The 72,089-nt window shown below is 43.6% G+C and overlaps 5 non-coding genes across 5 annotated transcripts; all 5 read left to right on the plus strand.

Annotated features, from left to right (window-relative positions):
* The first annotated feature begins 2,750 nt into the window (after positions 1 to 2,750).
* TRNAK-CUU (transfer RNA lysine (anticodon CUU)) lies at positions 2,751 to 2,823 on the plus strand. The gene has a single exon. It is a non-coding gene; the product is annotated as a tRNA-Lys (tRNA).
* Positions 2,824 to 27,895: 25,072 nt separating this feature from the next.
* TRNAV-CAC (transfer RNA valine (anticodon CAC)) lies at positions 27,896 to 27,968 on the plus strand. The gene has a single exon. It is a non-coding gene; the product is annotated as a tRNA-Val (tRNA).
* A 2,001-nt stretch (positions 27,969 to 29,969) lies between these two features.
* Positions 29,970 to 30,041, plus strand: TRNAH-GUG (transfer RNA histidin (anticodon GUG)). Its single transcript has one exon. It is a non-coding gene; the product is annotated as a tRNA-His (tRNA).
* Positions 30,042 to 34,562: 4,521 nt separating this feature from the next.
* Positions 34,563 to 34,636, plus strand: TRNAN-GUU (transfer RNA asparagine (anticodon GUU)). The gene has a single exon. It is a non-coding gene; the product is annotated as a tRNA-Asn (tRNA).
* A 32,677-nt stretch (positions 34,637 to 67,313) lies between these two features.
* On the plus strand, positions 67,314 to 67,385 carry TRNAQ-UUG (transfer RNA glutamine (anticodon UUG)). Its single transcript has one exon. It is a non-coding gene; the product is annotated as a tRNA-Gln (tRNA).
* The last annotated feature ends 4,704 nt before the right edge of the window (positions 67,386 to 72,089 follow it).

Here is a 72,089-nt window from a genome sequence, read left to right on the forward strand (position 1 = left end):
AACCTTTCGGTTAACATTCGAATGCGCTAACAGGTTGGGCCACGGAGCCTTCAGTAGCCAGTGTTTCTGGTGTCGATAAACAGGGATTTCTAACTAACCACGATGTCTGCCGCACAATTGCGCAGGCTCCACAGCCTCGGAAAAACCGGAAGGGTTAGGGCGACGAATCGCGTTGGTCTGCACATTTGAAACCCGTGCTTCGGGTGAGTCCGAAGCTAGAAGGGCCGCCGAATGGCATTCACCCTCCTTGGTCCTCTCCCGCCTCAGAAGCCAGCAACACCCGGAGACCCCTAGTGCGACCTCCGCCTAACCCGGGCGGGGCCCACAACATGCTGAGCCCCAGTGGGCTTCGGGACGTCTCTTCGCATAGCATCTCCTGCTCCTCCTTCGCCCGCCCGCGCCACTAGACTCCCCCGGCTCAACTTGGTTGTGGTCGGTGGGGAGGGAAATGGGAAAATAAGGGGGAAAGGGGAACCGTGAAGCGGAGCGAAGGAAAACAGGAAGGCGTGGGTGAGGACAAGAGCTCCAGGAGGCCCTGTGCAGAGACTCAGGAGGCATCCTGGCGAGGAGAGAATGGTCTTTCTGAGGAAGCGGGATGGGGAGGCAGGCGAGGGACGGAACCGAGAGAAGACTTGAAAGAGAGAAAAGCAAATTATCTGTGGCTATCCAAAAACAAAGCAAGGAAATACTGTGAAGGTTCTTACTTCAAAAACATTCAAGGAAACGCATCATCTGTTAACAAGTTTATGGCATGCGGTGATCAGACAGTGAGTGGTTGGTACTCTTCGTTTACCCACAGTAATCTCGGCAGTGTCAGGAGCCTGTCTTAGCAGGAACTCACTCCTCTTGAGGTTTGCCTTTAGGTCTTGCGCAGGCTGCACGCTTCTATGAGGCCATAGAGCTGCAGGACTCAGAGCTGGGAGTCAAGAGAAGCGAAAGCAACGTGATAGTGCACAAACCTGGGGTCTGGTCGTTCAGAAACTATAGATGTTCCCCACAAGTGAGGAGAAAGTAAAATGCAGCCTCTCACTTAGTCTGAGTTGTGGTCATAACCGTTTTTCTGACTGAGATATTTCAACTATCAGTATGACTTTTTTAGACTAAACCCATTAAACTCATTGCTGTCGAGTCAATTCTGACTCATAGTGACCTTTTTAGACTAAGGGAGAATGAATTTTTAGTGAGTTTAAAATGTAATCCAAGCTCTTTGCCATGCTCTACACAGTCTTATCCCCATCCTCCGTCCCCCATGTTTATCCCAACAGTTAATTCTTCAAATATAACTCAAACAGTGTGAAATGTAAAAACCTTAACTGGGTGACTTATTAAAATGGAAAAATGTAACCATCACGCAGATCAAGTTACAGGGAATTTCCATCATCCCAGCAAGGTCTGTAAAACCCTTTTCCAATCAATCGCCGCCCGCTCACGCTTAGTTATTCACTGTAGTGATTTCTATCACCAGAGATTAGTGTTGCCTACTCTTAGAGTTCACGTTAATGAATCTATATCTTGTAATACCTGGTTTTGCTTTGTTTTGTTTTTTCAGTCAAGCATTGTCATGTTTTTGAAATATATTCGTACACATTGTTGGCTGCCTGCGTCACTGGTTAATTTCTACAATATTAATGCAGGTTATTCCAAAGTGTGAACACAGCAGTATTGATGGGCAGTTGGGTTACTTGTAGTTTTTGCTCGTGACTAAGGCTGCTATGAATATTTTCAGATGAGTCTTTTGTGGACGTGTGCATCCATTTTCCTGGGGAACTTAAGTACAGTTGTCCTAAATGAGTGGCCTTGATGGTACACTGGTTAGGACTCTGCATTGTGGCCTCAGCAACTTCGGTTCAAATGCCAGTAGCGACATGTAGTTGAAACTTCTTTCTGCAGCCCTGTCTTTTAAAAGTTGTAATCCTACTTTTGCTGGAGGCAGCCTCTCAGGAGTGCAGCCAAAGAATTGGCAAATAGTAGTTTCCACCATCCATACGGAGAGACACTTCACGGCAAAACGAAAATCCATGGGAGCAGTAACCAAGGCTGCAAGGACAGTCTCCTTCACCTTCACGGGAGCAGCAGAGAAGACCCTTCTAGAGGATGACCCTGGAGCTCCAACCTTTCAGAAGCTAGAGATTGGAACCCTTTGGGGAGAGGAGCCAAGGATCACGTGAGCAAGGATGCATGAGGCCCTGAATCCGATCTGAGTTTACAAATCGATACTCCCAGTTTATGTATTTAAAAATTGTGCTCCCAAATATATAGGACCTACTTTCCAAATATATAGGACCTACTTTCCAATAACGCGTCGCCCTCTTCCCTCTGCCCCCACCCGCATCATGGTTTAGGAGAGAAAAGGATTTTGGACCGGGAAGACGGAGCTCGGGCTGCAGCTCGAAGGTTCCAAGAGCAAAAGAGTTTCCGCTTTTCCTCCTGCTCCCTGCGGTTGTTTGCGGCACTCATCCCCCTCCCCTCGAGCTGTTCCGGAGCCAGAGTCCTCGAAACCGGGTTCTCAGAATGACCAGGTCCAGAAGGAATTTTCATAAATATCCAGGTTTCAGGACTCTTGAGTCCCACGTCAGGTGAGTCCGATGAACCTGCGCAAGCTCTGTCTTTGAGCCTCCAGTGTTTCAGTGGTAAAAGGTAGAGACTGCGTCCATGAATTTGTAAACTCAGGAATTACTTTCACACTGAGTAATTATGACTCTAGATCACTAAAGATAATAACAATTATGTAGAAAGTGAGTGGGTGTGGTGCCCGACTAGCTCAGTCGGTAGAGCATGAGGCTCTTAATCTCTGGGTTGTGGGTTTGAGCCCCACGTTGGGCGGGTAGTTTTTATCCTCCCTTCCATTGTTATAGAATCTTCTCTAGCCGCTTACCAAGAGAATTAAAAAAGAAGAAGAAGAAAAACCCATTGCCATCATCACTGCCATCAAGTGAATTCTGACTTATAGAGACCCTATTCAACAGAGTAGAACTGCTACATAGGCTTTCCAAGGACCACTGCTGGATTTAACTGCCGATCTTTTGATTAGCAGCTAAGAGATCTCAACCACCTAGCAAACTAAGCTCCACCAACAGAATCAGGAGCTTTTAAATTGTCAGTTGCTGCCACTGAGACTTCCTCTCACTTACTTTGAACATGTTATTAGGAGGGACCACTTACTGGAGATGAACATCAAGCTTGGTAGAGGGCCTGCGAAAGAGAGGAAGACCCTCAAGGACATGGATTGAAACAGTGGCTGCAACAATGGGCTTAAACATAGCAATGATTGTTAGCATAGTGCAGGACCCGGCAGTATTTCATTCTGTTGTACATACGGTGGCCAAGAGTTAGAACCCACTCAAGTGCACCTAATAATAGCAACAATATATTTTTGACACATTACAAAAAAGAGAGAGAAGAAATATAATTTTGAGTGCATGTGGTGAAAATCTACATAATAAAACCTACGCCTATTCAATGATCTCTTCGAGTACAATTCAGTGACATTGATTACATTCTTCAAGCTGTGTAACCATTCTCACTATCCTTTTCCAAATCATTTTCTGGGAAATGATTTATCCTTAAACATAAAAAGTGATTTTCCCAGAACAAGAGACCTTGGAGGCATGTAAAGAACTGCCATGAGGCTTGTGAAGAACTACCCTGAGACCATCTCTCCACTTGCCTCCCTATCTTCTCTGGGAGGCAGTCATGGGACAGTTTCTCACCGCCTTCCAGGTTCTGATGTGAGATACGAGGTTTTATGGTCTGTTCACCTTCAGGCTATAGCTGCAAACTATAAAACTGCTTAGTTGCAGTCTAGAATTGGCTCATCAGCGACAGATATTCTACAACTCTTGCTGTAGTCATCAGGCCCCTTTTGTTTCCATGTCTTCCTTTTTGGCGTGTGGGATTAGAACCCAGGCACCTTTGGCTACTCATCTTTTTGTTGTCTATATAAGTAATAAATTGTCTGAATCTGAATCACCCAGACCTTGGCCTTGTTCGGTGTGATGGATCGCTTTTGTGTGGCCTGTCTAGACATGATCTTACAACTCCCACCCAAGTGATTGGGCAGAACTGTGTAATAGGGTAATTGTTGCCCACCAAGGGGATTGGTTAGTTCTGCCATCTTGCTGGACTGAAATTAGCTACCCCAGAGGTGGAAAAGAAAGAATCCCACTACCACCAATGGAGAAACAGCGAAGAGCCAGCACACCCTTTGGACCCAGGATCCCAGCCCTGAGAAGCTCCTGGAAGCAGGAGTCTAATCTGTTACTTCCCTCATAAACCTCACAATCGTGAGTATGGTCTATGAGTTCTGAGTGGCCATTGCAATGAATTATTGGACCCAACAGAGAAGTAGAGAGCACCACGAGAGGGCTGGTTGGTGTCAGAATTGGTAAAGATGGAAAGAGAAGAGGCAAGTCTGCCTCATAGCTGGGCTGCTAATCTTGACTCTCCTTCCACCTTGTGAAGTTAGAGGGGGTCAGATACCACCCCCACACCATTCTTACACCTTGTCTGCTGCTGTGTGCTTGACAAATTTCTTTATGATTTGTTTTTTGTCATACAAATTCTTAAAATTTTTGTGTAGTGAAACATATCAGTCTTTCCCCTTAAGGCTTCTGAGTTTTCTGTCAGGCTTAGAAAGGCTTTTCAAGTATTTTGCCAGTTTGTTGTCTCGACTTTTGTAGGGGAATTGCTCTGCCTATGAGACTATGAAATTTTTACTGCAGGTAGTTTTGAAGGAAGAAGGGTGTGTTTATTCTTGTGCTAATGAGTTGACTAGAGATACAATTAGCTCCCAGATAATTCTGTGGTGCATCCCCTGAGCTTCTCTGAAGACCCTACCTGCTGAGGATTGAGGCTGTTTCCTGGGACCTCCATCTTAAGATTACCGGACTCTGTCTAAGAGGGGAATGCAGTCACCAAAAGATGGTGCAACATCCCAGCACTAGCAACAGTGAAGAGTCATTACCATCCCTAGACCTAGTGGGGCAAGGAGAGAGAGATATTTCTGGAACCTGGATGAAGTCATAGTTGTAGCTAAGCCTGCAGCTGTCACAGAGCGGCCCTGGACGATAGCTGTGGACTTCATGGATGGAACACAACCTCTGCCGGCCTGCAGGGAATAATTACCCCCCATGTCATATTCTTGGATCCCATTGGCTGTATCCACCAAGAATCAAGTGGGCAAGGGAAATCTTTTATGCAGGGGTCAGCTTCCTGAGACATAAAATGGAGTGGATAATGGTGAGAATGGATCTAGAGGGACAAATGCAGGATACCCAGCACACATGACTTTATCATTCTTAAGATTTTGTTGTGACTAATTTTGTCACTGGCAGAATTTGGGTGTCAAATAGGCTTTTTTTTTTTTTTGAAAGTCTGTGTTTCCTGATTTATATGAGAATGAGCTTGCTGTCTTTGGGCCTGTATCACATTTTGACTGGAAAGCTATCTGTCTGTATGTACTCATTTTATTCACTCTTTCTTTCACTCAGATCATTATAAACACTGAGATAAATTTTCCACCAATCTAAACCAGAGACTACCAGCCTGAGAACAGAAGAACTAGACGGTGCCTGGCTTACCACTAATAACTGCCCTAACAGGGAACACAACAGAGAGTCCTGGATGGAGCAGGAGAAAAGAGTGGAGCAGAACTCAAATTCACTTAAAAAGACCAGACTTAATGGTCTGACAAAGACTGGAGGAACCCCTGAAACTACGGCCCCGGGACGCTCTGTTAACCCAGAACTAAAACCATTCCCGAAGCCTACTCTTCAGACAAAGATTAGACAGGACTATAAAACAAAAAATAATACACGTGAGGAACGTTCTTCTAGGTTCAATCAGATATACAAGATCAAAGCGGTGGCTCCTGTCCAGAGGCAGGATGAAAAGACAGGAAAGGACAGGAACTGGTTCAATGGACACAGGGAACCTTGGTGGAAAGGGGGAGTGTGCTGTCACATTGTGGGGATTGCAACTGATGTCACAAAACAATATGTGTATAAATTTTTGAATGAGGAATTAACTTGAGCTGTAAACTTGCACCTAAAGCACAGTAAAAGTAAATGAATAAATTAGTAAATAAAGGAAAACAGCTAAACAACAAAATTTCCAAAAATCATTGTCAAAACCTTTATATTTTTGTCAGAGGCTGCCTATTTCATTAAAATAAAGTTATGTTGCCAATGTATGTTTTGAATACCATAAGTGGATTTTCTTTTTCACAAAAAAGTAATGGTCATGTTTCTAGAAATTCAAAACAAAGTTGTTTTTTTTTTTTTTTTTAGCATCTGTTGGCTTCTTGCCCAGAGAAGACTGGAAAAACCATAGAAAGAAAATCCTGTGGAAACTTCTGCATTATGATGCATTAAGAAGTCCCTAAAGACTGCGACTTCCCTGAGCTCTCAGGGAAAGGCAATGATTGTGGGTTAATGGCCTGCCTTGTGGCTTCCGCAGCCTGTGGTCAACTTTGAGTCACAGCAGGTCAATATGGTCTGGTTTGTCTGAGAATTTTAATACATACTTTTAAAGTCGGTCATTTATTTGTTTTAAAAGTAATAAAGTCATGCTTGGTGTAAAACAAACAAATCCATACAATACAAAGAAGAAATTAAATTTCCCGTTTCTCAATTCCAATCATAAGAGGTAATTCTCATTAATATTTTGCTATATGGCCTTTTAAAACAATAGTACAGGTGTACAACTTTATCAATTATATGGATGAAGTGGTAATTGGTTGAGATGCTAGTAGATGCTGTTTAGCCAAGAGACGCAGGAAACCCTGACTCTTACCCTGACAATAATCTGTCTACCGTGATCAGTGGAATAAGGAATGGTACCATTTTTTATAGGGCTTTTCATCCTACTCAGGGAATTCTTATAAACTGAGGGAGAACACGTGTCTTGGCTGAAGTCCTCACGTGTTCTTTCTTTCCTTCTCCTAAATCTAAACTGGATATTATCTCATTATCTCAGATATACTTGGATGATAGGAGTCAACAAAAGGAGGTGGGAGGGAGAAAGTGAGAGGGGGTGGGGGACTCCTCCCATGCAAGAGTCAGCCTCACCAGTGACATATCATTTGTGAAATAGAGCCTCACCCCTGTGCTTTTGCTCCACACTCCTAAACACTTATCGAACTTCAATACATAGTCTGTATTTGAAACAATGAGATTAGTATTTGTTCAGTCATTGGGAACTAGCAGCTTAAGTAGAGAACTGAAAATGTCCTCACCACATCTGCCTTTCTGTATATTCCCCGGATTTTCTGTTGTCAGACAACCATATGCCTATCTCTCTGGGAGAAAAAGATCACAAAAAAAAAAAAAAAAAAGGTCCTACACCCACCTCATGTGACTCTTCCTAAGAACTTGTAACCTGGTTACTCTGGCAAGCATTTTAGACATTCAAGGGATGTCTCTTTAATGTTATCACCCAAACCTCTAAAAGGATCAAACTAGGGATTAATTCTAGGTAAAATTATGTGAGAATTCATCCTCTATTTCCTGTGACAAGTTTTTGTTAGCTACTTGTCCACCCCAGCTCACCAGACAAGATTTTACAGCCAGCACTACATACCAGCACGGACCAAACAATTCCACAAGCACAACAGAACACCCTCTAGTATTAAGATCCCTGAAAATAAAGTCTCAAGGATGCAATCTCTCCCCTAGTTGCCACAGAAAATAAGAAAAAATCCATTATTTAAAGTTCTAATCTCATGGAAGATTAAACTTAAGAGTCTTCCCTTTCCAAAACACTTAGTAGACAATAGATAAGAGGTAACTTTGGTGAAGGGTAAGACAGAACACAATACTGGGGAAGCCAGCACAACCTGTACGAGGCAAGGTCGTGGAAGCTCCATAGACACATCCAAACTCCCTGAGGGAACAAATTGCTGGGATGAAGGCTGTGGAGACCATGGTCTCAGGGAACATCTAGATCAACTGGCATAACAGAGTTGATAAAGAAAATGTTCTACATTCTACTTTGGTGAGTAGCGTCTGGGGTCTGAAAAGCCTGTGAGGGGCCATCTAGGATGCTCCACTGGTCTCACCCCCTCAGGAGCAAGAAATACTGACGAAAACTAAAGACACAAGACAAAGATCAGTCCAAAGGACTAATGGACTACATCTACCATGGCCACTACCAGACTGAGTCCAGTACGACTGGATGGTGCCCGGCTACTACCACTGACTACTCTGACAGGGATGACAAAAAGGGTCCTGGACAGAGCTGGAGAAAAATGTAGAATAAAATTCTAACTCAAAAAGAAAGGCCAGAACTGCTGGCCTGATGGAGACTGGAGAAACTCTGAGAGGATAGCCCCTGGACACCCTTTCAGCTCAGTAATGAGGCCACTCCTAAGGTCCACCCTTCAGCCAAAGATTGAACAGGCCCATGGACAAAAACCAGACTAAAGGGGCGCACCAGCCCTAGGGCAGGGACTGGAAGGTAGGAGGAAACAGGAAAGCTGGTAATAGGGAACCCAGGGTTGAGAAGGGAGAATGTTGACATGTCATGGGGCTGTTAACCAATGTCATACAACAGTGTATGTACTGTTTGATGAGAAACTAGTTTATTCTGTAAATCTTCATCTAAAATTAAGTAAAAAGAAAAAAAGTCTTCCCTTTTCCATTTTTATTTGGCTCAGGACCAGCCATGGAGGTCCCACTATGGAGAGTGGGTGGGTTCTGGGTTCCTCAGAAGATGCAACTTGTACTCTCTGTCACAGGATCAATGGGAACAGGGTTACCTCTGTCCATCCCTCTACAGTCAGGTCAGTGCAAGCTCAAGTCTCTCCTGGGAACCACTTTTCCAGAATCCCAGGGGTCAGGAGAATACAGAAGAACATCACAGAGCCAGCCTCTCATCCACAAAATTCATAGTGTGTGAAACCAGCAAGCAATAGCATTCGCCAAGCAAAAGTTATAGGCTTCAGCTGCTATTAAAATGCCAGATCCTGTGCTGCCCAGAAAAGAGCATTCTCTCAGAATGTGGGGATATGACTAGGTACAGCCCCTTTGGAGGGCAATTAGACACTAACCAGCAAAATCAGAAATGCACAAATACTTTGATCAGGCAACACCACATCCGGGAATGCATTTGAGAGAAATACTTGCACACCTAATTAAACATATCTGTATAAGCTGTCCTCTGAAGAATTATGACAATAAACATTAGAACCAATGTCATATCCATCAATTAAGAAATGCTTAAATATACAATGGTCTACCTGTGCTGTGAAAGGATATGCAGTTGTGAAGAGGACAGGGTAGATAACAATGGTGATGATGATGCCACTGAAAACAATTTTAACAGCTGATGTCAGTGAGCCTTTATTAAGTGCTAAAATGCTTTATGTGCCTCTCTCATTAAAGTTTAGATTAACCCATGAGGGAAGTACTCCCATCTGCCCCTCTTTATACACGAAGAAACAGAGACACCCCAAAAATTCAATAACTTTTCCCAAGTCCCACCGTGGCGGAACCAAGATTTCCTCACAGAGCTTGCAGCTGCACCACAGATGTGGGGTTTTCTTATTCTCCATTATCAGGACCCTTCAGGTTTCTGGGCTGCACAGTGTAAAACCTCAGCATCAGGAAGGGAGAGAATCCGTGCAGTGGCTCTGGGATAAGTAAACACCGAAGCTGCTTTCGCTGGCTTTTTGGAAATACACTTTTTGCAGAAAAAAAATCCTTCCTTTAGTCACTTTTATGGGACTTGAATCCTCGCCCAGCAATTTTGGTGTCTGATTCAAAGTGGATAGAGATCCAGAGGACTCTGAGAATAAAAGTTGCTAACGGCCTAAAGCTTCTGTTGTTGTTGTTAGGTGCCCTCGAGTCGGTTCCGACTCGTAGCGACTCTATGCACTACAGAACGAAACACTGCCCAGTCCTGCGCCATCCTTACAATCGTTGTTATGCTTGAGCTCATTGTTGCAGCCACCGTGTCAATCCACCTCCTTGAGGGTCTTCCTCTTTTCCGCTGACCCTGTACTCTGCCAAGCATGATGTCCTTCTCCAGGGACTGATCCCTCCTGACAACATGTCCAAAATATGTAAGACACAGTCTCGCCATCCTTGCTTCCAAGGAACATTCTGGTTGTACTTCTTCTAATACAGGTTTGTTCGTTCTTTCTACAGTCCATGGTATATTCAATATTCTTCGCCAACACCGCAATTCAAAAGCGTCAACTCTTCTTTGGTCTTCCTTTTTCATTGTCCAGCTTTCACATGCATATGACCCGTGGCTTGGGTCAGGTGCACCTTAGTCTTCAGGGTGACATCTTTGCTCTTCAACACTTTAAAGAGGTCCTTTGCAGCAGAGTTACCCAATGCAATGCGTCTTTTGATTTCTTGACTGCTGCTCCCATGGATGTTGATTGTGGAGCCAAGTAAAATGAAATCCTTGACAACTTCAATCTTTTCTCCATTTATCATGATGTTGCTCATTGGTCCATTTGTGAGGACTTTTGTTTTCTTTATGTTGAGGTGTGATCCATACTGAAGCCTGAGGTCTTTGATCTTCATTAGTAAGTGCTTCAAGTCCTCTTCACTTTCTGCAAGCAAGGTTGTGTCATCTGCATAACGCAGGTTGTTAATGAGTCTTCCTCCAATCTTGATGTCCCGTTCTTCTTCATATAGTCCAGCTTCTCGTATTATTCGTTCAGCATACAGATTAAATAGGTATGGTGAAAGAACACAACCGTGACGCACACCTTTCCTGACTTTAAACCAATCGGTATCCCCTTGCTCTGTCCGAACAACTGCCTCTTGATCTATGTAAGGGTTCCTCATGAGCACAATTAAGTGTTCTGGAATTCCCATTCTTCCCGGTGTTATCCATAGTTTGTTATGATCCACACAGTCAAATGCCTTTGCATAGTCAATAAAACACAGGTAAACATTCTTCTGGTATTCTGTGCTTTCAGCCAGGATCCATCTGACATCAGCAGTGATATCCCTGGTTCCACGTCCTCTTCTGAAACCGGTCTGAATTTCTGGCAGTTCCCTGTCAATATGCTGCTGTAGCCGTTTTTCAATGATCTTCAGCAGAATTTTGCTTGGGTGTGATATTAATGATATTGTTCTATAATTTCCACATTCGGTTGGATCACTTTTCTTGGGAACAAGCATAAATGTGGATCTTTATTCCAATCAGTTGGCCAGGAAGCTGTCTTCCATATTTCTTGGCATAGATGAGTGAGCACCTCCAGCGCTGCATCTGTTTGTTGAAACATCTCAATTGATATTCCGTCAATTCCTGGAGCCTGGTTTTTCACCAATGCCTTCAGAGCAGCTTGGACTTCTTCCTTCGGTACCATTGGTTCCTGATCATATGCCACCTCTTGAAGTGGTTGAATATCGACTAATTCTTTTTGGTATAATGACTCCGTGCATTCCTTCCATCCTCTTTTGATGCTTCCTGCATCATTTAACAGTTTCCCCATGGAATCCTTCACTATTGCAACCCGAGGCTTGAATTTTATCTTCAATTCCTTCAGCTTGAGAAACGCCGAGTGTGTTCTTCCCTGTTGTTTTCCATCTCCAGCTCTTTGCACATGTCATTGTAATACTTTACCTTGTCTTCTCAAGAGGCCCTTTGAAATCTTCTGTTCAGTTCTTTCACTTCATCAATTCTTCCTTTTCCTTTAGCTGCTCGACGCTCAAGAGCAAGTTTCAGAGTCTCCTCTGACATCCACCTTGGTCTTTTCTTTCTTTCTGGTCTTTTCAGTGACCTCTTGCTTTCTTCATGGATGATGTCCTTGATGTCATTCCACAACTCGTCTAGTCTTCGGTCACTAGTGTTCAATGCATCAAATCTATTCTTGAGATGGTCTCTAAATTCAGGTGGGATATACTCAAGGTCATATTTTGGCTCTTGTGGACTTGCTGTGATTTTCTTCATTTTCAGCTTGAACTTGCATATGAGCAATTGATGGTCTTTTCCACAGTCGGCCCCTGGCCTTGTTCTGACTGATGATGTTGAGCTTTTCCGTCGTCTCTCGCCACAGATGTAGTCAATTTGATTTCTGTGTGTCCCATCTAGCGAGGTCCATGTGTATACTCACTGTTTCTGTTGGTGAAAGAAGGTATTTGGAATGAAGAAATCATTGGACTTGCAAAATTCTATCATTCGATCTCCGGCATTTTTTCTATCACCAAGGCCATATTTTCCAACTACTGATCCTTCTTCTTTGTTTCCAACTTTCGCATTCCAATCGCCAGTAATTATCAATGCATCTTGATTGCATGTTTGATCAATTTCAGACTGCAGCAGCTGATAAAAATTTTCTATTTCTTCATCCTTGGCCCTAGTGGTTGGTGGGTAAATTTGAATAACAGTTGTATTAACTGGTCTTCCTTGTAGGCGTATGGATATTATCCTATCACTGACAGCGTTGTACTTCAGGATAGATCTTGAAACGTTCTTTTTGACGATGAATGCAACACCATTCCTCTTCGAGCTGTCATTCCCAGCATACTAGACTATATGATTGTCCAATTCAAAATGGCCAATACCCGTCCATTTCAGTTCACTAATGCCTAGGATATCAATGTTTATGAGTTCCATCTCATTTTTGATGATTTCCAATTTTTCTAGATTCATACTTCGTACATTCCAGGTTCCGATTATTAATGGATGTTTGCAGCTCTTTCTTCTCTTTTTGAGTCGTGCCACATCAGCAAATGAAGGTCCCGAAAGCTTTACTCCATCCACATCATTAAGGTCAACTGTACTTTGGAGGAAGCAGCTCTTCCTCAGACATCTTTTGAGTGCCTTCCAACCTGGGGGGTTCATCTTCCAGCACTATATCGGACAATGTTCCGCTGCTGTTCATAAGGTTTTCACTGGCTAATGCTTTTCAGAAGTAGACTGCTGGGTCCTTCTTCCTAGTCTGTCTTAGTCTGGAAGCTCAGCTGAAACCTGTGCTCCATGGGTGACCCTGCTGGTACCTGAATACTGGTGGTGTAGCTTCCAGCATCACAGCAACACAAAAGTCTGTCAGTTTGTCGTACTGTGGGGGCTTGTGTGTTGTTGTGAAGCTGCTATTAAGCAACTACAAAGAGCTTAAAGTAAAGCATTACGTCCCTGGGTGGGTTCCAACCACCAATTTTTGGTTAACAGCCAAATGCGCTGACCAATTGCACCACAGACACACAGAGCCCTCTTTTTCCAAATTTACTTTACTGTCAGGATTTGTCCTTTAAGCTCAGGCTGAGGACATCTTAACATTGTTCTGGCCTGTTCAACCACGCGAGCTCCAGAGACTGGTAGTATAAGAGACACTTAGGCCGAGAGTCCTGCCTTTGGACACATTTGGGCGTTGACATCGAGCCCGAGTGAGCTGGGGGACTCCAATACCCGCACCCTCTCGCAGTGGGAGACGCACAGTGGCTGCTCACCACCAGCAGGGGAGGACGCACCACAAACCACCGCCCTGCAGGGCTCCGTTTTCTGAGGCCTCTGAGATCTGCCCCAGCCTCCCTGCCCGGGGTCCTCGCCCCAACCGCCCACCCCCGCCCCCTCTTTGCGCTCTGGGACTTTCCGAGGACGTTGAGAAAGTAACTAACCAAGTGAAGTGTGAAGTGCATTATTGTCATGGGCAACCATAGGAGGTACTGGTAAGGAATTAGGATGGGCAGAGCGTCAGAGTAAGGTTCATACCAGCTTAACTTGAGTAAAAAAGCTGCTTGTTCACTAACAGTAGGGTAATGTACAGCTGTTACTTTAATTCCATATGGAGCTTCAAAACCAGTATAGCTTTGCAGGCCTTTGTGTGCTACTTGCAAACTTGTGTTCTCTCTCTTTTTGGATCGATAAGAAACTTAACTAAAGTTATGTTTATTAATAAGTGTGTTTCTTTTGCTGTAGTATTTCTCCCAGCGCCTTCAGAGAAGAAGTGAAGAGCGTACAGCTCTGACCACGCAGTAAGGAAGGGGAGGCAGACAAACAGTAGGTGCACTTGGAGCCCCGGGAACTTTCTCTTGTGCCTAAAGAACTGGGAGAAAAGTACCCACGATGGTCGTGGAAAGCTTGCACATTCCAGTAACAGGACCAAGAGGGTGGATCCGTGGTAAGTCTCGGTAGGACCTTATGGGGTAGGTTGGAATAGACCCTTAGATCCTGGTCGTCCTTTCTTTCCATGAACGCCTGGAGTTCCGCCTGGAGGAAAAGAGCACAGGCGGAGGCCATTCTCAGAGGCCCAAGGGAGGGCGGAGTCGCTCCCGCAGTCAGATGCCCCTTCTGCGCAGCAGTTTCAATCCACTGCCCGGCCCCCCTCTTGTGCTCTGAAGCAAGACGTTCAGGGGCCTGGACAGTGACTTAGTCCCTACCAGTCCTAGAACCGAGGAAATCCATTAAACTCCCTGCTAACCTCACTCTCGTCATTGGCAACGCGCCCAGGTATCTTACGTTTCGGCAACTGATCTCAGGCTGCTACCTAGGGAGAAGAGAAGCTCACAGCTTTTCATCATCCTGCTTCTTCAGTCTGCAAGGCGCAGGGCTTCTAATTTCAAGGTCTTCAGTACCGCCCAGCTTCCAATCAGTGTCTTTTATTTGGATCAGGGTATGGCTGCTCCTGGGGACATGCAAATCCCTGGGGTGGCCATGAGGGGTCCAGTGGTCCTTCCTCTTGGAACTCTACTGCTGGAAACTACTGCTTTTTTTGTTTGGCCAGTAAAGAAGAATGATGTCTCAGAGTTTAAATTTCCCTGAGAGTGACTGAATTTAAGATTTCTTATTTTGGACTACCCCAATTCTGGGGTCTTGGGTCTAAGGTGCTTCTTATGTTTGGAAGGTTGGTGCTATTTCACTCTCCTATCAGACTTGGAAGGCTCACAAAGATAACTAGACTTGACAGTTGTCTCTTTTTGTCATTCTAAATGTTCTGTTCTACACATTAAAAGCCATTATTCCAAGAAAGATGTACAGGCTTCAACAGGCCCCCAAAATGGGTCCCTATAGAAGAAAGGTTAGCTTATATGGGAGAGAAGATGCAGTGGGACCAGACCTCCACCTCTGCCCTGCCTAGACAGTGATGGAGAAGATTATCCAGAGGGAGGTTCAGAGGGAAGAGGGACAGGATTGTGAGAATGAAGAGAAAAGTGAAGAAGACCCCACCTATTCAGTCTGTCTATTCACTATATCTATTCACTGGCCCCAGTAAAGGCAGCTTGTCTCTCTGGGCCTCTCCTCCCCACCTTTGCCCCTCATGGTGGCCTCTCATCCCTCCACCTGCCTCCCCATTCTGGGAATGTTATCATTTCCTACTGTACCTGCCCAGCCTAGGCCCAGTCCTCTCTAACAGGACCAGTGTTGGTGCTTTACAGGTCTCCTTTTGCTAATCCTCTCTCTTGTGGTCCTAGGAGAGTTAGAAGTATTGGATTATCCCCAGAGGACAGGATATTCAGCCTAGCTATTGTGATACCATCATGCTGAAAGTAAACCCAACAGTCCCAGGTCATTTTTTATTGTACTCATTAAGAAAATAAACAGAGAATCCTTGGTGCAGGTCATTTGTAAATGTGGAAAGTGATGCTCAAGTTATTTTGAAATCAGTAACACATGTGATTAAACCCTCATTTGCAAAGGCACTGACAAGAAGCAGTAATCCATGTGGAAAAGCCACCGTTTTAAAGGTGGTCTGCTGAAGCCTGTGCACCGCTCTGTTCACCTGTAGCTATGACATAGTAACACCTCCCAAATTATCTTCTTCCTTTAAATAACCATAAAAAAAGACCAAACATATGAGGCTCCAGTTTATAGGCATTGGGCAGAAGCAGTGCAAGACTGTGATCACTGAGAGAGGGTTTGGGAGAATTCCTGATGGTGGTACAGCAAGCTGAAATCCCAGCAGAGCATGGTGTTCACATGAGGAGGCAGAGACCAGAGTAATGAAAGATTAGAGCACCAGAAGGGAGAAAACCATTTAGAGGTCAATTTTCAGAATTCCATATGGGGGTCCTCAGCAGGCTATTTGCTGAGTGTTGGGTTGCTCATGTGCAGGCAAGTACTACCCAGGCTCGCCAGAGGACAGATGCTACAGGATGGAGAACAGAACAGAGGTCCTAGAGATCAGTACCAGGTAATGGTGGAATTCAAGCTTTGTTAACTCTTTACCACTGAGCATCCAGCTGAGACTCTCTCCAGAAGACTGTACTTGAAGAGCACAACCCATACCCTAATATAAGGTTTACTTATATGACAGGCCCTAACAAAGTGCAAACCAACCCCTGAGAAGAGCTGCAGAGGAGTCACAGTTTGGAGGTCGAGTTCCAACAAGGTGAGGGTTTTGGTAAACACCTTGAACTTTCCACAGATTCATCTTAAAGCCTAAATCCAGTCTTATACAAATGTAAGGTAATCAGCCAGTAATCAAAATGCTTGTTGTTGTTGTCGTGTGCCATCAAATCAATTCCAACTCATAGCGACCCTATATGACAGAGTAGAACTGCCCATAAGGTATCCTAGAACAAAAATTGATACTCTGGAGAAAGATATCAGAACACACTACAATGTATCATTCAAAGTGTCTAATAATTAAAAAATACTATACATTCAAAGAAACATGTGACCCATATTCAAAGCAAAAATAAGTCAATAGAAACCAACTCTCAGCTCAAAAATGTCCCAGATGTTAGATTTAGCAGACTTCAAAGCAGCTATTGCACACACGCACACAGAAAACATGATTTCAGTGAGTGATCTGATAGATAATGGAGGTGTGAAAACCATCAAAAGAAACCAAACGGAAATTCTAGGACTGCTCAAAGGGCTCATAAAGTGGCCTAGCAGCGGTGATAGAAATTACGCATGGGCTCAGTGACATGGGCTTCCACTCACCAAGGCTAATCTGGCTACAGCCACTACTCAGTGCCCAAAACCAACAGTGGAAAACAACTCTGAGTCCCTGATATGATACCAGTCCCCAGTGGAGGTGGGACTATCAGCCAGCCACATGATGGCAGGTAGAGGACATAAGACCCATGATGGTTAATATTATGTGTCAACTTGATTAGGTTATGATTCTCAATGGTTTGGCAGATGCTGGACATACTGCTTTTTCATAATGTAATATAGTGTATTCACTTCCATGATGTGATCTCATGTGATTGGCCAATCAGTTGTAAGAGTTTTCTGAGGGGTGTGGCCTGTATCCACTACATATGGATGTTCCAGCAAAACTTACCCACCTCCCCCCAAATTGGCTGATAACAGGAGGTGGTCTTTCTAGGTTGGCCAGCCCCCATCTGAGTTGCTTTATTAGCATAAACCTTCAGGTGTGGTCTGGAGGCCTATAGCAAACAAACCTGTTGTCCATTCCAACTCAGAGCGACCCTATAGGACACAGTAGAACTGTCCCATAGAGTTTCCAAGGAGTGCCTGCTGGATCCAAATTGCTGACCTTTTGGTTAGCAGCCTTAGCACTTAACCACTACACCACCAGGGCTTCATAGTAAACAAAGGAATCTCAATTACTTAGCAAATTCCAAGAGCTGAGAGTTATCTCAAGGAGCCCTGGTGGGACAGTGGGTAAGTGCTGGGCTGCTAACCCAAAGGTCAGTGGTTTCAATCCACTAGCACTCTGCTGGAGAAAGCTGTGTCAATCTGCTTCCGTACGGACTTACAACCTCGGAAAATCTATTGGGCAGGTCTGCCCTGTACTACATAAATGTATGTATGAGTTGGAATTGACTTGACAGCCATAGTTTGCTGTTTTGTTTTGGTTTTTGGTTTAGAATTATCTCTTAGAAACCAAGGACAAAGATAAAATTCCTTGGATAAAGTTAAATTCTTTACACTACATTTTAGAAAACATCTAAAAAAACAATGAATGACATATTGAGAAATTGCAATGTGATGGACGTGGCCAAGCTCTTAGAAAACAGACTGGCTGTATAAGTGTCGGACCTCTGTCTTTACAGCCTCAAGAGCATGTGATCAATTTTGAGTCACAGCAGATGAGGTTAGTCTGGTTTGTCTAAGTGTGTAAATGTTAAGCATTGTTAATTGTTTTATTGTAAATCTGACAAATAGATGCTTGTTGTAAGAAAACTTACCAAAAAAAGAAGTGTATAAAGAAGAAAATGAAAGTTATCCTGCCTCCTGAACCCACTTCCAGATAAACCACTGCTGACACACCTTTCTATACTCTACATAGGAAGCTGTGGTGGCTTTGGAGTGTAATGGTAGCTGTTTGCCCGAGGGACACACAAAGTCCCAAGTCCTGCCCTGACAATCATCTGCCCTCCCTGGGCAATGAGAAATGGGTGAAGGCAGAGAAAAGGAAATAACACTATTGTTTGCAGAAATTTCACCTTGGGACAGGAAACTCTGGCAAATGAGGCAGAGTTTGTGGTTTATGATGGAGACTTAAGGAGCTGTGCTATTGCCCTAAACCCAAAGTGAATTTTACCTCACTTCCTGAGATGTGAATGATTTTTTGCGATCCATCCAGCTGAAAGTGACCCTATATTACAGAGTAGAACTGCTCCCATAAGGTTTCCAAGGAGCGACTGTTGAATTCAAACTTCCAGCCTTTTCAGTTACCAGCCAAACTCTTAAGCACTGGGCCACCAGGACTCTGAATGAAATGATGGAAGTCAATAAAAGGAGAGAGGCAGAGAGAAAGCAAGACCGGTGAGCCCACTCACACAGGTCAACCGTACTCAAGTCCTGTTTGACAGAGGACTGCCTTGAGATTAGTCTGTGGAAACTACGGATGCTAAATTAGTATTTACACACCTCTAATGAGATCCTTGGAAACTCTATGGGCAGTTCTACTCTGTCCTATTAGGTGCTGTGAGTCGGAATCGACTCGATGGCACTGGGTCTGGGTTATTGAGATGAGTCGTAATCAAGTTGATGGCAACGGGTTTGTTGTTTTTGGTTTTTATTGAGATAGTCATATATATAAGTTGGAATCAACTTGACAGTAGTATTATTGGGTCTAGGTTTTCACTGCAGTACTCATAGGTAGGAGTCAAAATCCACTGGACAGCAATGGAAATCAGGCTTGGTGTTGGGATGCAGTCATCAACTTCTCAGGGGGTTCCATGGTGTAATGGTGAGCACTCTGGACTCTGAATACAGAGGGTTTAATTAAAGTTTTTTTTTTTTTTTAACTCTTTAGTGAATAAAACTCGTTACCCCCTTTTCTGTGTCCCCCTCCTGATGGTCATTTAGGAACCAGAAAGGTTTCAGACTGGAACGGAAGAAGCAGGTGGGGAGCCCCAGGTTCCGCAGAGCACTGAGCTGCTCCAGATCCCCCTCTTGCTCCCCGTGGCCTTTTAGGCCTTGCAGCCTGTCCCTTCATCCTCTTCTCTCCTCCTCAGAAACTGAGATTCCAGAAACCCTCAGAAAATAGCTGAGTAAGGAGGAAAGACAGGAAAAAACAAAGGGGAGAATGGGAAAGAAAAAAAAAATGAGAAAGTAGGGAGGGGAAGGCAGAGGAACTGGGCTTTCACAGCAGCAGTTTCAGTTGCTGGGTTTGATCCACCACAGCTCCTCCCTCAGGAGCGCTCCCATTCCTTCCTGACCCACCGGAAAACCCAAACCCGGTTCCACCAATAAACCTCAAAGCAGCTTTCCTGGCATTTGTTCTTGCAAATTTTCCTTTCACTGCGGATGGGTGACGTGGATTAAATCTGTTGGCAACTAAGTGGAAGCCAAGTGAAGCACCTTGTTGGCTCCCTTGGCGTTGACTAGCAGTTGATGCAGGCACCAACTCAGATGCACTCCTTTTTTCACCTTGCAGGTTGTCTGCAGGGGGTAGACTGGAAAATCAAGGCATAACAATGTTTCTTTAAAGAGAGAAATAGCCAGATAATTGGTTATGTGGGTTAAAAGTGGTTTTCTCTGGAGAACAGAAAATGTAGAAAGGGATCAGGGAACTACAGATTTTCATAACAAACTTTTGGGCATATATTACTTTGGTAAAAATACATACTAAAAACAGGTCATTGAAAAAGAGGAAGCCCCTCAACAGGACAGATTAACACAGTGGCTACAACAATGGGCACAAGCATAACGATTGTGAGGGTGGCGCAGAACTGGGCAGTGTTTCATTCTGTTTTAAGTAGGGCTGCTATGAGTCAGAACCGACTCAGTGGCACCTAACAACAGCAACAATGACAAGAAAAATAATTTCGTTTTTACGTAGAATGTTTTTAAACTTCGTCGTTTGTATTTGAATTGAAATTTTGATGTAGTCATATGTATCACTCTTTAAAGGTTCTGGGATTTGTGTCATCTATAGAATTTGTTAGAGGGCAAGGCTTCCCAGCTCAGGACTAAGCCCTGCGTGACCAGAAATGACCAGGAGAGGCTCAGAGGTTCCACATGAGCAACGGTTTATTAGGGACAGAAAGAAAGTAAAAGGCTCCCGAAAGAGAGAGGGAGAGGGATTTCTACGTAGCTAGCCTCCAGTCTGTCAATGAAGAAAAGATTCCCTGGGGCTTATAAAAGTTTTTTGCGGGAGGGGAGAAGGCATTATCTTTATTCATTAGATGGGTTGAGATTTCCAGGAGAAGGGGAGAGATTATGAAAATCAAATGCACAGGAAGTTAGAATTCAAGATGGACTTCCTCACAGAGGTTGCTGGAATCAAGATGGAGTCTGTCACAAAGGCTGTCAGGAAGTCCAACAGGACTTATCTGAATCTCTATTTTTTATTTCTCTCCTCATGAAGCTCATGCTTTCCTCCATTTTTCTGAACCTATACAGTGTGTTTATAATAGCTGTTTTAATATCTTGTCTACTGATTCTGTCATCTGTTATTTCTGTTAATTGATTTTTCTCATGCTTATGGATGATATTTTCCTACATCAAGGTTACTAAACAGTTGTTCTTCATATATTCCTTTAAATATTTTAGGACTTTGCTCTGGGATGCCGTGAAGTGACTTGCAAATAATTTCATTCTCTCCAGGCTTGCTTTTAAGCTTTGTTGGGGCAAGTTCAGAATATTCTAGGGTAATGTGGACAGGGTATTGAGGCATTACCCTTCTGAAGACTCTCCTTCCTGCCACATGTGTTAGATGCTCTTTCCATTCAGCCTGGTGGAAACATACACTGTTACTGCCTTAGTCTGAGCTCTGTCATATACTTCCTGTGGTACAGTGCCTCCAAAGAGCTATTTCACATATTTTGTCTTGTCTTCTAGTGGTTTAAGGTAGAACAGCAAATACCATTTTCTCTAACACCAACATGGCTCAAAGTAGAAACCTATACGCTTTTCTTATATTTCACAATTAAGGGGGAAAAAAACCTATCTTCGAAGTTATTTCCTATCTCCCATACCTAATATGCAAAGTGTGGTGGCATAGTGCTGAAGTGCTAAGTCTCCTCACAAAACAGGTCCACAGTTCAAATCCACCAGGCACTCCCTGGAAATTTTATGCGCCACTTCTGTTCTGTCCTATAGGGTCCCATTTCTTCTCAATCAATGCCCTCACTTTAACTTCAGACACCATTCAAAGTTGAGAATTCATTGCATTGTAATTCAGCCACTCTTATGATAAGATTCTGTGTTAGATTTTCGGCAATATCAGCTCTGTTACTACAAGAAATAAGGCTTTTTTTCAGGAAGCAAGTTGCAACTTTGAGGTGTTTTATATGGCGCTTGAACTGTAACTCTCAAGCCCTGAGCTCCTCTCTCTTATCACTTTGTCTAATGAAAGGAGGACCAACCAACCAGCTTCCGTACTTCTCATTCTGACAAAATTGTGGAAATTTTTGAAACGTTTGGTTACCCAGAGCCTCGTTTCTCACCAATACATGATGTATTTCTGTTGATATTTGGCATATTAAAATTGCCACCTCATGCCATGGATTAGCAGCACCCTGTTTACTACTGGAGGTAGAGTTGTCAGTACTTTTAGGACTAGCCAGTCTTGAGGACCAATTTAGAAATCTCATCCTTATGATTCTGTTCCTCTGGAGCCACTCTCAGTACCAAATGTCTCAGGCCGGATACTCGAGAGAAGCAAAACCAGCGAAGCATGTGTATGCGTGTGTGTGTGTGAGTGTATGCATACATAACTGTGTGTGTGTGTGTATATATATATATATATAGCTATATATGGGTATAAAGAGAGAAATTTATCTCAAGCAAATTGCTCACATGGTTGTACGGGATAGCAAGTCCCAAGTCCATGGGTCAGACATCAGGCTGGAGGCTTCTCCCATCTCATGTACCTGCAAGGGCTTATGAACCCAAGATTGGCAGGCAAGGTGGCAGGCTGCTAGCTAAAGTCCCAAGAACTGGACATCAGACGATGACCAGCTAGATGCAGGATCCAGAGCAAGCAAGCAGGGTTTGGCAAGACATCTATATATATATTGGATGCAGGCCACACCCCTGAAGAAAATCCCTTTACCACTGATTGGCTTATCATGTCAGATCACATCATGCAGGATGACTACATCACTATATAACTGCCAGATTACTTCATTACATGATTGTCAAACCACTGAGAATCATGGTCCGGCCGAGTTGACACACAACCTTAACCACCACACATTACCAACCCAGTGATTACCTTAAGAATTTTCCCAATTCGTAACTAAAACAACCTATAAATAATTTTATCTACTCCTCTAAAAACGTTAAGTCCTGTTTCAATACACATTAATATACTTTTCCTTCCTAGGAAAGGTAAATCTCATGAGAGTCAAAGTCAAATAGATGTTCACATTCCAAACTTACCTCACTCTAGTTTCACTGATGATCAACCCTGATAACAACCCTTCTAAAATATTTTTTTCCTTATGAAATTGAACTAATAACACACCTAAGTACTTATACTGTTATGGTGCAAATTCCAAATATTCTGCTGTAAAATAATATTTACTAAGAGGTCATCCTACTCAGATAACTTTGGTGGGAATACGCCGTTTAGGTAAAACCCTAAGAGAATTGATTTTTGACTGTATAAACAGGTTCTTCCTTGAGGGGATCTACCTCTCTTTCATTCAAAGAGCTCTGTGCTTGTGAATTTGTTGAGGGTCTCTGACTGTCTATTGCTGTGATTCAAGTCAGACTATGTTCACCAGACTTAGTGTGTTTCTGCTTATGCAAATCAAGTAAGACTTTAATAGGTTGCCCATCTATTGCATTTCTAGACACACGGAACAAGGAGTTAATGCCAAAGAGCTTTGAGGGACAGACCATTCTGATTACTGCTTCAGCTCTGTACTCAACGTAGTAACTGAGGTCACCTTGTCCTTTAAGGTTAAATGTTGTGACTTGGCCCTTCCAATCCCATCTTCCCATCATCCCCATTCATTTCAATGATCCCAGTTCCATGGTAGCAGTTCCCACTGTCTTTCATAAAATGACCACCACAGAGTTCTTTGAGGATGTGAAAACAGTTCTGTAGGATCTATTTCTCACAGCCTTGTTGAAAGTAGTGTCTTCTGACCTTTCCAGGGGATAAAAGTAGGGGCGAGTGAGCATGTCTGTAGAGTGTACAATTAATTTTTACTCAAAGGATTTGGACTTTTTCCCTGGTTTCTGAGAGAGAATCTCTAAACACCTGAGATTTTCCCAGTGATTGGCGTCTTTGTAATTCCTGGAGGGGCTCCAGGTCACACGTGAGAGCTTATGCTGAAGGAGCAAGAGGGACCTCTTTGAGAGGATAAAGAGGAAAAGTCCCCAAGAGGCTAGCTTAGAGGCGTATTGCCAAAAGAAAGGGGTAACCAAAGGATCCTGAGATATCTGCAAGTTACTCTGAAATGGGGTAGAAAATACATACATATGGAGAGATGGACAAAGCTAATGTGGAAAATGTTCACTGGTAAATGCGTGAAGCATAAAGTCACTACTCTTTCAATTTTATGTTTGGAATTGTTTTGAAAAAGGAGATTTGGAGCTCTTGTCACAGGTTCTACTTTGTTCTCTGGAGATGAACTTTCTGAAAGCGAAAGGCTAGGTTTCTAAGATGAGGACCACAGGAGCGGTGAAGGATCTTGGTGGCCCAGAGCAGGATACAGCTGTTGGGAGCCCGAAGCCGCTGAACCGTTGCTTATCGCCTCTCACCTCTCCAAGCCTGGGCAATTCTGGGACTCTTCTGCGTCAAACGAGGCGGAGGAGAGAGGGCGCAAAACAGCTTTCCCTGACCGGAAATCAAACCCTTGCCGCGACAGTGAAACCGCGGAATCCTAGCCACTAGACAACCAGGGACCTCCGGGACAGGGGTAATCCCTTGCCTCCAGATAGTACATCTGTTCTCACCAAAGTCGGGGAAGCCAGGACGCCTACCTCGTCGGATGCTGCCCTCTCCTCCGGCGATCGTCCCCCAAGGCCCTTTCCTCCTTGTCTTCTCCAAAACGCGAGTCAGCCTGCAGCACGCCGAGGGCTGTCAGGTGTCCGCAAGTTTCCGAGGAAATGGCTCTTCCTCGCTGCTGCACTTCAGACCTGACATAGAGATGCGCCTTTGCGCGGCGGCAGCGTGTGAAGAGACGGTGGCTGGGGTCCAGCGGAGGGCACGAGCCTGCAGGGAGGAGGTGCCCAGGGTGGGAAGAGGGCCGAGCATGAGCGCCCAAGAACTCCAACATCAAAAAGGGTTCAGATGGATACAGAAACAGAGACAGCCTGGATGAGTAACTCTTTGAACCAGGACCCCGGGACCCCTTATTGAACTCCGGATTTGTCCCCGAAATTCCGCTGCCCCTGCCTTTTTCCCATCTTTGTTGATTTCCTTCCATATGCTCAGGCAAAAAGTGCAAGCTCCCCTTGGCGCAGGTCTTTTCCTCACACTGTACATCTAATTATTAGGGAATTTTCGTGTTCTCCATGGTAGTACAGTGGTTGAGAGCTCAGGCTGCTATGTAAAGAGTCCGTAGTTGGAATCCACCAGCCCATCTTTGGAAACCCTTTGGGGCTGTTCTACTGTGCTCCCTATGAGTCTGAATAGACTCGACCGCTGTAGAACTTTTGTTTTTTTGTCCGTCAAATGTGGACGTTGGTCTATACAGTTCCTCCCTTTCCTGAGCTATGAATTTGGACGAAGGACTCTCCTGATAAAAGCGGGAGATCAGTTTAAGGCGTGGCCCTCCGCTCGCTCAGACCTTAGGGTTCGAGACCCTTAATTGCAAGGCCTGGGGTTGGGCTGCCTTTGCCCCTTTTATTTGGCTCTGTCCCTCAAAATCAGCCTATTCCTGGCCTGTCTTGGGAAGTTGGGGACATGCCTGAGACCCCTTGCTCGACTGGCCTCTCCGGGTCAAGAAACCAACTCCCTTCGGGTTCTGTCTGCACACAAGGTTCAGAAAGCGCTTTTTTTCCATTTCTTGAACTGTGCCCTGCCCAGGTGTGTGATATGTGGGGCGCAGGCCGTGAGTTTGTGGTTCTCCAGTAGCCCGCTCTTCTCTGCCTCTGTAAAGAATCCAATGCAGGTCTTCAAGGCTGGCTTGGCCTGTGTTGCTTGTTAGATATTTTCAAAGAGCCAAGTGCCCTAAGACACATGTCTCAGCCTTTGCTAAGGTACAGCGAAAACATGAAGGTGTGATTAAAGTAGTGGACTGAAATTGAGTGGCACAGAACAAGAGACTCCACAAGTGTCAGAGAGGGGACAGAGGGGAGGAGCTGAGGCAAAAGGGCTTCTGAGGAAAGAGTGCAGGTCAGGCCCCAGGGAAAGTGCGGGGTAGGGCCTGGAGGGACACTTCTATTGTTCCTGGGTGGACCGGAAGTGTGGATCATTTTGAGTGTGTGCCTGTGTGATAACATAGATAACAGAACACTTGCTATTTCAACCACTTTATGTGCACAACTCAGTGACATTAATTACGTTCACCATGTTGTGGAACCATCACCAGTATCCTTTTCCAAACTTTTTCGTCATCCTTAACAGAAATTCAGTGCCCCTTAAGCAATCTTTCCTGCCTTTTCCCTCCCACCCGCCCCTGATAACCACTAATAAACTTTGTTCTCTACCCATTTGCTATTTTAGAGATTCCAAGTAAGTGGGATCATATAATATTTGTCCTTTTGTATCTGGCTTCTTTCATACAGCATAATTTTTCTAGGTTCTTCCACATCTTAACATGTATCACAACTTCCTGTTTATGGCTGAATAATATTCCATTGTATGGATATACCACATTTTGTTTATCCATTCATCTGCTGATGGACACTTGGGTTGTTTACACCTTTTGGATAATGTGAATAATGCTACAGTGAACACTGGTGTACAAGTATCTGTTTGCATTCTTGCTTTCAATTTTGGGGGGTATATTATGCCTAGTAGTGGAGGTGTTGGGTCATCTGGGAATTCTATGGTTAACTCTTGAGGAACTGCCAAACGGATTTCCAGAGGCTGTACCATTTTACAATCCCTTCAGCAATGGGTGCGGGTTCCAATTTTCCACATACTCAGCAATGCTTGTTTTCCGGTTTTCTGCCAAACGGTTGAGCACTCGGCTACTAACTGAAAGGTTTGTGTTTAGAACCCACGAGAGGCGCTTCGTTGCCATCCAGTCGATTCTGACTCATAGCGACCCTATAGGACAGAGTAGAACTGCCCCGTAGGGTTTTCAAGGCTGTGATCTTCACAGAAGGAAGCTGCCACATCTTTCTCCCGCTCAGCGGCTCCTGGATTCTAATTGCTGACCTTTCAGTTAGCAGTCAAGCGCTTTAACCACTGCAGCACCAAATTACAGCTTTGAAACCCTATGGGGCCGTTCTGCACTGCACTCATGTGGTCGCCTTGAGTCCTAACCAACTCCATGGCAACTACCAGGAAGCGGGGGGATGAATAACATTGCACATCTTTTCATGGAACCAGCGCCATTAAAGGGGCCACCGAGGCGCTGGTCCGAAGCCCCGGGGTGAGAGCCTTCCCAGCTCCTGGGCTGTGGGGAGCTGGAGAGCCCGAGAGGAGCTTAGTTCTGAAAATGGAAACTCTAATGAGCTGTCCAAGTCCTAGCTTAACGGATAGGCGCAGAAAACTACATTTTGTCCTAACTGAAGCCGCAGACCCCTTTGCCTGAGGGATTGTTGGTGCTATTCCCGAGGGCTTTCTCCAGCACTTTGCTGCTGGCAGTCGAATTTCAAATGTAGTTGAATTTCCTGTGCTGGAAGCCAAAGTACTTGAAAACTGCAGGTCGTACAATTTTCATGGACAAATTCTTAGGTTAACTCACTCGCCTGGTTCCCGTAGTGCAGTGCTTATCACCTTCACCTTATGCGCGAAAGGTCCCTGTTTAGAAACCGGGCGGAAACAGGTTTTCTTTTGCGGATAGACAAGTGTTCGCCAATAGCCTTGTAAGGAGAAGAAGGGAAAAAAAAAAAAAAAAAAACATTGCAAGAAGACTTCCAATTACTCAGCATCTTGAGCCAGACCTCATTTCTCTGCTCTAAATCAGATTTTAGACCAGGACACAATTCTCATCTAGTTCTTGGGAGGCCGGGCACCAAACGAGACATGTTGCATGTTAGTTTTAGTTCCTAAGAGTTCTAAAGGTTCTGTTTGTTCTCTTCTATCAACTGAACCTTCTCCACCGGCTGACACTGAAGAAGAAAAGGGCCTCAGGAAGCACCGAGCGACCCCTTCGGGCAAAGGAGACTGAGCCTCCCGATATTCCCTGGCTTAGGGTTCCTCGCCTACCCTCGAAACAAGGACAGTGGGGCCCCACACGTTTGCTTTGAGTTCTCACACCAAAAGCAAACGAAAGTGGCAGGAACAAGAGAAAGAGATAACAGAGAGGCATTAAAGCTAAGCCTTGAGAGAAAAGACCAGTCAAGGCAAATGCAGTGAGCCTTGGTTCACTCAGTGCTTATTGAGGCCCTTTCCAGGACTTTGCTGATGGCAGTGGAATTTTGAACTGGGATTGAATTTCGTCCACTGAAAGGCACAAAAGTTAAAGAAGAGCAGCATAGAGTTTCCCCGGGTGTTTCTGTAGTGTAGTGGTTATCATGTTCGCCTCACACGCGAAAGGTCCCCGGTTCGAAACCGGGCGGAAACAGTTGCTCTTTACTCCTCAAAGCGGAGTGCTACTTTTTCTCATTGCTTTAGATCTAGAATCAGACTCGAGTCCCGGAAAGTCCCAGAGGGAAATGTGCAAACTGTGATGACCCATAGGAAGGTGCAATACAACGGGAAGTACTGCAAATTTATGCCACTTTATATGAACCTAAATCCTAGGGTGTATCTATGGAAATAGATCCTAAGGGAGTAGAAGCAGGGCGGAAGGAACATAATGTTGGATACAGTAGGTTTACTTATTGACATAGGTGCACTAGATAGCTAAATTCTGGAGCCACTGTATTTTGAGCACCTGCCAACAATTCTAAATTGTTCAGTTGAAGCAGTTGACTGAAAACTTGCACCCAAAGGTGGCCTACAGTAAATGAACTTGAAATGCCAGAGCGTCTTTGATGCATTTATAGTAGAGGAAAATACCGAAAGCCTTAGGGGGATTAGAAAGCTACAGGAAATTTATCACGTAAGACATGCTCATTCACCCACATCAACAGCCCCGGGTACGGTCAGGAAGACATTACCTTTAACAAGTTTGTGAGAAATACATTTAAGGGACCTGTCCTTGCATCCTCAAAGCATTCTGTGGTGGCGATTTTATGAAGGATAGTGGGAACCACTGCCATTGACCTGGGATTTCTCATATTAATGGGAGCCTTAATGAGTGAGGGTTGCTAAAGAAACAGAACGAGGGATTATAAATAGATAGCTAGATAACTAGTGGTGATTACAACTTTACTTGTAATTATAAAACCATAGAGCCAACTTAATTTCCAAAGTATATGGCGAGGGTTAAATAAATAATGCTAAAATCAAACCCGTTGCTGTCGAGTCGATTCGGACACATAGCGAACCTATAGGACACAGAACTGCCCCACAGGGTTTCCAAGGAGCGCCTGGTGGATTCAAACTGCTGACCTTTTGGTTAGCAGCCGTAGCACTTATCCACTACACCAACCCAAACCAAAAACCCAGGGCCGTCAAGTCGATTCGGACTCATAGCGACCCTATAGGGCAGAGGAGAGCTGCCCCATAGAGTTTCCAAGGCGCACCTGGCGGATTCGAACTGCCGACTCTTCTGTTAGCAGCCATAGCACTTAACCACGAGTCCACCAGGGATTCCAAACACTACACCACCTTGGCTTAAATAAATAACACTACAAATAAATAATATGGGGGGGGGGGGAGAGAAACTTCTTAGTCAAAAACAACTCCCATGATTCTTTCAGTCATTTCCGAGTTCTCAGTTTCCAGACAAAGAGGGTAGAAGGGTGGGCTCGAACCACCAACCTCTCGGTTAACAGCCGAACGCGCTAACCGATTGTGCCACAGAGACCACGAGTAACCACACCTGTTTGTACAAGGAGTGAACACCTTTGAACCACTGGACGGTGCCAGCGGCTTTCTGCAGTACGACCTACACAAACCCTCGGAAAATCCGGCAGGTTGGGGTGACAAATGGTGTTGTTCATCGCATTAAAGTCAGTGCGTTGGGTGAGTCTGAAGCTAGGAGGGCAGCCGAATGGCCTTCGCCCCTCCTTGCTCCTCCTCTGCCTCAGATGCCTGCGACCCCCGGAGACCCCGGGTCTGCAACCCCTGCCTGACCCCAATAGGGTCCAAGACGCTGCTGCTCCGCCTTCGCCCGCCCGCCCGCACCATGGAAGCCCCCCACTCGCTTCTTTTGCGGTAGGTGGGGCCGGAGCGCGGAAAATAAGTGCGGAAAGGGGAGCGGTGAAGAGGGGCGAAGGAAAGCAGGGAGGCGTGGGCGAGAACAAGACCTCCAGGAGGCAGGTGCAGAGACTCGGGCCAGGTGCTGGGGAGGAGAGAAAGGTTTCTATCTTGTAGCACAATGGGGAGGGAGGAGCTGAGAGACGGCAAGAAGTGAGAGAAAAGCAGAGCACCTGTGGCTGTTCAAGAACAAAACAGTGTGAATGTTTTTATGACAATAAAGTTTAAAGACCAGTGAGCCCTGACAAGTTTGTGGTGCGCCGTGATCGTATAGTGGTTAGTACTCTGCGTTGTGGCCGCAGCAACCTCGGTTCGAATCCGAGTCACGGCAGTGTCTGGCGCTAATTTTGTCACTCACTGGCGCGCTTCGTTAGGTTTGCAGTTCATTCGCGCGTGGGCATCGTCCCCCATCTGCGCCTAGAAAGCAGCGGGCCTTACAGCTAGAGGTCAGAAGGGAAGGGACCCTGAGAGCGTGCATACCTGTAGCCAGGTCTAAGGGAAACTTTGAGTGCGCCCCACATCCTGGCAAAAGGTGAAATGCCTCTCACTCAGCCTAACAAGTGCCTTCCACTGTTGAGATGATGTGGTCATAACCGTTATCCTGGTAAAGGTATTTCAAATACCAGCTGGGCTTTTGTACACGAAACCAGAATAAGCTTTTAATGCGTTTACAGTAAAATCCAAACCTCCTGCCATAAGTCCGTTTGCGGGCCATGTCCCTCACCGCTTGTCCCTCAGTTTTTATGCTAACGGTACGTTATTGAAGTGTATGAGTATCACTTATTAATGAAGATCAAAGACCACAGCCTTCAGTATGGATTGCACCTCAACAACAACAACAACAAAAAAAAACACAAAAATCCTCACAACTGGACCAATGAGCAACATCATGATAAACAGAGAAAAGACTGAAGTTGTCAAGGATTTCATTTTACTTGGATCCACAATCAACAGCCATGCAAGCAGCAGTCAAGAAATCAAAAGACGTGCTGCATTGATTGGGTACATCTGCTGCAAAGGACCTCTTTAAAGTGTTGAAGAGCAAAGATGTCACCTTGAAGACTAAGGTGCGCCTGACCCAAGCCATGGTATTTTCAATCGCATCATATGCATGTGACAGCCGGACAATGCATAAGGAAGACCAAAGAAGAATTGATGCCTTTGAATTGTGGTGTTGGCAAAGAATATTGAATATACCATGGACTGCCAGAAGAACGAATAACTCTGTCTTGGAAAAAGTACAACCGGAATGCTCCTTAGAAGTAAGGATGGCGTGACTGCATCTTACATACTTTGGACATGTTATCAGGAGGGATCAGTATCTCGAGAAGGACATCATGCTTGGCAAAGTACAGGGTCAGCAGAAAAGAGGAAGACCCTAAAGAAGGTGGATTGACACACTGCCTGCAACAATGGGCTCAAGCATACCGATTGTAAGGATGGTGCAGGATCGGGCAGTGTATCCTTCTGTTGTGCATAGGGTCAGTACGAGTCAGAGCCGACTCGACAGCACCTAACAACAATAATACAGAAATCTTTAGTGAACAATTACTGAATTTTGACAAATGTAATCAAGTTACAGAAAGTTTCCATCATCCCACCAAGGTCCAAGGAGCTCCTTTCTGGGTAATCCCCATCCCCTACCCCCTCCCGGTTTAATTAATCACTCTTCTGAAGTCTCTCACCAGAGATTAGTTTTGCCTATTCTTGAAGTGCACATGAATGAATGCACATTTTTTCTGACTGATTCTATTTCTTTTTTCCACACAACATTATGTTTTCAAGATATGTCTATGTTGTTCGTCTATCACTTCTTCATTGTAGTATTGTTGATGTTATTCCAATGTGTGAGTGAACCACAGTCGATGGACATTTGGGCTATTTCCAGTTTCGGCTATTGTGAAAACGCTCCTATGAGTGTGCTCGCCTGAGTCTTTGTGTGGACATGTGCATCCATTTCTCTTAAAGTACTGGAATTGCTGGATCAAAGGATAGGTGCCAGTTAAACCTTGATAGAAGATGCCAAAGGGTCCCCTAGGATGGTTTCTCACCAGCAAAGCCGGTTGCAGTTGTTCCACATTCTTGTCAGCACTTGGTGTTCTCTGCCTTTTAAATGCACCATTCTGATGGGTTTGTAAGGGTACATTTTCATGGTTTAAATTTGTGTTTCCCTAATGAGTAATGACATGGGTCTTGTTTTCCTAAGCCTTTTGGCCATTTAGAAATCCTCCCTTGTGGAGAAAGTTTATTCAGTATTTTGCACACTGTTATTTGAGTTGACTTTTTATTACTGATCTCTAAAATTTCTGTATACAAGATTTGAGTCATTTTGCAGATAATCATGATGTAAATATTTTCTCCCAGTCCATGGCTTGCCTTTTCACTTTCTTAGGTGGTTTTTCATGAACAGAAGCTTTTAATTTCAATGAAATCTAATGTATCTTAAAAAAACTTTTTTTTCTTTATATATAAGGCCTATTGTGTTCTCTAAGAAAAATCTTTTTACCCCAGAATGGTGAATGTATTCTCCCCAATTTTCTTCTAGGGACTTTACCATTGTTGTTTTAATTTTTGAATCTCTGACATCTCAGATTCCTCTCCTGATCACAATAAGCTTGTCTTGGCCTCACAGGAATCTTCTCTTTATTGCAAAAACATTCACAATAGTTACCCGCTTTGCTCTCTGACAGCTACAGGAGCCATGTGTCCCTCCATCTCCCCCTTATTACCCCTCCATCTCTGACATTCTCTCTCTCCTTTTCTGTAGCTGAGAAACCCTGAAAAAACTGAAACAGAGAATTGGAGAGGCCTAGTCTAATCTGTTTTCAAGAATGCAGGCTCTGGGTTAGGAATCTGATTCAGCCCTTGTATGGCCTGGAGAGGTGTGTTAAACTTCACGTGCCTCAGCATTTTCATCCTTTGAAAGTTAAGTTTTAACTAAGAAAAAGCAAAAACAAACAAACAAAAACCACTGGTTGGAAAGATCGTGCCCTTTCTTCTAGCAGTTGCTGTTCTTGGTGCAGTGCTTACCATGTTGCATTCAAGTGTTCCCACTCTGGGAAAGGCGAGGACTTGCCTGCTCACTGGAAGCCAGGACACAGTGCTTGGCCTTGTTCTGCTTTGGTTCAAACTGGAGACAGGGATACAAGTGGACTAGATCACCTGTCCCCCCCACCCCCAGCTACTGAGAGCCCAGTTCCAAAGGACTCTGACTTCACTGTAGCTTTAGATCAGGAAATTTCATAACATGTTTTTTTCCCTTTCCTTCCTTCTTTGATCTGTCTCCTGCACCTCTTCCCCTGCCCACCCAGAGAAAAGGATTCTCTGCTATTCTATCCTGGTGTCCCTTTGATGCTCTTTTGGACAGGATGAAGGGGCCAGTTGCCCTTCCCCTACAGGAGCAGAAAGAGCAGCCGGCCCCAGGGGAACCACAGCTCACCCAGTGCACCCTTTCGCATCACACATGTGTGCTTGGCAGGGTTCAGAATACAGCTCAGCCTTAAGCTTCTCTGCAATGGGTTGGAAAGGGATGCTGCTGAGGAGTGAGCTTCTTGGATCAGGTGGACACTTGAGACTATGTTGGCATCTCCTGCCTGGAAGGGAGATGAGAAGGTGGAGGGGGTTACAACCTGGCGAAATGGACACAAAAAGAGAGTGGAGGGAGAGAGTGGGATGTCTCACTAGGGGGAGAGTAACTGGGAGTGTGTAGCAAGGTGTATATGGGTTTATGTGTGAGATACTGACTTGATTTGTAAACTTTCACTTAAACCACAATAAAAATTATTAAAAAAAAAAAGTAAATTCTGGTTTCGTGTAAAAAAGCCCAGCTGGTATTTGAAATACCTTTACCAGGAAAACGGTTATGACCACATCATCTCAACAGTGGAAGGTGCTGAGTGAGAGGCATTTCACCTTTTGCCCGGATATGGGGCGCACGCAAGGCTTCCCTTAGACCAGGCTCCAGGTATGCTCACTGTCAGGGTTCCTGTCTTTCTGACCTCTAGCTGGAAGGCTTGCTGCCTTCTAGCCGCAGGTGCGCAGCGATGCAGTGCGGGAATGAAATGCAAACCAAGCTATAAGAAGCGCGCCAGGACCTGACAAAACACGTGCCAGATAATGCCCTGACTTGAATTCGAATCGAGGTTGCTGCTGCCACAACGCAGAGTACTCACCACTATACCATCACGGCGCACCATAAGCCTACCAGCGCTCGCTCATCTTCTTAAACTGTATTGACAGAAGAACATTCACAATGTTTTCTCGCTTTGTTCTTGAACAGCCACAGGTGCGCCGCTTTTCTCCCATTTCCTGCCGTCTCTCAGCTCCTCCTTCCCAGTTGTGCTACACCTTAAAAACCATTCTCTCCTCCCCAGGACCTCGCCCGAGTCTCTTCACAGGTCTCCTGGAGGTTTGGTTCTCCTCCACGCCTCCCAGCTTTCCTTCGCTCCTCTTCACCAATCCCCTTTCCCCGTTTATTTTCCGCGCTCCCGCCACACCGACGGAAACCTAGGCGAGCGGGGGACATCCACGGCTCGGGCGGGCGGGCGAAGGCGGAGCAGCCGTGTCGTGGACCCCACTGGGCTCAGGCGGGGGTTGCAGACGTGGGGGTCTCCGGGGGTCGCTGGCATCTGAGGCGGACGAGGGGCAAGGAGCGGCGAAGGCCATTCGGCTGCCCTCCTAGCTTCAGACTCACCCAAACGCACTGCTTTTAACGCGACGAACAACAGGATTTGTCGCCTCAACGTGCCGCGTTTTTCGAGGTTTTGGACAATTGGCTCCGCAGAAAGCGTCTGGCACCGCCTAGCGCTTTACAGACGTTCACCCCTTGTTGAAAAGGAAACATTTATCTGTGGTCTCTATGGCGAAATCGGTTAGCGCGTTTGGCTGTTAACCGAAAGGTTGGTGGTTCGAGCCCACCCAGGGACGTGCCTTAAATTCTATAAGTGTTAAGATGTCCCCAGAGCTTCTGCTCCTTATATATAAAGGCAGAGAGCGACTTAGTTAGCCTTCTATCCTCTTTGCTTGGAAACTCAGAACTCATTAATGATTCAAAGTGAGGAATCATCGGAGTTGCTTTTTGTTTTGTTTTTTCAAAGAATGTAATCAATATCATTTAATGGTACGTGGTTGAACTGGTGTATGTTTTGCTGTGTATATTCTCAACAACAAAATAAAATTATATTAAAAAATTGGAATTTGATATTTAAAACACACATTTCTGTTAGCATAAAAATGAAATATTAGGTATAAATGTAACAAAACTATGTAGCAGATCTATATGAGGAAAACTACAAAACCTTGGTGAAACAAATAAAAAGAAAATCTAAATAAATGGAGACTTATTCCATGTTTATCCGTAGGAAGACTTAATATTATTAATACGACAATTTTTCCCAACTTGATCTACAGATTCAATACAATTCCAATCAAAGTCTCAGCAAATAATTATTTTTAAAGAATTTTTATTATGCTTTAAGTGAAAGTTTACAAATCAAGTCAGTCTGTCACATATAAGCTTATATACACCTTACTTCATGCTCCCACTTACTCTCCCCCAATGAGTCAGCCCGCTCCCTCCTTCCAGCCTCTCCTTTTGTGCCGGTTTTGCCAGTTTCTAACCCTCTCTACCCTCCCATCTCCCCTCCAGACAGGAGATGCCAACACAGTCTCAAGTGTCCACCTGATACAAGTAGCTCACTCTTCATCAGCATCTCTCTCCAACCCATTGCCCAGTCCCTTCCATGTCTGATGAGTTGTCTTCCGGAATGGTTCCTGTCCTGGGCCAACAGAATGTTTGGGGACCATGACCACCGGGATTCTGCTAGTCTCAGTCAGACCATTAAGTCTGGTCTTTTTATGAGAATTTGGGGTCTGCATCCCACTGTTCTCCTGCTCCCTCAGGGGTTCTCTGTTGTGCTCCCTGTCAGGGCAGTCATCAGTTGTGGCTGGGCACCATCTAGTTCTTCTGGTCTCAGGATGATGTAAGTCTCTGGTTCATGTGGCCCTTTCTGTCTCTTGGGCTCTTAGTTATCGTGTGACCTTGGTGTTCTTCATTCTCCTTTGATCCAGGTGGGTTGAGACCAATTGATGCATCTTAGATGGCCACTTGCTAGCATTTAAGACCCCAGATGCCACACTTCAAAGTGGGGTGCAGAATGTTTTCATAATAGAATTATTTTTGCCAGTTGACTTAGAAGTCCCCTTAAGCCATAGTCCCCAAACCTCCGCCCTTGCTCCGCTGACCTTCGAAGCACTCAGTTTATCCTGGAAACTTCTTTGCTTTTGGTCCAGTCCAGTTGAGCTGACCTTCCCTGTATTGAGTATTGTCCTTCCCTTCACCTAAAGTAGTCCTTATCTACTAACTAATCAGTAAATAACCCTCTCCCACCCTCCCTCCCCCACCTCGTAACCACAAAAGAATGTGCTCTTCTCAGTTTATACTATTTCTCAAGATCTTATAATAGTGGTCTTATACAATATTTGTCCTTTTGCATCTGACTATTTCACTCAGCATAATGCCTTCCAGGTTCCTCCATGTTGTGAAATGTTTCACAGATTCATCACTGTTCTTTATCAATGCGTAGTGTTCCATTGTGTGAATATATCACAATTTATTTAACCATTCATCCATCGATGGACACCTTGGTTGCTTCCAGCTCTTTGCTATTGTAAACAGAGCTGCAATAAACGTGGGTGTGCATATATCTGTTCATGTAAAGGCTCTATTTCTCTAGAGTATATTCCAAGGAGTGGGATTTCTGGGTTGTATGGTAGTTCTATCTCTAACTTTTTAAGAAAAAGCCAGATAGATTTCCAAAGTGGTTGTACCATTTTACATTCCCACCAGCAGTGTGTAAGAGTTCCAATCTCTCAGCAGCCTCTCCAACGTTTATTATTTTGTGTTTTTTGGATTAATGCCAGCCCTGTTGGATTGAGATGGAATCTCATCGTATTTTTAATTTGCATTTCTCTAATGGCTAATGATCGAGACCATTTTCTCATCTATCTGTTAGATGCCTGAATATCTTCTTTAGTGAAGTTCGTGTTCATATCCTTTGCCCACTTTTTGATTGGGTTGTTTGTCTTTTTGTGGTTGAATTGTAACAGAATCATATAGATTTTAGAGATCAGGCACTGTTCGGAGATGTCACAGTTGAACATTTTTTCCCAATCTGTAGGTGGTCTCTTTATTCTTTTGGTGAAGTCTTTAGATGAGCATAGGTGTTTGATTTTTAGGAGCTCCCAGTTATCTGGTTTCTCTTTGTCATTTTTGGTAATGTTTTGTATTCTGTTTATGCCTTGTATTAGGGCTCCTAACGTCCCTATTTTTTCTTCCATGATCTTTATTATTTTAGTCTTTATGTTTAGGTCTTTGAGTTAGTTTTTGTGCATGGTGTGAGGTATGGGTCCTGTTTCATTTTTTTGCAAATGGATATCCAGTTATGCCAGGACCATTTGTTAAAAAGACTATCTTTTCCCCAATTAACTGACACTGGGCCCTTGTCAAATATCAGCTGCTCACATGTGGATGGATTTATATCCGGGTTCTCAGTTCTGTTCCATTGGTCTATGTGCCTGTTGTTGTACCCGTACCAGGCTGTTTTGACTACTGCGGCTGCATAATACGTTCTAAAATCAGGTAGAGTGAGGCCTCCCACTTTCTTCTTCTTTTTCAGGAATGCTTTACTTATCTGGGGCTTCTTTCCCTTCCATATGAAGTTGGTGATTTGTTTCTCCATCACATTAAAAAATGTCATTGGAATTTGGATCAGAAGTGCATTGTATGTATAGGTGACTTTTGGTAGAATAGACATTTTTACTATGTTAAGTCTTCCTGTCCATGATCAAGGTATGTTTTTCCACGTATGTAGGTCCTTTTTAGTTTCTTGCACTAGTACTTTGTAGTTTTCTTTGTATAGGTCTTTTACATCTTTGGTAAGATTTATTCCTAAGTATTTTATCTTCTTAGGGGCTACTGTGAATGGTATTGATTTGGTGATTTCCTCTTCGATGTTCTTTTTGTTGATGTAGAGGAATCCAAGTGATTTTTGTATGTTTATCTTATAACCTGAGACTCTGCTAAACTCTTCTATTAGTTTCAGTAGTTTTCTGGAGGATTCCTTAGGGTTTTCTGTGTATAAGATCATGTCATCTGCAAATAGAGATAATTTTACTTCTTCCTTGCCAATCTGGATGCTCTTTATTTCTGTGTCTAGCCTAATTGCTCTGGCTAGGACCTCTAGCACAATGTTGAATAAGAGCGGTGATAAAGGGCATCCTTGTCTGGTTCCCGTTCTCAAGGGGAATGCTTTCAGGCTCTCTCCATTTAGAGTGATGTTGGCTGTTGGCTTTGTATAGACCCTTTATTATGTTGAGGAATTTTCCTTCAATTCCTATTTTGCTGAGAGTTTTTATCATGAATGCGTGTCAAATGCCTTTTCTGCATCAATTGATAAGATCATGTGGGTTTTGTCTTTTGTTTTATTTATATGGTGGATTACATTAATGGTTTTTCCAATATTAAACCAGCCTTGCATACCTGGTATAAATCCCACTTGGTCGTGGTGGATTATTTTTTGATATGTTGTTGAATTCTATTGGCTAGAATTTTGTTGAGGATTTTTGCATCTATGTTCATGAGGTATATATAGGTCTCTAATTTTCTTTTTTTGTGGTGTCTTTACCTGGTTTTGGTATCAGGGATATGGTGGCTTCATAGAATGAGTTAGGTAGTATTCCATCATTTTCTATGCTTTGAAATACCTTTAGTAGCAGTGGTATTAACTTTTCTCTGAATGTTTCGTAGAGCTCTGTAGTAAAGCTGTCCGGTCCAGGGCTTTAATTATTGGGAGTTTTTTGATTACCTTTTCAATCTCTCTCTCTCTTTTTTTTTATGGGTCTATTTAGTTGTTCTACTTCTGATTGTGTTAGTTTAGGTAGGTAGTGTTTTTCTAGGAATTCATCCATTTCTTCTAGGTTCGCAAATTTGTTAGAGTACAATTTTTCGTAGTAATCTGATAGGATTCTTTTCATTTCAGTTGGGTCTGTTGTGATATGGCACATCTCGTTTCTTATTCGGGTTATTTTTTTCCTTTCCTGTACTTCTTTAGTTAGTCTGGCCAATGATTTATGAATTTTGTTAATTTTTTCAAAGAACCAGCTTTGGCTTTGTTAATTCTTTCAATTGTTTTTCTGTTCTCTAATTCATTTAGTTCAGCTCTAATTTTTATTATTTCTTTTCTTCTGGTGCCTGATGGATTCCTCTGTTGCTCGCTTTCTATTTGTTCACGTTGTAGGGACAGTTCTCTGATTTTGGCTCTTTCTTCTTTATGTATGTATGCATTTATCGATATAAATTGACCTCTGAGAACTGCTTTTGCTGTGTCCCAGAGGTTTTGATAGGAAGTGTTTTCATTCTCGTTGCATTCTATGAATTTCTTTATTCTCTTTTTTAATGTCCCCTATAACCCAGCCTTTTTTGAGCAGGATATTGTTCAGTTTCCAAGTATTCGATTTCTTTTCCCTGATTTTTCTGTTATTGATTTCCACTTTTACGGCCTTGTGGTCTGAGAAGATGCTTTGTAATATTTCAATGTTTTGGATTCTGCAAAGGTTTGTTTTATGACCTAATACGTGGTCTATTCTGGAGAATGTTCCATGTGTGCTAGAAAAAATATACTTTGCAGCTGTTGGGTGGAGTGTTCTGTATAAGCCTATGAGGTCAAGTTGGTTAATTGTAGCAATTAGGTCTTCCCTGTCTCTATTGAGTTTCTTACTGGAAGTCCTGTCCTTCTCCGAAAGTGGTGTGTTGAAGTCTCCTACTATAATTGTGGAGGTGTCTATCTCACTTTTCAGTTCTGTTAAGGTTTGTTTTATGAATCTTGCGGCCCTATCATTGGGTGCATAAATATTTAATATGGTTATATCTTCCTGATCAGTTGTCCCTTTAATCATTATGTAGTGTCCTTCTTTATCCTTTCTAACTTTGAAGTCTATTTTGTCAGAAATTAATATTGCTACTCCTGCTCTTTTTTGATTGCTGTTTGCTTGATATATTTTTTCCACCCTTTGAGTTTTAGTTTGTGTCTCTAAGTCTGCGGTGTGTCTCTTGTAGGCAGCATATAGACGGATCATGTTTCTTTATCCAGTCTGAGACTCTCTGTCTCTTTATTGGTGCATTTAGTCCATTTACATTCAGCATAATTATAGATAAGTATGTGCTTAGTGCTGTCATTTTGATACCTTTTTGTGTGTGTTGTTGACAATTTCATTTTTACACTTTTTTGTGCCAAATTTCATTTTTATACTTTTTTGTGCTGAGACATTTTTCTTTGTGAATTGTGTGTTCCTCATTTTCATAGTAGTTGAATTTATGTTTGCTGAGTCGTTATGTTTTTCTTGGTTTTTATTTTGAGTTATGGAATTGTTATATCTCTTTTTGGTTACTTTAATATTTACCCCTATTTTTCTAAGTAATTACCTAACTTGTATCATCCTATATCACCTTGTTTTCCTTTCCATATGGCAGTTCTGTGCCTCCTGTATTTAGTCCCTCTTTTTGATTATTGTGATCTTTTACATATTGACTTCAATGATTCCCTGTTTTGAGCATTTTTTTCTTCTTAAAAATTAATCTTAATTTGTTTTTGTGATTTCCCTATTTGAGTTAATATCAGGATGTTCTGTTCTGTGACCTTGCGTTGTGCTGGTATCTGATATTATTGATTTTCTGACCAAACAATTTCCTTTAGTATTTCTTGTAGCTTTGATTTGGTTTTTGCAAATTGTCTAAGCTTGTGTTTATCTGTAAATATTTTAATTTCACCTTCATATTTCAGAGAGAGTTTTGCTGGATATATGATCCTTGGCTGGCAGTTTTTCTCCTTCAGTGCTCTATATATGTCGTCCTATTGCCTTCTTGACTGCATGGTTTCTGCTGAGTAGTCTGAATTTATTCTTATTGATTCTCCTTTGTAGAAGACCTTTCTTTTATCCCTGGCTACTTTTAAAAATTTCCCTTTATCTTTGGTTTTGGCAAGTTTGATGATACTATGTCTTGGTGATCTTTTTGGATCAATCTTATATGGGGTTCGATGAGCATCTTGGATAGGTATCCTTTCGTCTTTCATGATGTCAGGGAAGATTTCTGCCAACAGATCTTCAACTATTCTCTCTGTATTTTCTGTTATCCCTCCCTGTTCTGGAACTCCAATCACACGCAAGTTATTCTTCCTGATTGAGTCCCACATGATTCTTAGGGTTCCTTCATTTTTTTTAATTCTTTTATCTGATTTTTTTCAGATGTCAATTCTGATGTCAATTCCCTTATCCTCTAGTTCCCCCATTCTGCATTCCAATTGCTCAATTCTGCTCCTCTGACTTCCTATTGAGTTGTCTAATTCTGCAATTTTACTGTTAATCTTTTTGATTTCTCAATGCCATCTCTCTATGGATTCTTGCAGCTTATTAATTTCTCCACTATGTTCTTGAATAATCTTTATGATTTCTTCAACTGCTGTATCAGTGTTATTCTTTGGCTTTTTCTGTATATTGCCTTATTTCATTTCTGAGGTCATCCCTGATATTTTGAAGCATTCTGTAAATTAGTTTTTTATATTCTGCATCTGGCAATTTCAAGATTGTATCTTCATTTGGGAAAGATTTTGATTCTTTAATTTGGGGAGTTGTAGAAACAATCATGGTCTGCTTCTTTATGTGGTTTGATATCAGCTGCTGTCTCCACGCCATCTATAAGATATTGTAGTGATTTATTTTATGTTTGCTCACTGAGTCTTATCTTGTTTTGTTTTCTTTCAATATACGTAGATGGGCTACTAGATTGTGCTCTCTTGATTGTTGTAGCCCTCGAATCACTTATGTCCCATTACCAGATGATTTGGGCTGTTGCCACAAATATAAGCCTAAGAGTCCATTCACTATTCTTCAGTAGAATCTGATTTTGGGTCACCAAGTGTGTGGTGCAGACTGTCACCTATCCACCTAGAGGAGTAGTGGTGCTAGTTGTGTGCACCAGATTCTAGTAGCAGCAGGGAGTCACACTCCGGGGGGGCAGGATGCTGACATGCTTCCCCCAAGTGCCAGTGAGGTAGGTGTGTCTCTATTCCTAAAGCACTTTGGTGGGTGGGCTCTGCTGCTGTACCTTAGGCACCCAGTGCATGTACCTCTACAGATTGGTAGGTATCGCCATCCTCAGACCGCTAAGGCACAAGGCTAGATGGCCTGGGTGGAGCTTCAGTCCTCAGTTCCCCATTGTGGGTCAGTGAGGGGTCTGTTTAATATGAAGAGATATCAGACCTGGGAAACATGTCTTTCCAGTAATCCGCTAAAACAATTACAGTCAGATCACTATCAGAATTGCCTTTGGATTATAATAGCCACCTTGTTCCCTGTAGGCATGAAAGCCCAATACATTGGATCTCATATGCTTGGCTGGAGCTGGTTCTGTATTTTTAGTCCAACTTTGGGAAGTCAGGGAAGGATTTTTGGTCCCTGGGTTTTTTGTAGCTGTTTTTCTCAGGTCAGGAGAATGGGTTAGGAAAAGACCAAAAAAACAAAAACAAAAACTGCAGAGCACTTCACTCTCTGGCTCAGGAAATTCCAATGTTAATGAAATCCCCTGGGAAGGGGAGGGGAGGGATCAGATAGATGAGAGAGTAAAAAAAAAAGCACCCCGGAATATAGACAAAGTTATTTATCTTGTTTGGTGATGACTGTTTTATCTGAGATTCCCGAGGGGTGTGGAGCCTATGCACTTTGGCTGGGTCCAGATTGTACCTGAGGCTCAGGCCTGAGTCCTTTGCTTGTGCTGTCTCAGAAGGTGTTGTCTGTTCCTCCGCTCCCAGTCCAAAGCCCAGCACCAAGGTTCCGCGGTTGGGATGCCACACTCCAGGCTCCAAAACCAGTCGCTGCCTCCCGGTAACTTCTCCTCCTGTCAGCCGCATGGATGCGCTGCCTGTGCGCACTGGCTGGGCTTCCCCTGAGGTCACTTCTGGGGGCTAGGGCTGCACCCCGTGTTTGTCCCCTCTCAAGATGCTGTACTCAGCTCCCCTGCACGTAGTCTAAAGCCTGGCGCCAAGGTTTTCTGACTGGACACTGGCTCCGGGTACTGAAAACAGTCGTTGCTTCCCTATGGTTGCTGGTTCTCAGTCTCTGTCACTCCGGTGAACTCTTTAGACCAGTGTTTGATGGTCAGGGTTCGTAGATTGTCACGTATGTGATCAACTCACTTGTTTTTCCGAGTCTTTTTTGCAAGAGGGATCCAAGGTAGCTTCTACCTAGTCAGCCATCTTGGCCCCGCCTCTCCTGGAGTTGCTTTTGACTAACAAGTTTTTTTCTTTTCCCACTTTGTTTACTTGTACTATTATTTGTTGAAACCCTGGTTCTGTAGTGGTTAAGTGCTACGGCTGCTAACGAAAAGATCGGCAGTTTGAATCCACCAGGCGCTCCTTGGATACCCTGTGTGGCAGTTCTACTGTGTTCTATAGGGTCGCTATGAGTCAGAATCCACTCAACAGCAACAGGTTTGGTTTTGGTATTATTTATTTAACCCTTTCCATATACTTTGGAAATTAAGTTGGGTCTATGGTTTTATGAATACAAAAAAAGTTGTAATCACCATTAGCTATCTACCTATCTATTTATACTTGCTCATTCTGTCTTTAGAACCCTGACTAAGACACTCTCATTAATTTCAGAAATCCCGGGAAATGGCAGCGGTTCCCACCGTCCTGCATAAAATCGAGACTACAGAATGCTTTGAGGATGCAAGGACAGTTCCCGTAAGTATATTTCTCACAGACTTTTTGAAGGTTATGTCTTCCTGATAATACCTGGGGCTATAGATGTGGGTGAATGAACATGTTTTACATGATAAATTTACTGTAGCTTTCTAATCCCCCTGAGGCTTTAGATATTTTCCACTACAAGAAATGTATCAAAGACATAGTGGCATTTAGAGTTCATTTCCTGTAGGCCACCTTTGGGTGCAAGTTTTCAGTGAACTGGTTCAAGTGAACAATGTGGAATTGCTGACAGCTGCTCAAACTAATACAGTGGCTCCAGAACTTCTACCTAGAGCGCCTGTGTCAATAAGTAAGCCTAGCTGTATCCAACACTATATTCCTTCTGACCTGCTTCTACTCCCTTAGGATCCATTTCCATAGATGAACCCTAGGATTTAGGTTCATATAGAGTGGCAAAAATGTTGCAGTACTTCTGGTGGTATTGCACCTGCCTATGGGTCATCACAGTTTGTGCCTTTCCCTCTGGGACTTTCTGGGACTCATGTCTGATTCTAGATCTAAAGCAATGGGAAAAAGTAGCAATGGGCTCTGAGGAGTAAAAAAAGGAACTGTTTCCGCCGGGTTCCCCACCGGGGACCTTTCCTGTGTGAGGCCAACGAGGTCACCACTACACTACCGAAACCAAGAGGTTCACATAACTTAAGGAACATCCGTGAAAACTTTATGGCGGCCTTCTTGAACTTTTGTGACTTTCAGTATACCAAATTCAATCCCATTTCGAAATTCAATTGCCAGCAGCAAAGTCCTACAAAAGGGCCTCGTTAAGCACCAAGCGAACCAAGGTTCACTGCATTTGCCTTGACTAGTCATTTCTCGCAAGACTTAGCTTTAACACCTCTTTCTTATCTCTTTCTCTTGTTCCTGCCACTTCAGTTTGCTTTTGATGTGAGATGTCAAATCCAGCGTGTGGGGCACCATGGTCCTTGTTTCCAGGGTAGGGGAGGAACCCTAAGCCAGGGCATATTGGGAGTCTCAGTCTCCTTTGCCTGAAGGGTTCGCTCGGTGCTTCCTGAGGCCGTTTTCTTCTTCAGTGTCAGCCTGTGGAGAAGCTTCAGGTGATAGAAGAGAACAAAGAAAACCTTTACAACTCTCTGGAACTAAAACTAACATAAAGCATGTCTCGTTTGGTGCCCCACCTCCCAGGAACCAGATGAGAATTGTGTCCTGGTCTCCCATCTGACTTAGCGCAGAGAAATGAGTTCTGGCTTAGGTACTCAGTAATGAAGTCCTCCTGTCATTTTTTAAATTTTTCTTTTCTCCTTAAAGGCTATTGGCAAACCCTTAACCCTTCAGGAAAAGAAACCTGTTTTATCCCGTCCTCTATAAAATTTTTTTTTTCTTACTAAACAGGGACCCTTCCCGCCTGAGCCGAACGTGATAACCACTACACAACTACTACACAATGGAAACCACGTGACTGAACTAGCCTAAGAATTTGTCCATGATAATCTTAAGCCCTGCAGTCTCCAAGTACTTTGGCTTGCAGAATACAAAATTCAACTACATTTGAAATTCAACTGCCTGCAGCAAAGGGATGGAGAAAGCCCTCGGGAAAACACCAACAATCCCTTCAGGCAAAGGAGTCTGTGGCCTCCCTTAGGCCTTAAAGAAGTTTTCTGCGCCTATCCCGGAAGCTAGGACTTCGGGAGGGGTTGTGGGGTGGGGTGCTCTTCCGGGCTTCGGGAACCCTAAGTTCGCTAGAGTTTCCATTTTCAGAACTAAGCTCCTCTCGGGCTCTCCAGCTCCCCACAGCCCAGGAGCTGTGAAGGCTCTCACCCTGGGGCTTCGGACCAGCGCCTCGGCGGCCCCTTTAAGGGGGCTGGTGTTCCAGACAAATGATCGGTGTTGCCATGAAAAGATGTTCAATGTCATTACTCCTTATTCATCCCCCCACTTGGTGTTAGTTGCCATGGAGTCGATTAGGACTCATGACCATCTCATGAGTGCAGTGCAGAACTAACTGCTCCATAGGGTTCTGAAGGCTGTGACTTGGTGCTGCACTGGCTAAAGCCCTCGGCTGCTAACTGAAAGGTCAGCAGTTTGAATCCACCAGCCACTCTGTGGGAGAAAGATGTGGCGGCCTGCTTCTGTAAAGATCACAGCCTCGGAAACCCTGTGAGGTAGCCGCTTGGAGTTTTGGATCTTTCAGGAGATGATCACCAGACTTGCCTTCCGAGGCGCCTCTGCGTGGGTTCCAAGCACAAACCTTTCAGGTAGTATTTGAGGGCTCAACCTTTTGGCACAAAACTGGAAAACAAGCATTGCTGAGGATGTGGGAAATTGGAACCCTCACCCATTGCTGGTGGGATTGTAAAATGGTACAGCCTCTGTGGAAATCCGTTTGATGGTTCCTCAGAAAAGTTAACCATAGAATTCCCAAATGACCCAACACCTACATTACTAGGTATATACCCCCAAAGAAATAAAAGTAGAAATGCTAACAGATCCTTGTACACCAATGCTCATTGCAGCATTATTCGCAATAGCCAAAAGGTGTAAACAACCCAAGTGTCCATCAACAGAGGAGTGGATAAACAAAATGTGGTATATCCATACAATGGAATGTTATTCAGCCGTAAAGAGAAAGGAGATTCTGATACATGTTAAGAAATGGATGAACCTATAAAAAAAAAAAAAAAAATTACGCTGAATGAAATAAGCCAGACTCAAGAGGACAAATATTATACGATCCCACCTACTTGGAACATCTAGAACACCAAATGCATAGAGGCCAAAGTTTACTAATGGTTACCTGGGGCAGGTGGGAAAGAAAAGGCAGGAATGACTGCTTAAGGGGCACTGGATTTCTGCTAAGGGTGATGAAAAACTTCGGAAACGGATAGTGGTGATGGTTCCACAACATGGTGAACCTAAGCACTGTCATTAAATTGTGCACATAAAGTGGTTGAAATGGCAAGTGTTTTGTTACCTATTTTATCATAAAATGATCCACACTTCTGGTCCACCCAGGAACAGTAGAACCCTCCCTGCAGGCCCTACCGTGCACTCTCCCTGGGGACTGACCTGCGCTCTTTCCTCTGAAGCCCTTTTGCCTCAGCACCTCTCCAATGTGCGGCTGGATTTCAGTCCACTACTTTAATCACGCCTTCATGTTTTAGCCGTACCTTAGCAAAGGCTGAAACATGTGTCTTAGGACAATTGGCTCTTTGAAAATATTGAACCACCAACACAGGCCAAGCCAGCCTTGAAGGCCTGCACTGGATTCTTTTGGACACCAGACCAAGAAGCCCAGTATAAACCGCAGGACCCAGGGGAAGCTCACGCAGAATTCACAATCGCTTGATTTCTCCCTCCTCACTCATTTTTTTACTCTTGGAGATTCTTTTTGAAAGGCAGTTTTCTTTCAATACTGGAAACTCATCTTCGTTTGCCGTTTTTATTTTTCTGCTCAACAGATCATGGAGTGCGAAAGTTAACGGAGGCGGTTTGCGGAGGTTTTTCACTTTCGCCTCAGGGCAACCGCCAATAGGCAAAGAGTTTCTGCAGCTCACAGGCTTTATTGTTATTCTCCATAGGATTTCCCTTGGAAATCAAGATTAAAAAAAAAAAAAAAGTTTGGGGGCAAGAATGTGCCCTTTTCTCCTGCAGTTGCTGCTGTAGGTGCTGAGGTTACCGCGCTGCCTTCACACCCAAAGTTCAAGTGCTCCCCCACCCTGGGGAGGGCGCAGATTCCTTGCTCACTGGAAACCAGGACTCGGTGCTCGACTTTGTTTTTTGGCTCAAAGTGGAGACGGGGACACAACTGGACTACGTTAGGCTCTTCAGCGACCTAGGACCCTGTTCCAGACGAGGCTGCCTTCCAGGTAGCTTTAGATCAGGAAATTTCATAATATGCATTTCCCCTTCCCTTCTGGATCAATCTCCCGCCTCCCCGCCCACCCAGAGGAGAGGGTTCACCGCCTTTCTGTCGGGTCACGATCCTTTGGGATCCCTCCTGAATTGGACAAAGGGGGAGGTTGCCCTTCCCTTACATAGGGGGAGAGAAGAGAAGGCTACTGGAGAACCACAAACTCAGCGCGTGCGCCCCTGCGTACCGCACACCTGGGACGCGCGCACTTCAAGACAGGAAAAAAAAGCTCCTTCCGAAGCTTCTCTGCAGGAGGAAACCAAAGGGGGTTGGTTTCCTAACCTGGAGAGAGGAGAGGAGCGGAGTGGTCCCAGGCATGTCCGCAACTCTCCAAGACAGGCCAGAAACAGGCTGATTTTGAGGGACAGAGCCAAAGAAAAGGGGCAAATGCAGCCGAATCCCACGCCCTGATATTAAGGGTCTGGAACCCTAAGGTCTGAGCAAGCCGAGGGCTACGCCTTAAATTGACCTCCCGCCTTTGTCAGGAAAGCCGTCAGTGCAAATTCAGAGCTCAGGAAAGGGAGGGACTGCGTAGACCAACGTCCCCATTTGACGGACAAAAACCAAAAGATCCGTTGCGGTGGAGTCTATTACGACTCATAGAGAGCACAGTAGAACAGCCCCATAGGGTTTCCACCGAGCTGCTGGTGGATTCGAGCTACCGACTCTTCACCATTGTACCACCAAGGAGAACACATAAATCCCTGTGTAATTAGATATGGGGTCTGAGGAAAAGACCGTCGCCAAGGAGAACTCGCAGTTTTTTGCCTGAACATAGGGAAGGATGGAGTGGCCATCAACAAAGATGGGGAAATGGCAGGGGCAGAGGACTTTAGGGGGAAAATCCCGAATTCAATTTGGGGTCCCGGGGCCCTGGTTCCACGAGTTATTTATCCAGGCTGCCTCCGTTTCTGCATCCGTCTGAGCCCTTTTTGATAGTGGAGTTCTTGGGGGCTCGTGCTGGGCCCCCTCCCCACCCTGGGCGCCTCCTCCCCGCAGGGTTGTCCCCAGCGCTGGATCCGGCCGCCGTCTCTCCGCACGCTGCCACGCGCAAGGGCACATCTCTAGGTCAGATCTGAGGTGCGGCAGGGCAGACCACCTCCCTCCGAAACTTGGGAAGACCTGACAGAGCTGGGCGTGTGGCAGGCTGTCTCGCTTTTTGGAGAAAGCCAGGAGGAAAGGGCCTTGCGGAGGATCGCTGAAGGAGAGGGGAGCGTGCAGGAAGGTAGGCGTCCAGGCTTCCCGGAGTTGGGTGCAAAAAGATGTAAGGTTTGGAGGCCGGAGATGACGGGCCCCGTTGGTCCCTGGTGGTCTAGTGGCTAGGATTCGGCGCTTTCACCGGCTTGGGCCGGCTTCGATTACCGGTCAGGGAAAGCTGTTTTGAGCTCTCTCTCCTCCGCAAAAATCTTCTTTACCCTTGTTTGATGCAGAAGAATCCCAGCATGGCCCAGGCTTGGAGAGGTGAGAGGCGATGAGCAGCTCTTCAGCGGCTTGGGGCCCCCAACAGCTGTATCCTGCTCTGGACCAGGAGGAACCGTCACCGCTCCTGTGGTCCTCATCTTTCAGAATGCCCATCTCAAGAGAACAAAGTAGAACCTGAGACAAGAGCTCCAATCTTCCTTTTCAAAAGAATTAGAAACATAAAAAAGGTGAAAGAGTAATGACTTTATATATTCTTCATGTCCATTTACCAATGAATATTTTGTACATTTGCTTTGTCCATGCCTCCATATATATGTATTTGCTACCCCATTTCAGAGTAACTTGCTGATATCTCAAGATCCTTTGGGTCCTCCTTTCCTTTGGCAATATCCCTCTAAGCCAGCCTCTTAGGGACTTTTCCTCTTTGTCCTGTCAATGAGGCCCCCTTGCCCCTTCAGCATAAACTCTCAGGTGTGACCTGGAGCCCCTCCAGAAATTACAAAGACTCCAGTCACTGGGAAAATCTCAGGTGTTTAGAGGTTACCTCTCAGAAACCGGGGGAAAAGTCCAAATCCTCTGAGTAAAAATTAATTGTACACTCCAAAGACATAGTCATTTGCCCCTACTTTTGTTCCCTGGAAAGGTCCAGAATACATTACCTTCAACAAGGCTGTGAGAAATAGATCCTACAGAACTATTTTCACATCCTCAAAGAACTCTGTGGTGGCTATTTGATGAAGGACAGTGGAAACTGCTACCATGGAACTGAGATAACTGAAATGAATGGGGATGATAGGAAGATGGGATTGGAAGGGTCAAGTCACAACATTTAAGCCTAAAAGACAAGGTGACCTTAGTTCCTACATTGAATACAGAGCTGAAGCAGTAATCAGAATGGTCTGTGCCTCAAAGCTCTTTGGCATGAACCCCTTGGTCAGTGTCTCTAGAAATGCAATAGATGGACAATCTATTAAAGTCTTACTTGATTTGTATAAGCAGAAACACTCTTGGTCTGGTGAACACGGTCTGACTTGAATCAAAGCAATTGACAGTCTCAGACCCTCAACAAATTCACAAGCACAGAGCTCTTCGAATGAAAAAGAGGTAGATCCCCTCGAGAAGGAACCTGTTTATACAGTCAGAAATAAACTGTCTTAGGCCTTTAGCCAAATGGTGTTCCCCCACCAAAGTTACCTGAGTAAAATGACCTCTTAGTAAATATCATTTAATACCAGAATATTTGGAATTTACACCATAATAGTATAAACACTTAGGTGTGTTATTAGTCCATTTCCATAATCAAAAAATATTTCAGAAGGATTGTCATCAGGGTAGATCATCAGTGAAACCAGAATGAGGCAAATTTAGAATGTGAACATCCATTTGGCTTCGACTGTGATGAGATTTACCTTTCCTAGGAAGCAAAAGTAGAGTAGATAAAAGTATATTTAAACAGGACTTAAGACTTTTAGAGGAGTAGATAAAATTATTTACAGGATGTTTTAGCTACCAGTTGGGAAAATGATTAAGGTAATCACTGGGCTTGTAACGTGTGGTGGTTATGGTTGTGTGTCAGCTTGGCTGGGCCATGATTCTGGCTGGTTTGGCACTTATATAGTGATGTAGTCATCCTGCATGATGTGATCTGATATGATCAGCCAATCAGTTGTAAGTGGGTTTTCCTCGGGGGTGTGGCCTGCATCCAATATATGTTTAGAAGTTTTGGCAAAGCTTACTGGATTGCTCTGGATCCTGCATCCAACTGGTTACCATCTGACCTCCAGTTCTTTGGACTTTAGCCAGCAGCCTGCTTCCTTTCCTGCCGAAATTGGGTTCCTCTGCCCCAGCAGGTACGTGAGACGGGAGAAGTCTCCAACCTGATGTCTGACCCATTGACTTGAGACTTGCTAGCTCTACAAGCATGTGAGCAATTTGCTTGACATTAAGCTCTCTCTCTCTCTGTATATACATATACGTAGTTATATGTACATACATACATAACACACACGAACACACACACACATTCGTACATACGCTCCACTAGTTTTGCTTCTCTTGAGAACCTGGCCCAAGACACTTGGTACGAAGAGTGATTCCAGAGAAACAGAATCATAAGGATGAGTTTTGTCAATTGGTTCTCAAGTTTGACTAGTCCTAAAAGTGCTGACAACTCTACCTCCAGTGTAAAAAGGGTGCTGCTAATCCATGGCAATTTTAATATGCCAAATATTATCAGAAATACATCAAGTATTGGTGAGAAGCGAGTCTTTGGGTGATCACATGTTTGGAAATTTCCACAATTTTGTCAGGAAAGAAGGAAGCTGGTTGGTTGGTCCTACTTTCATTAGACAAAGTGGTGAGAGAGATGAGCTCAGGGCTTCAGAGTCACAGTACAAGTGCCTTATAAAATACCTCAAAGTTGCAACATGTGCCCTGAAAGAAAGCCTTATTTCTTGTTGTAACAGAGCTGATATTGCTGAAAATCTCACACAGAATCTTAACTGTAACAGTGTCTGAATAACAATGTGATTGACTTCCCAACCTCGAATGGTGTCTGAAGTTAAAGCGAGGCCATTGATTGAGGAGAAATGAGACCCTGAAACTTGGAATGGGAACATACGGGCAGATAATCAGGGAGCTGGGGACACCGAGGCTCTAAATTCTGTTGAATCAGTGCTGCCAGGAGAATCAGCACTCTTACTCCCATCTGAAGAGATTACTCCATCTTCTTCTGCTAAGCCACCAAAACAAATAAAACAAACAAACAAAAAAAAACTTTTCCAGCTAATACGAGGTGATTCCGACTCATGGTGACCCCATACAACAGAATAGAACTACCCCATAGGGTTTTCAAGGAGCTTCTGACAGGTTTGAACTAATGACCTTTTGGTTAGCAGCCAGCTCTTAACCACTGTGGCACCAGGGTTTTGGCGAAGCCACTGCCCTCCAGTAATACCGTTATACCTTCCACCCCCGTTTGATGAGATTATCCCAACTGTGTCTGAAGAGTCTTTGAGATATCACCTGAGGCGGCAGCTGGTCTTTGCCTGAGGCATCAGCTTAGGTAGATGTCTTTCAAGACATTTTTGAATATTCCCGCGACTCACCCCCACTACCCTTTTTTGTTCTAGGTCTATAACTAGACTTAAGTCCCCAAAGGTGAAGTACGAAGTGTGAACAAGGAGGAGGCACGCCACACTCCAGAGGAACTGCTTGACTTTCCTAATACGTGCAAACAGAAACCTGGGGAATATGTGTGAGAATGCCTACTAAGGGTGTGGGATAATGGTGCAAGGAACATACACATGGATCAGTCTGAGTTTATTGATATGGGCCCACTAAGCACAGATTCTTCATTCAGTGTTTCTGCTCAAGAGGTTAGGAAAAGACCTAATAGTTTATTTGGTTGGGTCGATGAAGTACAGATTACATGGTGGCCTAGAGTAAATCAGGTTGAAGTACAAGACCTGCCCTAGTATACTGTAGAAGAAGATATTCAAAGACTTAGGGAAATTGGTACATTAGAGTGTATTTATCAGGTTAGACCCACATGCCCACACATGGAGTGCCAGAGGACACACCATTTGCCACAACAGTGAGAAACAATTTTGCTAAGGCGGTCACAGCATTCTTGAAGAGTGCTGTGATTGCCCTTTTATGTGAGTAAGTCTTGACAGTGAGAACTGCCCTAACTGAATTAAAACACCTAACTACAAAGGGGCTGATTAGCCCAATGGTGTTAGGGGCCAAGTGGCAGCACTCAATTGAGAAAGAGAAGGTGGGAGTGGTTAGCGGTTACCACAATGGACAGCAGAGTCAAAGCAGTAATCAGAATAGTCTGACTTGTATGGAATTATGGTGTTGACTAATGAGTCAAGCGTCCTCAGGGTGAAATAGACAAGAAACCTACTAAATGTTTACTTGATCTCTACAAGCAGAAGAATTCCAGGCGAAGCGAATGGTAATCTATCTTGAATCAACAGAATAGAGAGTTGCAGCCTCCCAATCAATTCCCAGCCTAGAGCTAGTTTACTGACCCACAACCCCTTGAATGAAGGGGAAGCCAGGTCCCCTTGAGAAAAGACCCCCTACACTGCCAAAAATTAATGCTGTGAAATTTCTCCCAGCCTCCCCCAAAGTGGTCTACAGGCTTTTATGAGAGTGACTATTCACTGGGGAAAGGAAATAATCAGAATTTTCTGGCATTACTGGATACTGGTTCTAAACACACACTAATTCCAGGACACCGAAAACATCACTGAGGCCCACCAGTCAGAGTAGGGGCATATCAAGGTAAGATTCTTATTGCACTCTTAGCTCAGATTGGTCTCACAGTGGGTCTCGTGTGTCCCCAAACCCATCCTGTAGTGATTTCCCCAGTTCCAAAATATATAATCAGAATAGATTTACTCAGCAACTCCTAGAACCTCCACACTGGATATGTGACAAAGGAATAGGGGCTATCAGGGTACGAAAAGCCAAGATGAAGCCATTATAACTGCCTCTATCTAGGAAAATAGTAAACCAGAAGCAATACCTCATTCTTGGAGGAATTGCAGAGAGTACTGCCACCATCAAGGGCTTGAAGAATGCAGGGCTAGTGATTCCCACCACATCCCCATTCTACTTGCCTATTGGGCCTGTGCAGAAGACAGATGGATCTTGCTGAATGGCAGCGGATTACCATAAACTTAACCAAGTGGTGACTCTAGTTGTAGCTGCCGTTCCAGATGTGGTTTCATTGCTTGAGCAAATTAATATATCTCCTGGTACCTGGTATCCAGCTATTGGTCTGACCAATGTTGTTTTCCTATTTTCAGTTTTGAAGAAACATCAGAAACAGCTTTTCCTCAGCTGGAAAGGCAAGCAATACACCTCCACTGTCCTACCTCAGTGATGTGTCAGCTCTCCAGCCCTATGTCTTAATTTCGACCTCAGGGACATTGATTGCATTTCCATTCCTCAAGACCATTACATTAATGACCCTAAGCTGATTGGACATAGTAAGGACGAAGTGCCAATGACTCTGGACTTATTGGTAGAACACTTGCATGCTAGGATTTGGAAAATAAATCCCACAAAAATTCAGGCTCCTTCCACCTCAGTGAAATTTCTAGGAGTTCAGTAGTGTGGTGCAGTGGTGTGGCCCATGCAGGAAGAACTGTCCTTGTCAGTAGTCCCCGGGTATCTCCTGGCGTTCATTGGTCTGTGAGAGACTCTCGCATGTTGTCTACGTCCTGTGCCTCACCCTCACTACACGTCTCTTCTCTTTTATGAAACTGCACTCAGAAAGGATTAGGACTAGGACCCACCCTCCTCCAGTATTACTTAACTGATACTCTCTTCAAAGAGCAGGAGAATGATGTGGCAGTTGGCTTCTACTCTGTCCTATAGGGCCGCTGTGAGTCAAAATTGAGTCCACCCTCAGTGGATCTATCTTCAACGAATAAATCTATTACCCCAAAAAAGGTCACATTCACAGTTACATTGGTTAGGAGCGTGATCTTTCCCTTCGGGGAACACAATTCAATCCCTAACACTAGAGGGAGAAAGAATTCCATGGCTCATGCTCTTTTTTTTTTTAATTAATTTTTATTGTGCTTTAAGTGAAAGTTTACAAATCAAGTCAGTCCCTCACATAAAAACCTATATACACCTTGCTACATATTCCCAATTACTCTCCCCCCTGTGAGACAGCCCATTCCCTCCTTCTACTCTCTCTTCATGACCATTTTTGATGATCTTCTTAATGTTGGTAAAAAAAAAATCCTGTGTTTTCACAACCTGAAGATCCTGAAACAAATTCTAGTTGACAAGAAAGCAGGCATCTCTTCCCTGGCTGTGAGTGCCCCTGTCGGTTTTATCTGATATTTCATAGACTATATTGGTGCCAAGAGTTTTATCTTTGATATCACTAATTCTGACCTCCATTTCCTCAATTCTGCTCCTCTTATTTTCTTTGAGTTGTCTAATTCCAAAATTTTATTGTTAATGTTCTGACTTTCTGATTGCTGTCTCTCTGTGGATTCTTGAAGCCTGTTAAATTTGTCATTATGCTCTTCAATAACCTTCTTAATTTCCTCGAGTGCGTTATCTGTGGGATCCTTGGTTTGTTCTGCATTTTGCCCGCTCTCCTTCCTGATCTCTTGAAGAGCTCTATATATTAATCTTTTGTATTCTACCTCTGGTAATTCCAGGAATGTATCTTTGTCCAGAAGATTCCTTGATTCTTTGTTTTGGGAGCTTGTTGAAGCGAACATGTTCTCCTCCTTTATGTGATTTGATTTAGACTATTGTTTCTGAGTCATCTATAAGATATTGTCTTAATTTATTTTATGTTAGCTTACTGTGTCTTATCTTCTTGCTTTGTTTTGTTTTGATATGCCCAAATAGGCTGCTCAAGTGAGCTAGCTTGATTATTGGTGCCTTTGAAGCTCTAACGTCCTGTCACTAGATGACTAGAGCTGTTACCGGGTATATAAGCCTAGGAGTCCATTCACTTTTTTTCTTGTATGGATTCAGCTGAGGTGTCCAAGTAGTTGGTGCAGGCTCTCACCTACAGTCTCAGAGGAGCAGGGGTGATTGGTGTAGGCGCAGATATCTGGTTGCAGCAGGGGGTCACACTCTGAGCAAGGGAGGGGTGACAACTGTCCCCCGAGTGTCTGTGAGGAAAGGGAGTCCCTGTGCCCTAGAGCTCACAGGTGGGTGGGGTCTGTAGCTGGACTATGGGGACCTAGTGCTTTTGGCTGTAAGGATTAGCAGGCAGCACTTATCCTTGGGCCCCTGTTGTGGGTGGCTAGGTGATGTGGGTGGAGCCACCAATTCTTGGGCCCCTGATATGGGTAGGTGAGGACTCTGCTTAATAGGCAGAGTGGTGTCAAATGTCAAAATTCAGCCTCTCTGCCCCACAGCTGAAACACTTGAAGTCAGACCTCAGGCACGTACACTGTTGCAGTATGCCAACGAGGGCCTAAGCTGCTGAAATGGGCCCACACAGGTCCACCCAGTGGGTAAGGCATTCAAAGTCCATGGACTGCTTATGCCTGGATAGGAGCTGCTTCTGCCCTGAGTTCCCAGGTTAGGGGAACTGGCAGGTTGTTTTTCCTCCATTTGTTAATTTATTCCTTCTCCAAGGCCAGGAGAATGGCTCATGGTGCACTGCAGGACCTATCTCAGGCCCAGGAAATTGGCCACCACTGAAGACAGCTCAAGGGCTGGGGTAGTGGTGGGAGGGATCAGATAAATGGGAGAGGCTTCTTTCAAAAGGGTTTTTTTTTTTTTTTTTTTTTTAGTTCTCATGGTGTTTTAAGTAAAAGTTTACCAATTCAAGTCACTCTCATGGAAAAATTTATAGACACCTTGCTATATCCTCCTAGTTGCTCTCCCTGTAATGAGACAGCACACTCGTTTCCACTCCCTGTTTTCGTGTCCATTCGGCCAGGTTCTGACCCCCTCTGCCCTCTCATCTCCCATCCAGACAGGAGCTGCCCACATAGTCTCATGTGTCTACTTGATCCAAGAAGTTCACTCCTCACCAGTATCTTCTTCTATTCTATAATCCAATCCAATCCCTGTCTGAAGAGTTGGCTTTGGAAATGGTTCCTGTCTTGGGCTAACACAAGGTCTGGAGACCATGACCCCCGGGGTCCCTCTAGTCTCAGTCAGACCGTTAAGTCTGGCCTTTTTACGTGAGTTAGAGGTCTAAATGCCACTGCTCTCCTGCCCCTTCACGGGTTCTCTGCTCTGTTCCCTGTCAGGGCAGTCATGGGTTATAGCCAGGTACCATCTAGTTCTTCTGGTATTAGGCTGATGTAGTCTCTGGTTTATGTGGCCCTTTCTGTTTGTGGGGCTCATAATTACCTTGTGTGTTTGGTGTTCTTCATTCTCCTTTGCTCTAGGTTGGTTGAGACCAATTGATGCATCTTTGATGGCCCTGTGTTAGCATTTAAGACCCCGGATGCCACCCTCCAGAGTGGGATGCGGAATGTTTTCTGAATAGATTTTATTATGCCAATTGACCTAGATGTCCTCTGAAGCCATGGTCCCCAAACCCCCTCCCCTGCTACGCTGGCCTTCGAAGCGTTCACTTTTTTCAGGAAGCTTCTTTGCTTTTGGTTTAATCTTGTTGTCCTGACCTCTCCTGTGTTGTGTAGCATCTTTTCTTTTGCCTAAAATAGTTCTTCTCTACTATCTAATTAGTGAATACCCCTCTCCCTCCACACTCTCGTAAGCATCAAAGAATATCCTCTCCTGTGTGTAAACTTTTTCTTGAGCTCCTGTAATAGTGGTCTCATACAATATTTGTCCCTTTGCAACTGAATACTTTCACTCAGCATAATGCCTTCCAGATTCCTCCATGTTATGAAATGTTTCACAGATTCATCATTGTTCTTACCAATGCATAGTATTCCATTGTGTGAATATACCATAATTTATTTATCCATTCATCCGTTGATGGGCACCTTGGTTGCTTTCATCTTTTTGCTATTGTAAACAGTGGTGCAATGAATATGGGTGTGCATATATCTGTTCATATAAAGGATCTTATTTCTCTAGGCTATATTTCAAGGAGTGGGATTGCTGGATCGTACAGTAGTTCCATTTCTAGCTTTTTAAGGAAGAGCCAAAAGGATTTCCTACGTGGTTGTACCATTTTCCATTTGCACCAGCAGTGTATAAGTGTTCCAGTCTCTCCACAATCTCTCCAACATTCATTATTTTGTGTTTTTTGGATTAATGCCAGCCTTGTTGGAGTGAGATGGAATCTCATTGTAGTTTTATTTGCATTTCTCTAATGGCTAATGATCATGAGCATTTCCTCATGTATCTGTTAGCTATCTGAATGTCTTCTTTAGTGATGTGCCTGTTCATATCCTTTGCCCAGTTTTTAATAGCATTATTTGTCTTTTTGTAGTTGAATTTTTGCAGTATCATGTAGATTTTAGAGATCAGATGATGATTGGGAATGTCATAGCTAAAAACTTTTTCCTAATCTTTAGGTAATCTTTTTACACCTTTGTTGAAGTCTTTGTGTGAGCATAGGTGTCAGATACCGAAAATTCGGAAGCAGTTTTGAAACTGTGAATAGATCGAGTTGTGAAAGCAGCAGAGGACCAGGACAGCAGAGAACCTGCAGCAGCAGAGAAGGGGCAACAGCAGAGAACCAGCAGCAGCAGAACCTGGAGACCAGCACGAGAGGGTGCTGGAGCAGACCCACGGAGCCAGAGAGCTGAGTACCTGGGTGCAGGAGGCTTCCTGGTGGAGTGGGGTGCCTCCAGGCACTTATAGGTGGGGCTACAGAGCTTTGGAACACTTGCCCCAGCAGGGCAGATACGAGTGTGAGGCCCAGGAGCCAAGAGGCCAAGAGACCAGAAAGCAGAAGCTAAAGAGACAACTCAAGAATTTGAGCTGCCTCAGTCTCAAAAGGTATGGCCATGGCCTCAGGAGTTTCAAAGGGTGGACCCATGGCCTCTGGTGTTTGTAAGGGTAGAGTTGCCATTCAGATGGTTGAGGAAAAGGGTGCGCCTACAGCCAAGGGAGCAGAGTTGCTTTCCCAGTGGGCCTGGAAGGCAGAGTTGAGGGGTCTCCATTCAGAATCCGCAGAGTGTGGCCAATACCTAGAGGTAGGAGGGCGGGGTTATTGTGGAAATTGTCTTAGAGAATGGAGGATTATTTTTAAAGCTTTGAGGGCCAATGTAGTGTGTTCTGCGACTTACTTGGTGCCTGTTATCCCTTCTTTCCTCCAGTTTCTCCCATTCATAATGGAAATGTCTGGCTTGTGCCTGTTCTGCCCTTGTACCTTTGGAAGCAGATAATTAGTATTCTAGATTTCACAGATGAAAACGAATGCTTGGATTTTAGACTTGGAGTTAAGACTTTTGCTATGATATGTTGGAATAGATATGATTTGTTTGCTGCAACAATGTGATTTTGGGGGGCTCAAAGGGTGGAATGTCATGGATTGAATTGTGTCCCCCAAAAAATATTTATGTCAACTTGGTTAGGTCATGATTCCCAGTATTGTGTGGTTGTCCTCCATTTTGTGATTGTAATTTTATGTTGAGAGGATTAGGGTGGGATTGTAACACCACCCTTACTCAGGTCACCTCCCTGATCCAAGGTAAAGGGACTTTCCCTGGGGTGTGGCCTGCACCATCTTTCATCTCTCAAGAGATAAAAGGAAAGGGAAGCAAGCAGACAGCTGGGGACCTCATACCACCAGGAAAGCAGCACCGGGAGCAGAGCGTGTCCTTTGGTCAGGGAGTCCCTTCGCCTGAGAACTCCTCGACGAGGGGAAGATTGAGGACATGGACCTTCCTCCAGAGCTGACAGAGAAAAAGAAAGCCTTCCCCTGGAGCTGATGCCCTGAACTTGGACTTATAATCTACTAGACTGTAAGAAAATAATTTCTCTTTGTGAAAGCCATCCACTTGTAGTATTTCTTTTATGGCAGCACTAGATGACTAAGACACATGGTGACCTAAATTTTTGTTTCCGTTATGAGTAATGATGTTGAAGATTTTTTCTTATGCCTTTTGGGTTTTTTGGGGGGGGTAGGTATTAAAAAATCCTCTTTTGGGAAGAAGGCCATGTGAAGATGCATCCACAAGCCAAGGAATGTCAATAAATACTTAGGGCTACCTGAAACTGAAAGACAAGGATGATTTTTTACTACAGCCTTCAGAGAGAGCTTGGCTCTGCTGACACCCTGAATTTGGTTTCTTAGCCTCCAGCACTGTGAAAGAATAAATTTCACATCCTATAAAAAAAGAAAAATTCCTCTTTTGTGAAGAGAGCCTCTTCATTTTTAATTGACTTAACTTTTATTTTTTTAACTTTTTAAATAAACATTTTATCTTAGGATACATTTATATGTACAGAAAATTTGAGATGATACCACTGAAATTTCACAACCAGTTTCCCCTGTTATTAATATCTTAGATGGTACATTTGACACAATTAATGAACTAATATGGATACATTATTATCAACTGAAGTGCATATTTTATTCAGGTATCTTAGCTTTTGCTTGATTTCATTTTTCTCTTCCAGGATACATCATTGTATTTAGTTGTCATGTCTCCTTAAGCTCATCTTAACTGTGACAATCCCTAAAACTTCCCTTGTGTGTGATGGCTTGGCAATTCTGAGAAGTAGTCAGGTATTTTCAACCATGTCCCTCCAATGGGATTTGTCTGATGTTTTTCTCATGATTAGACTGGGGGTATGGGTTTGGGAAGGTAAAATGCTATTCCATCACATGATAACAACATGATTTAGCACTGTTGATGTTAATCTTGGTCACCTGGTTGAGGTAGTGTTCCTCAGGTCTTCGTTGTAAAGGTGCTTCCCCCCCTCCCCCACTTCCAGGCTGTTTCTTTGGAAGGAAGTCACTATGGGTAGCCACATTTAAGTAGTGGGTTTTTTACCACACCTCTTTGAGCCCAGAGTACCAAAGTTATTTGGGATTCTTCTGCAAGGGATGTTAATCTATTCTTATGACAACGGGGGGCATTTCTATTTATTTATTCAATCATTTGTTTCTATTAATATGAACTTGTGAATGTGTATTTTATACTTTGGGTTAATCTAATATTACTGTGTTTATATTGTTGCTAAAATTCTGTTAGTTTGGACATTAGGAGCTCTTTCAATGGACTCCTGTGTTGCTTTGATCTACCCCCATCATTTTGTTTTTCTTAAAGGAGTCCCTGGTTGGAATAAAGAACTAAGCGTTCAACTAGGCAGTTTGAACCCAGCCAGAGGCACCTCAGAACACAGATGATCTGCTTCCCAAAGGTCACAGCATTGAAAACCCTATGGAGCAGTTCTACTCTGCACACATGGGGTCACCACGAGTCATAATCAACTCCACAGCAACTAATAAAAACCTTACTTAAAGTCAATATTTATATTTACTCCCGTTAAAAGCCTAATTTAGATTTCTACCTACAAACATGAACTGACAATTTAAATAATTGCATTTACGGTATGTGGTGTACAGTTCCAGGCAGATTCTCACTGCTTCTGCCCACCCTTCTCTCCCGCTTTGTCTCTGTACATTCTTATTTCTGTCTAGATCCCGGCCACTGCAGCTGCCATTGCTTTGCTCAGCTTCACACCTACTTGGATGTCCCACTCCTCTCTGGCATCAAATGACGCTGCTGAGGGCAGCTGAGCACACGAAGCTGGTGTAGTTGAAGATCACAGGATCTTGATTCATCCAGGCTCTGGCCTAAGGGTCCTACTGATTGCTTCCTGCCAACTCTATTCGGATTGTTACCCACAATCCTCACCCTTCCCGGGACCCTAGGCCCATGGTCGCTAACATCTTTACCACCACTGGGTATCTGTACCACCTCAGAGCTGCTCTTTTTCCTGCAGGTTCAGTTGCTTGATTCCCCACTGTGTGGTGAGCACAGTGCCCAGTCCAAGGCCCAGCATGCAAATCACAGATCAACAGTGATGTTATGATTCTTTGCCTGGGCTCCTCACATATGCCAGAAAAATAGGGAAGTGTGACAAGAATATTATTTCTAAATGTTTCATACCACTGTAACACAGCAGAACTTACTTCCCAGCTTGTAAGACATCCTGCAGGGGTGGTTATTGTACTTGTCGCTAGAGTAATATGTTCAACATGGAAGGGAACTAGGTAAATAGTTTAGCCCTTTCAGTGGCTTTAAGGAAAACTATTTGTAAGTAAGTAATTGTGGTTTTTTCCACCACCCCCCATCTAGTTTTCTAGTTCTGGGCCAGATTCTGGTCTGAGGGTACAAAGATGGCACTACAATCTGTGCCTTCATAAAGGTCACACTCTAGTGATTGAGGTGTAAGTTGAAGAATGTGGTCTTTGCTCCCCAAACCATTTATTATACAAAACTCCACACGATTCTTTAATTCATGTGTGCTCTGGAATTACCAGAGTGTTTTTTGGAGAAATTCCTGGGCTCCACTTCCAGTGATTTCATAGCCGTGAGGCCATAGAATCTGCGTTTTCTTTAATTTATTTCATTTCTTGTTGGTGGTGAGAATATATACAGCCAAACATATACCAATTCCACAGTTTCTACATATACAATTTGGTGACACGGGTTACATTTTTTGAGGTGTGCAACCCTCCTTTCTGAGTTGTTCCTTCCTCATTAACGTTAACTCACTGCCTCCCAAGTTTCCTATCTAATCTTTTAAGTTGCCGTTGTCAATTTGTTTCTGTAGAAATGGATCTTCAAAGAGCATAATGCTCAAGGCAGACATTCTTTACTGGTTAAGGTAAACTATCTTTTGGTTTTAAGAAGTCTTCAGGGGATAGTTTTATTGAAGTTTTAAAGATGATCTGAGGGCAATAGTTTCAGGGGTTTATCTAGTCTCCTTGGTTCCAGAAAATCTGAACCATGAGAATCTGAAATTCTGTTCTGCATTGTCTTCGTCATCTAGTACTGCCAAAACAGAAATACCACAAGCGGATGGCTTTAACAAAAGGAAATTTATTTTCTCACAGTCTAGTAGGTTCCAAGTTCAAATTCAAGGTTTCGGCTCCAGGGGAAGGCTTTCTCTCATTGTTGGCTCTGTAGGAAGGTCCTTGTCCTCAATCTTCCCCTGGTCAAGGAGCTTCTCAGACCCAGGGACCCGGTGCCCAAAGGACGTGCTCTTCTCTTGGTGCTGCTTTCTTAGTGGTATGAGGTCACCAACTCTCTGCTTGCTTCCCTTTCCTTCGCTCTCTTGAGAGATAAAAGGTGATGTAGGCCACACCCCAGGGAAACTCCCTTTGTACTGGATCAGGGGTGAGTCCTGGGTAAGGGGGGTGTTATGATCCCATCCTATTCCTCTCAACATAAAAGTACAATCACAAAATGGAGGACAACCACAGAATACTGGGAATCATGGCCCATCCAAATTGATACACACATTGTTGTGGGGACATAATTCAATCCATGACATGCATTTTCCCACTTTGATCGGAATTCTTTTATACAATCTTTGATCAAAATGTACAATATAGCTAGGCACAATACTTTTCTTCTGGTCTCAATGCAAAGGAGGAAGTATGTGCATGGAGGGAATTAGCCACACAATCTATTTTGTCCTCTTATTCCTAACTCTCCTTTTTCCTTTGTTGCTGCAGGCAAATAAAGACCAATCGTTGTGCCTGGAATCTTTACTTTTTACCAAGTTATCTGGTGATTGTGATGCATGTAGACAGTAGAGGAGTTTGAAAAAACTTTGCTTTAGGGAATTTATTCATGGGTGGCTAAATATAATAATTATTTTTTAAATTAAATTGAGAAGCTTTTTTTGAAAATTGCATGATAGACACTCAATAATATTGTTTGAGGAAAATTAACCATTTTTTTGCCTTCTAGAAATAAATCTAAAATCAAAAAAACCAAACATGTTTCTGTCAAGTCAATTCTGACATACAACTACCCTGTAGGACAGAATAGAAGTGCCCCGTAGGGTTTCCAAGGAGCAGGTGGTGGACTTGAAGTGCCAACCTCTGTTTAGCAGCCGAGCTCTTAACCTCTGCACCACCAGGGCTCAAAAATAAAGCTACTACTCCCTAAGTCCTTCCTAGATACAGTCATAGAAAAGCCAAAAAATTGAAAGAATAAAAAGAAAACCCATCAAATACATAGAAATAAGTCTATCAGCAAACTAATACCTTAGTTATAGATGGACTCCCCTTTAACACTATACCCTCAGCTATTCAAACACTGACTTGAATGGGACTTCAGTTATCATATATAAATGAAACCATAGACATAAACTGCTAAGTGAGTGCGTCCAGCTGCCTCTCTCCCCACTACACGGTTCTTAAACTTTTCCTGGTTTCTCTCTTTCTTTTCTTCTTTCCTCCCTGCTGCTCCTCCTACTTCCTTCTCTGGCTCGTTTTCTCCACACACTAGTGCAAGCCACCAGAATATCTGAATACACTGCCACGATCTGCGAGGATGAGGAACTAGTTTTCACCAGTGGAAGTGCATTTTTCTCTAGGCAGGGCTTTTTATTTAGAGCTTCCCTTCACATTTTTATTATAGTACTTCCCTCCCCAATCTTAGATTCTATGAACTCGTGGCTTGTTTTTTTACTTCAATGTGTTGTTATCCATTACCATTCTTGTTTTTGATGCTCAAATTGTCTCAATTTGGACCAGTTCAGATCTGTTCAAGTTGGTTCCTGTGATCTTTTGACTTGCTTCCAAGAATCAAGGAGCACATTCTTCCTTTCTGGCACAAGAAGTTCCAAGCTCAACTTGTGATTTCCTTTTCCAAAATCAGTCATTTCTCCAAGGAATCTGGTTCTTTTGGTGGAGAATGGCATTCGCAACAAAGATGTAGCCACTAGGTAGCATTGCTTCTAGGCCCTGTAAACGGACATAGTGAGCAAATATTCATATTGAATTCATGAGCTTATACTGTCACTTTCAATCCCAATCCAACATGAAGGGGTTCTTCCTCCACTTTCCCTAGTCCATATTTTTATCTCTTCTCTCTCATGTTGATAACCCTGATTCCAAATGTATTAAATTTTTAATACATTTACTCATGTGCTCTCTTCTAAAATACACAGAGAATTGTTTCCAAATTATTCCATCAATATGACTACCAACAACAAATCTACAAAGTTCAAAATTTCTTTGCAGATGCTTCTGACATAAGAACATACCCCTCTATGGATCACAGTCAGAGAACTGCATTTAAAATTCACATGAATATTTTCTGTGTGATTGTATTATCATTTTGACATACGGTTCAATTCAAATTTTTCTACTTCTTTTCATCAATTGTAGTGTTTTCTTTTTCTTCTTTTTTTGAAAATGTAAAACATCACACGGTTTAAAAATCAAAACTATATAAAAATGATAATACTTAGCAAAGTCTCACCATCATTTCTATTGCTTAAACCACATTCCCTAGATGAAAACATTTTTATTACCTTTTGGCTTGTCCTTCCTGAAAAATCAGCAAGTATTAATAATGAGTACAAACACATCTATCCTCTCCTTTCTTAAAGAAAAGGTTGAATACTGTATACATTTTTTCACTTCTTGCTTTGCTTTTTTTTCACATAAACTATCCTAGCAATAACTCAGTAGCAGTCCATAGAGACCCTCACATTTTGGCCACCTAGAACTCCATTACGTGTATGCATGACCAGGTCATTCTTTAATGCAGTCTAACCATTTTGAAATCATTAGGCCAAGCGATCCAACTCACTTTTCAAAGGCACAAACTAGCCTTAGGAAGAAGAGGTAATTTTGAGTGCCAAAGGAATGTATGATAAAAATCTCTTCGTAAGGTATGAAACTGTGTGTATAACTTAAAGACAAAGTTTACATGTATTATACACATATTTAGTGTTGTGGTATTTTGTGCACATAAATGAAATAATGAGACAATACTGTAAGGCAACTTGGATACACCTACCCTGTGACACAAATGGGTGTCCCTGGATATCTTGATGTATTTACATGTTGTAAAAGCCCAAATCAATTCCCATTTCTCTAACACCAAATATTTATTGATCAACCCAAATCTCCCTACATCAATCCAATTCTCTTCCACTTTTGTTCTGACACCAGGTGTACATGCAGCATCTTCCACTGACCCTAAACTTCTGGAGCTAGGGCAGACCTCACAAGTAAAGGGCACAGACACCAGCTGTAACCTTGGGAGTCCTCGTGACCCACTCACTTCTGACCTGCTGGCTACATACTCAGAAGTTCCCTCTACCCCTTCAGGATACCAGCCATAAGCTCAGAGATGCTCATTCCCCTCACTTCTGACCTGCTGGTTCTCACTACTCCCTTGGGTTTGATAATTGACTGGAGTGACTCACAGAAAGTCCTATACTTACAATTACAGTTTTAAAGCATAAAGAATACAAATGAGGAGACACATAGGGCAAGGACTGGGAAGGTTCTAAACATGGCAAGTCCTTGTCTCAAAAAGAGCTGCATTACCCTTCCATGTGCATAGATGTCTCTCATCAATAAGGAAGCCTGTGGAGCTTTTCTGTTCAGAGCCTTTTTCTGAGCCTCATTTCTTAGGCATGACTGAATGAAGTTTTCCCCAACCTCTGTACCCCTCGCCCTAGGTTGGCCTACATCAGAAGGTCCTCTTTCTAGCCTTGCCAGCCCCCACTTGAGTCATCTTATAAACCCTCAAGTGTGGTCTGGAGGCCTATAAAAAACAAAGGCACCTCTATTACTCAGCAAGTTCCAAGCATTTAGATTTATCTCAAGGAGGACTGGAGACACGGTTTTTAAGTGCTGGGCTTCTAAGCAAAAGCTCGATGATTTGAACCCACCAGCCACTCCGAGGGAAAAAGATGTAGGAATGGGTGTCTATAAAGATTTGCATCCTTGGAAGACCTACTGGGCTGTTCTACCCTGTCCGATAGAGTTACTAGGAGTCAGTATCAACCTGAGAGCCAAGGGGCTTAGTGTTTTTTTTTTTTTTTTTTTTTTTTTTTTTTCGGAGTTATCTCTGAGAAACAAAGGAAAAGATGAATTTCTTTGGATGGAGTTAAATCTTTACTGCACTTCAAAAAACAAATAAAAAATCTGTGAAGTTTCTAGGTCATGATATATTGAGAAATTGGAATGTAATGGACATGGCCAAGCTCTCAGAAAACAGACTGGGGCTGAGTAAGTGTCAGAGCCCTGTCTTGTAGCCTCAACAGCACGTGGTCAATTTTGAGTCACTGCAGATGACGTTAGTCTGGTTTGTCAGAGTGTATAAATCTTAAAGAAGGTTAATTGTTTTTTGTTGTATATCTAACAAATTCATGATTTTCGTAAGAAAAGCTTACCAAAAAAAGAAATCTATAAAGAAGAAAATGAGAGTTCTCCTGCCTTCAGAACTCACTCCCCAGATAGAACACTGTGGAGACACCTTTCTACATTACACATGGGAAGCTGTGGTGGCTTTGGAGTGTAGTAGATGCTATTTGGACAAGGCACCCCGGAAGTCCCAAGTCCTGCCCTGACAATTATCTGCCCTCCCTGGGCAATGAGTAATGGGTGAAGGCAAGGAAAAGGAAAATAACACTGTTGTTTGCAGAAATTTCACCTTGGGGCAGGGAATGCTGGTAAATGAGGCCACTGTGTGATTTATGACACAGACTTAAAGAGCTGTGCTATAGCGCTAAACCCAAAGTGGATTTTACCACAATTTCCTGAGATGCAAATGAAATGATAGAAGTCAATAAAAAGAGAGGTGCAGAGAGAAAGCAAGATGGATGAGTCCGCTCACACAGGTCAATGGTCATCAAGTCCGTCTGATAGAGGACTGCCTTGAGATTAGTCCTGGAAACTATGGATGCTACATGAGTATTCACACACCTCTATTGAGATGCTCATACAGGGTCCCTAGAAGTCAGAATCCATTGGACAGCAAGAGGTTTTTTCTTCTTCTTTTTAACTGAAATGATCATAGATAGGAGTCAGAATCCTACCACCATTTTTTTTTTTTTTTTAAAGACTTGTGGTTCCATGGTGTAATGGTGAGCACTCTGGACTTTGAATCCAGAGATCCGAGTTCAAGTCTCGGTGGGACCTTAGTGTTTCCTTTAAGTGAAGGATTAAAACAACACCTTAAATTTTTGCTTAAATTGTGAGTGAAACTTGTTACTCCCCTTTCCGCGTCCAGCCTCTGATCCTCATTTAGGAGCTAGAAAGGTTTCGGGCCTCCAAGGAGGAATCCTGAGCTCCTGCAGATCCCCGCTCACCTCCTGCTCCCCGTGGCCTTTTCGGCCTCGCGGCCCGGCACCCTTTTCCTCACGTCTCCTCCTCACGAACTGAGGTCCCAGAAACCCTCAGAAAATACCTGAGGAAGGAGACTGGAAAGAACAGAGAAGAGAACTGGAAAGAAAAAAGGAGGAAGTAGGGAATGGTAGGCAGAACTGGGCGTTCACAGCAGGGTTTTCAGTTGCTGGGTGTGGACCACCTATGCTCCTTACTCAGGAGTGCCCCCATCGCTTCCTGTCCCACCGGAGAACCCGTTCCAGCGATGAACCTCAAAGCTGCTTGCCTGGCATTTGTTCTTGCAAAGTTTCCTTTCACTGTGTGGACGCGTGAAGTGGATTAAGTTGGTTGGCAAGTGAGTGGAAGCCAAGTGAAGGGCCTTTTGGACTCCCTTGGTATTGACTAGTAGGTGGTGCACCCATGGACCCATATGCACAGCGTTTTTCCCTTTGCAGGCTGTCTGCAGGGCCTGGAGTGGAAAACTGGAATATCAAGGCCTAACAATGTTTCTTTAGAGGTAAAGAGAGATCGAGACAGATAATTGGTTATATGGGTTGAAACTGGTTATCTCCGGAGAACAGGGAATGTAGAAAATGATCAGGGCACTACTGTTTTTCATTAAAAAAAACTATTGGGCATATAATAAAGTACTTTGGTAAAAAAATATATATACAAAATAAAAATAACTTCTTTGTTATGTAGAGTGTTTTTTATTTGAATTTAAATTTTGATGTACTCCTATGTACCATCACTCTAAAGATTCTGGGGTTTGTGTCACATTCTTCAGTCCTTTCACCGTAAGATTATAAAAATGTTATTGGGGCAACTTTGAAGCAAATGACCAACCATTGTTCCCCTTTTCATGAGCTGAGCAGATGGACTAATAGACTTGAAGATCCTCCCACATATAACTGTCTCTATAGCTCATGCTCTGAAGCATCAGCAACTGAGAGGACTGGAAGTGATTTAGTGTTAACAGTCCTGAGACCAGGGAAATCCATTAAACTCTGCAAATCTCAGCTTCCTCATCATAACTCGCTAAGCCTTGCCTTCAGTGTTGGCTCAGATATAACGGGGCAATCTTCCATGCTAAGGAGAAGAGCAGCTCTCAGCTCTTACTCATCAAGGTAGCTCAGTCCATATCAGTCCATAGGCCATACAACTTCTCATTTTAAGGTCCTGCACGTTGCCTAGTTTTCTTTGTATCTACCCTTGATCCACCTCTTTGCTTACCTCTTTGGTATGGGGTGGCCCCTCAGGTTGTACTGATAGATCCTTACCTGCTGTCTCCACAGCGGCCACAAGGAGGAGCCAGGACCTTTCCCCTTGGGACTATTGTTATCTCTTCAAACACTTTTTCTGTCACTCCAGCTGCTCTGTTGCAAGGACTCTAGTTACATGGACACTAGACCACTTGATGTTTTCTCACAAGTCAATGATGCTCTGTTCTTTTCATTTTTAGTTTTTATTCCCTCTGGGTTTCATTTTAGATAATTTATGTTCTACACTGTGCAATTAACTGATAAAGTCATTTAGTGTATTTTTCAATTCTAGAAGTTCTATTTGAGTTATAAATATATATATGTCTTTCATTTCTCTCCTTCTCAAGCTTATGCTTTCCTCCATTTTTCTGAATGAATGCAGTCTGTTCATAATAGCTTTTTAAATATTTTGTCTATTGATTCTATCAACTAGGTTATTTCTGTGTCTGTTTCTGTTGACTTTTCTCATGGTTATGGATCATATCATCTGGCAGCAGGACTCCAGTATTGGCATACCTAAAAATTTTTATTAGATGCCAGACATTACGAATTTTATGTTAAGTATTTAAAAAATATTTTTGTATAATCCTTTAAATATTTTTGGACTTTGCTCTGGGATGCCATTAAGCTGCTTGGAAACAGTTTGATTCTTTCCAGGCTGGTTTTTAAGCTTTGTTTGGTGGGTTCAGATAATCCTTAGTCTAAGCCTAATGTGGACACAGTGTTCAGGTATTACCCTTCTGAAGACTCTCCTTCATGCCACATGTGTTAGATGCTCTTTCCATTCAGGCTGGTGGGAACACACACTCTTAGGGGCTAAGTCTGAGCTCTGTCCTATACTTCCTGTGGTTCAGTTTCTCCAGCGAGCTCTTTCACATGTATTTTGTCTGGTCTTGTAGTGGTTTAAGGTAGAAAAGTAAATACCATCTCTGTTACTCCATTATGGCCCAAAGCAGAAACTTGTACTCTTTTCTTATATTTTAACAATTAAGGGAGGAAAAACTTATCTTCGATGTTATTTCCTATCTCCCATACTTGATATTCAAGGTGTGGTGGCGTAGTGCTGAAGTGCTAAGGCTCCTCACAAAAGGGTCCACAGTTGAAATCCACCAGGTGTTGCCTAGGAACTTTATGCGAAAATTCTACTCTGTCCTATAGGGTCACTACGAGTTGGAATCGACTTGATGGCAATAGGTTTGGATTTTCTTTGGTATACCTAATATGTGCCATACACTATGTTATGTGTATTATTATATCATCCCATTAATCTATACAATAACTCTACGAGACAGTTAATACTATTATTTTCATATGAGACTTGAAACATTGAAGGAGCTGGCCCAAGGTCAAACAGAAGGCAAGTAGTGGTGCCAGGACTGGAAGGGAGGCCTTCCCAGAGGTAGTGCCCCTAGCCACAGACCAGACCGAAGATCTTTGTAATAACCTTGGGATATCTGATATGCCTGGAACCCAGTATCTAAGGAGTTCCTAGCCACTGTGTCGATAGACTCCTTTAGGTCAGAAACTCCTCCTTCAGGGAGCCACAGCATAACTTAGACCTTAAGCTCTGACTGAGGAAAGCCCTTAAACTCTCTGCAAAGCCATGTTTTTTCATTGGAAAGGCACAGAAAATGGACTTCCTTCTTAATTCAGGTATTTTATATTTGGGCAAGGAAATCTCTTGCTCTGGGGAGAAAAGTTCACAGCTCTTCTTCATTGAGCTGTATCACTCTGTAGGATGCACGGCTTGTAGTTCAATGTCGTGAACAATCACTTGGCATCTTTCACGCTTTAGCTGGTTTTCTTTGACCCTGCCCTTGTCTTCTCCCGTCTTCCAGCCCCTTACCCCCCCCCCCCCCCCAGCATCTAATGGGGCCTTGCAGATCTCTCTGTGCTGTGCCCACAGTAGCCACCAGGGGGCTCCATGGCCCTTCTTCCCTTTTCTCAGTTTAGTCTGTGAAGAAGGATTCCAGGGTATTTCAATTTACTAGGACACTGTGGCTCAGAAGGAGAGAGAGGTGAGCACACACCCTGGGAAGGGGTGGCAAGACGCCCACACCTGCCAACACAAGACCTAGGGTTTTCTTCTATAGTTTAATATTCAGCATTTTCAGAGAAGGAAAAATCTAAACTTATTTCTGACAGTGAGAAGATAATGTCCTATTTATTTAAATTTGTGGAGGCCCTGGATGGTAAAAACAGTCAAACCCTCAACTAGTAGCACAAAGGTTGATGTTTCAAATCCGCTCAGAGGCATCTTGGAAGACACACCTGGCAACCTGCTTCGGAAAGACCACAGCTTTGAAAACCCTATGGAGCAGTTCTACTCTGCACACAGGGGGTCGTGATGAGTAGTAATCGACTTGACAGCAATTAGCAACAACAGCATTTACAGTCTCCACCAACATTGAAAGAGAGGGCAGCTGAAGGGACCTTCTTAATTTTCCAATCTCCTGATGCATGTCAGGTGCAAATCCGAGGCAGATGGAGAGCTAATGCTGTCTGCCCATCAAGGAAGTAAGAGAGGCCTTGAGAAAAGGGATGGGGGAAGAGGAAACTGAAGCCATCAACTCATAGGTTCTTGTCAAGCAGGCTACCCAATTCAAGTCAGCCGGACACAAGGTTGAAAGAACAGAAAGTTTTCTTCACAGTTGCAAACTGGGAGATAGGCAGAGTCTCCTGACCTAAGGCTGCCAGCTCCCTGACCCAGGGCAGATTTGTTCCTCTTATAGGGAGTGACATACATATGTATGAACAGTGAGGGGAGGATCCTCAGTCTTTGGATGCATGCTTAGTCCGCATAATTTTAGAGAATTGGTTTTTGCACAGGGCTCTAAAAACACTACACATAACCCTGAAAAAATGGCGATGGCTGGCTACTGCCACCCCGGGAAGGTCATATAGCGGATAGATTCAGAGTCAGTGCGCCTGCACCTTGGTCTCCTGCCAAGAGAAGACAAGAAACCTGGGAATTTGACAAAAATCATTGTCAAGTGCTGTAAAAGTTTTACAAAGATGTAGCAAGAGTAGGCGTTTCTGAAAAAAACTATTATGGGATGGTTAATAACCCTTCCATGACTGCCTGTTTTAAAACCGGAGCCGGAAAAAAAAAGAGGCTGCTTTATGGGCCACGGATGTTGTAAAAAGGTGGAAATACTAGCATCGGTGTCAGAACCTTTCAGAATTCATGGGGGTTAATGAGCAGAATCAGACCAAAGCTGATTCCCATGAAGAGGCAGTCAGATATATCTCCACC

Source organism: Elephas maximus, chromosome 3 (assembly GCF_024166365.1).
Source record: "Elephas maximus indicus isolate mEleMax1 chromosome 3, mEleMax1 primary haplotype, whole genome shotgun sequence".
Classification (NCBI taxonomy): Eukaryota; Metazoa; Chordata; class Mammalia; order Proboscidea; family Elephantidae; genus Elephas; species Elephas maximus.